Genomic DNA, 72,089 nt, shown 5'->3' on the forward strand with positions numbered 1-72,089 from the left:
CAAACTGAACTGAGTAAAGATAGTAACTGTACTGCAGGAATACATATACAAACTGAACTGAGTCAGTATAATAATGGTACAGCAGGAAAACAAAAAGAAACTGAATTGAATCAGGATGGTCACTGGAGTACAGGGATACATGTAGAAACTGGATTGTATCTGGATACTAATTGTACAGCAGGAACACAGATATACACAGGACTTCATTAGGACAGTAACTGTGCAGCAGGGACATATAGATAAATGGAACAGAGTCATGACAGTAACAATACAACAAGAGTACATAGATAAAATGAACAAATTTGGGATAGTAACTGTACAGCATTTACAGTCATACAAACTGATCATGGTCAGAATGATAACTGTATGCAAACTGAACTGAGTCAGAATAGTAAATGTACAGCGGGAATACATGTACAAATGGAACTGAGTCAGTCTATATCTGAAACACAGGAATACATAAAGAAACTGAAATGAGTCTGGATAGTAACTATACAGAAAAAAACAAATAAAAACTGAACAGAGTCAGGATAGTAACAGTACAGCAGGAATAAATATATAATCTTAACAGAGTCAGGATAGTAACTATACAGCAGGATTACATAGAAAAACTGAACAGATTCAGAATAGTAACTGTATGGCAAGAATACATAGACGAACTGAACGGAGTCAGGATAGTAACTGTACAGCAGGAATACATAGACAAACTGAACTGAATCAAGATTGTAACTGTACAGCAGGAATACAAAGACAAACTGAACAGAGTCTGGAAAACAAATGTACTGCTCCATTACATATACAACCTGAAATTAGTCAGGATAGTAAATTTATACCAGGAATACATAAACAAACTGAACTGAGTCAGGATGATATCTGTACAGCATTTATAATTATACAAACTGAACTTAGTCAGGACATTAAATGTACAGCAGGATTACATAGCTGAAATTAACAGAGACAGGGTCATAACTGTACAGAATTTATATTACGCCAGATTGATCTTAGTCAAGATAGTAACTGTGCAGCAATAATGCATATAAAAACTGGAATGATTCAGGATAATAATTGCACAGCATTCATATTGATACAATTTGTAATAATCAGGATGGTAACTACAGGGCAGGAATTCATAGAGAAACTGAACAGAGACAGCATAATAATTGTACAGCATTTATAATTATGCAAACTTAACTTAGGATAGTAACTGTACTGCAGGAATACATAGACAAACAGAAGAGTCAGGATAGTAACTGTACAGTAGGAATACATATACAAACTGAACTGTGTCAGGAGAGTAACTGACCAGCATTTCTACTTATACAAACTGATATTAGTCAGGAGAGCAACTGTACAGATGGAATATATATAGAAACAGAAATGAATCAGGATTGTAACTGTACAGCAGAAATACATATACAAACTGATCTGAGTCAGTGAAGTAACTGAACTGTTATACTATTACAACAGTAATACATATACAAACTTATGTGTGTCAAGTTAGTAATTGTATAGCAGGAATACGTACACAAACAGAACTTAGTTAGGACAGTAACTATACGGCAGGAACACATAGACAAACGGAAGAGAGCCAGGATAGTAACTGTACATCAGGAATACACACAGAAACTTAACACAATCAACATAGTAACTGTATTGCAGGAATACATGCCCAAACTGAACTGAGTCAGGATAGTAACTGCAAAGCAGGAATACACGCAGAAACTTAACACAGTCAACATAGTAACTGTATTGCAGGAATACATGTCCAAACTGAACTGAGCCAGGATAGTAACTGTACATCAGGAATACACACAGAAACTTAACACAGTCAATATAGTAACTGTATCACAGGAATACATGCCCAAACTGAACTGAGTCAGGGTAGTAATTGTATCAGAGGAATACATGCCCAAACTGAACTGAGTCAGGATAGTAACTGCAAAGCAGGAATACACACAAAAACTTAACACAGTCAACATAGTAACTGTATTGCAGGAATACATGCCCAAACTGAACTGAGTCAAGATAGTAATTGTATCAGAGGAATACATGCCCAAACTGAACTGAGTCAGGATAGTAACTGCAAAGCAGGAATACACACAGAAACTTAACACAGTCAACATAGTAACTGTATCGCAGGAATACATGTCCAAACTGAACTGAGTCAGGATAGTAATTGTATCAGAGGAATACATAGAAAACCTGAACAGAGTCAGGATGGTAATTGCAAAGCAGGAATACACACAGAAACTTAACACAGTCAACATAGTAACTGTATCGCAGGAATACATGTCCAAACTGAACTAAGTCAGGATAGTAACTGTATCAGAGGAATACATGCCCAAACTGAACTGAGTCAGGATAGTAACTGCACAGCAGGAATACACACAGAAACTTAACACAGTCAACATAGTAACTGTATTGCAGGAATACATGCCCAAACTGAACTGAGTCAAGATAGTAATTGTATCAGAGGAATACATGCCCAAACTGAACTGAGTCAGGATAGTAACTGCAAAGCAGGAATACACACAGAAACTTAACACAGTCAACAGAGTAACTGTATCGCAGGAATACATGTCCAAACTGAACTGAGTCAGGATAGTAATTGTATCAGAGGAATACACAGAAAACCTGAACAGAGTCAGGATGGTAATTGCAAAGCAGGAATACACACAGAAACTAAACACAGTCAACATAGTAACTGTATCACAGGAATACATGTCCAAACTGAACTAAGTCAGGATAGTAATTGTATCAGAGGAATACATGCCCAAACTGAACTGACTCAGGATAGTAACTGCACAGCAGGAATACACACAGAAACTTAACACAGTCAACATAGTAACTGTATTGCAGGAATACATGTCCAAACTGAACTGAGTCAGGATAGTAATTGTATCAGAGGAATACATCCCCAAACTGAGCTGAGTCAGGATAGTAACTGCACAGCAGGAAAACACATAGAAACTTAACACAGGCAACATAGTAACTGTATTGCAGGAATACATGCCCAAACTGAACTGAGTCAGGATAGTAATTGTTTCAGAGGAATACATAGAAAAACTGAACAGAGTCAGGATAGTAACTGTACAGCAAGAACGCATAGAAAAACTGAACAGAATCAGGATGGTAACTATACAGCAAGAATGCAAAGAAAAACTGAACAGAGTCAGGAGAGTAACTGTACAGCAAGAATGCATAGAAAAACTGAACAGAGTCAGGTTAGTAACTGTACAGCAAGAATGCATAGAAAAACTGAACAGTCAGGATAGTAACTGGACAGCAAGAATGCATAGAAAATCTGAACAGAATCAGGAGAGTAACTGTACAGCAAGAATGCATTGAAAAACTGATCAGAGTCAGGATCGTAACCTTACAGCAAGAATGCATAGAAAAACTGACCAGTCAGGATAATAACTGTACAGCAAGAATGCATAGAAAAACTGAACAGAGTCAGGATAGTAACTGTACAGCAAGAATGCATAGAAAAACTGAACAGTCAGGATAGTAACTGGACAGCAAGAATGCATAGAAAATCTGAACAGAATCAGGAGAGTAACTGTACAGCAAGAATGCATAGAAAAACTGAACAGAATCAGGATAGTAAATATACAGCAGGAATGCATAGAAAAACTGAACAGAGTCAGGATAGTAACTGTACAGCAAGAATGTATAGAAAAACTGAACCGATTCAGGATAGTAACTGTAGAGCAAGAATGCATAGAAAAACTGAACAGAGTCAGGATAGTAACTACACAGCAAGAATGCATAGAAAAACTGAACAGAGTTAGGATATTAACTGTACAGCAAGAATGCATTGAAAAACTGAACAGAGTCAGGATAGTAACTACACAGCAAGAATGCATCGAAAAACTGAACAGAGTCAGGATAGTAACTGTACAGAAAGAATGCAGAGAAAAACTGAACAGAGTCAGGATAGTAACTGTAGAGCAAGAATGCATAGAAAAACTGAACAGAGTCAGGATAGTAACTGTACAGCAAGAATGCAGAGAAAAACTGAACAGAGTCAGGATAGTAACTGTACAGAAAGAATGCATAGAAAGAGTGAATAGAGTCAGGTTAGTAACTATACAGCAAGAATGCATAGAAAAACGGAACAGAGTCAGGATAGTAACTATACAGCAAGAACGCATAGAAAAACTGAACAGAGTCAGGAAAGTAACTATACAGCAAGAATGCATAGAAAAACTGACTAGAGTCAGGATAGTAACTAAACAGCAAGAATACATAGAAAAACTGAACAGAGTCAGGAAAGTAACTATACAGCAAGAATGCATAGAAAAACGGAACAGTCAGGAAAGTAACTATACAGCAAGAATGCATAGAAAAACTGACTAGAGTCAGGATAGTAACTATACAGCAAGAATGCATAGAAAAACGGAACAGAGTCAGGATAGTAACTATACAGCAAGAATGCATTGGAAAAACTGAACAGAGTCAGGACAGTAACTATACAGCAAGAATACATAGAAAAACGGAACAGAGTTAGGATAGTAACTATACAGCAAGAATGCATTGGAAAAACTGAACAGAGTCAGGACAGTAACTATACAGCAAGAATGCATGGAAAAACTGACTCGAGTCAGGATAGTAACTATACAGCAAGAATGCATAGAAAAACGGAACAGAGTCAGGATAGTAACTATACAGCAAGAATGCATGGAAAAACTGAACAGAGTCAGGATATTAACTGTACAGTAAGAATACATAGAAAAACTGAACAGAGTCAGGTTAGTAACTATACAGCAAGAATGCATGGAAAAACTGAACAGAGTCAGGAAAGTAATTATACAGCAAGAATGCATAGAAAAACGGAACAGAGTCATGAAAGTAACTATACAGCAAGAATGCATAGAAAAACTGAACAGAGTCAGGAAAGTAACTATACAGCAAGAATGCATAGAAAAACTGAACAGAGTCAGGAAAGTAACTATACAGCAAGAATGCATAGAAATACTGAACAGAGTCAGGATAGTAACTGTACAGCAAGAATGCATAGAAAAACTGAACAGTCAGGATAGTAACTGGACAGCAAGTATGCGTAGAAAAACTGAACAGTCAGGATAGTAAATGGACAGCAAGTATGCGTAGAAAATCTGAACAGAATCAGGAGAGTAACTCGACAGCAGGAATGCATAGAAAGAGTGAACAGAGTCAGGATAGTAACTATACAGCAAGAATGCATAGAAAAACTGAACAGTCAGGATAGTAACTGGACAGCAAGTATGCGTAGAAAATCTGAACAGAATCAGGAGAGTAACTCTACAGCAGGAATGCATAGAAAGAGTGAACAGAGTCAGGATAGTAACTATACAGCAAGAATGCATAGAAAAACTGAACAGATTCCGGATAGTAACTGTACAGCAAGAATGCATAGAAAAACTGAACACATTCAGGATAGTAACTATACAGCAAGAATGCATAGAAAAAAGTAACAGAGTCAGGAAAGTAACTATACAGCAAGAATGCATAGAACAACGTAACAGAGTCAGGAAAGTAACTATACAGCTAGAATGCATAGAAAAATGGAACAGAGTCAGGAAAGTAACCATAGAGCAAGAATGCATAGAAAAACTGAACAGAGTCAGGAAAGTAACTATACAACAAGAATGCAGAGAAAAACTGACCAGTCAGGATAGTAACTATACAGCAAGAACGCATAGAAAAACTGAACAGAGTCAGGAAAGTAACCATACAGCAAGAATGCATAGAAAAACTGAACAGAGTCAGGAAAGTAACTATACAACAAGAATGCATAGAAAAACGGAACAGTCAGGAAAGTAACCATACAACAAGAATGCAGAGAAAAACTGACCAGTCAGGATAGTAACTATACAGCAAGAACGCATAGAAAAACTGAACAGACTCAGGAAAGTAACTATACAGCAAGAATGCAGAGAAAAACGGAACAGTCAGGAAAGTAACTATACAGCAAGAATGCATAGAAAAACTGACTAGAGTCAGGATAGTAACTGTACAGCAAGAATGCATAGAAAAACTGAACAGAGTCAGGAAAGTAACTATACAGCAAGAATACATAGAAAAACTGAACAGAGTCAGGATAGTAACTATACAGCAAGAATGCATAGAAAAACTGAACAGAGTCAGGATAGTAACTATACAGCAAGAATGCATAGAAAAACTGAACAGAGTCAGGAAAGTAACTATACAGCAAGAACGCACAGAAAAACTGAACAGAGTCAGGAAAGTAACTATACAGCAAGAATGCACAGAAAAACGTAACAGAGTCTGGATAGTAACTATACAGCAAGAATGCATAGAAAAACTGAACAGAGTCAGGATAGTAACTATACAGCAAGAATGCATAGAAAAACTGAACAGAGTCAGGAAAGTAACTATACAGCAAGAATACATAGAAAAACTGAACAGAGTCAGGATAGTAACTATACAGCAAGGATGCACAGAAAAACTGAACAGAGTCAGGAAAGTAACTGTACAGCAAGAATGCATATAAAAACTGAACAGATTCAGGAAAGTAACTATACAGCAAGAATGCATAAGAAAAACTGAACAGAGTCAGGAAAGTAACTATACAGCAAGAATGCATAGAAAAACTGACCAGTCAGGAAAGTAACTATACAGCAAGAATGCATAAGAAAAACTGAACAGAGTCAGGATAGTAACTATACAGCAAGAATGCATAGAAAAACTGAACAGAGTCAGGATAGTAACTATACAGCAAGAATGCATAGAAAAACTGAACAGAGTCAGGATAGTAACTATACAGCAAGAATGCATAGAAAAACTGACCAGTCAGGAAAGTAACTATACAGCAAGAATGCACAGAAAAACTGACCAGTCAGGAAAGTAACTATACAGCAAGAATGCACAGAAAAACTGAACAGAGTCAGGATAGTAACTATACAGCAAGAATGCATAGAAAAACTGAACAGAGTCAGGATAGTAACTATACAGCAAGAATGCATAGAAAAACTGAACAGAGTCAGGATAGTAACTATACAGCAAGAATGCATAGAAAAACTGAACAGAGTCAGGAAAGTAACTATACAGCAAGAATGCATAGAAAAACTGACCAGTCAGGAAAGTAATTATACAGCAAGAATGCACAGAAAAACTGAACAGAGTCAGGATAGTAACTATACAGCAAGAATGCATAGAAAAACTGAACAGAGTCAGGATAGTAACTATACAGCAAGAATGCATAGAAAATCTGAACAGAGTCAGGATAGTAACTATACAGCAAGAATGCATAGAAAAACTGAACAGAGTCAGGATAGTAACTATACAGCAAGAATGCATAGAAAAACTGAACAGAGTCAGGATAGTAACTATACAGCAAGAATGCATAGAAAAACTGAACAGAGTCAGGATAGTAACTATACAGCAAGAATGCATAGAAAAACTGAACAGAGTCAGGATAGTAACTATACAGCAAGAATGCATAGAAAAACTGACCAGTCAGGAAAGTAACTATACAGCAAGAATGCACAGAAAAACTGAACAGAGTCAGGATAGTAACTATACAGCAAGAATGCATAGAAAAACTGAACAGAGTCAGGATAGTAACTATACAGCAAGAATGCATAGAAAAACTGAACAGAGTCAGGATAGTAACTATACAGCAAGAATGCATAGAAAAACTGACCAATCAGGAAAGTAACTATACAGCAAGAATGCACAGAAAAACTGAACAGAGTCAGGATAGTAACTGTACAGCAAGAATGCATAGAAAAACTGACCAGTCAGGAAAGTAACTATACAGCAAGAATGCATAGAAGAACTGAACAGAGTCAGGAAAGTAACTATACAGCAAGAATGCATAGAAAAACTGAACAGAGTCAGGAAAGTAACTATACAGCAAGAATGCACAGAAAAACTGAACAGAGTCAGGATAGTAACTATACAGCAAGAATGCATAGAAAAACTGACCAATCAGGAAAGTAAATATACAGCAAGAATGCACAGAAAAACTGAACAGAGTCAGGAAAGTAACTATACAGCAAGAATGCATAAGAAAAACTGAACAGAGTCAGGAAAGTAACTATACAGCAAGAATGCATAAGAAAAACTGAACAGAGTCAGGAAAGTAACTATACAGCAAGAATGCACAGAAAAACTGACCAATCAGGAAAGTAACTATACAGCAAGAATGCACAGAAAAACTGACCAGTCAGGAAAGTAACTATACAGCAAGAATGCATAAGAAAAACTGAACAGAGTCAGGAAAGTAACTATACAGCAAGAATGCACAGAAAAACTGAACAGAGTCAGGATAGTAACTATACAGCAAGAATGCATAGAAAAACTGACCAGTCAGGAAAGTAACTATGCAGCAAGAATGCATAGAAAAACTGAACAGAGTCAGAAAAGTAACTATACAGCAAGAATGCACAGAAAAACTGAACAGAGTCAGGTTAGTAACTATACAGCAAGAATGCATAGAAAAACTGAACAGAGTCAGGAAAGTAACTATACAGCAAGAATGCACAGAAAAACTGAACAGAGTCAGGATAGTAACTATACAGCAAGAATGCAAAGAAAAACTGAACAGAGTCAGGAAAGTAACTATACAGCAAGAATGCACAGAAAAACTGAACAGAGTCAGGATAGTAACTATACAGCAAGAATGCATAGAAAAACTGAACAGAGTCAGGATAGTAACTATACAGCAAGAATGCACAGAAAAACTGAACAGAGTCAGGATAGTAACTATACAGCAAGAATGCATAGAAAAACTGAACAGAGTCAGGAAAGTAACTATACAGCAAGAATACATCGCAAAACTGAACAGAGTCAGGAAAGTAACTGTCCAGAAAGAATGCATAGAAAAACGGAACAGAGTCAAGAAAGTCACTGTCCAGAAAGAATGCATAGAAAAACGGAACAGAGTCAAGAAAGTAACTATACAGCAAGAATGCATAGAAAAACTGAACAGAGTCAGGAAAGTAACTATACAGCAAGAATACATCGAAAAACTGAACAGAGTCAGGAAAGTAACTATACAGCAAGAATGCATAGAAAAACTGAACAGAGACAGGAAAGTAACTATACAGCAAGAATACATCGAAAAACTGAACAGAGTCAGGAAAGTAACTATACAGCAAGAATGCATAGAAAAACTGAACAGAGTCAGGAAAGTAACTATACAGCAAGAATACATCGAAAAAGTGAACAGAGTCAGGAAAGTAACTATACAGCAAGAATGCATAGAAAAACTGAACAGAGTCAGGAAAGTAACTATACAGCAGGAATGCATAGAAAAACTGAACAGAGTCAAGAAAGTAACTATACAGCAAGAATACATCGAAAAACTGAACAGAGTCAGGAAAGTAACTATACAGCAAGAATGCATAGAAAAACTGAACAGAGTCAGGAAAGTAACTATACAGCAGGAATGCATAGAAAAACTGAACAGAGTCAGGATAGTAACTATACAGCAAGAATACATCGAAAAACTGAACAGAGTCAGGATAGTAACTGTACAGCAAGAATGCATAGAAAAACGGAACAGAGTCAAGAAAGTAACTATACAGCAAGAATGCATAGAAAAACTGAACAGAGTCAGGATAGTAACTATGCAGCAAGAATGCACAGAAAAACTGAACAGAGTCAGGATAGTAACTATACAGCAAGAATGCAGAGAAAAACTGAACAGAGTAAGGAAAGTAACTATACAGCAAGAATGCACAGAAAAACTGAACAGAGTCAGGATAGTAACTATACAGCAAGAATACATAGAGAAACTGAACAGAGTCAGGATAGTAACTATACAGCAAGAATACATAGAAAAACTGACCAGTCAGGAAAGTAACTATACAGCAAGAATGCATAAGAAAAACTGAACAGAGTAAGGAAAGTAACTATACAGCAAGAATGCGCAGAAAAACTGAACAGAGTCTGGATAGTAACTATACAGCAAGAATACATAGAAAAACTGAACAGAGTCAGGAAAGTAACTATACAGCAAGAATGCATAGAAAAACTGACCAGTCAGGAAAGTAACTATACAGCAAGAATGCATAAGAAAAACTGAACAGAGTCAGGAAAGTAACAAAACAACAAGAATGCACAGAAAAACTGAACAGAGTCAGGATAGTATCTATACAGCAAGAATGCACAGAAAAACTGAACAGAGTCAGGATAGTAACTATACAGCAAGAATGCATAGAAAAACGGAACAGAGTCAGGAAAGTATATATACAGCAAGAATGCATAGAAAAACGGAACAGAGTCAAGAAAGTATCTCTCCAGCAAGAATGCACAGAAAAACTGAACAGAGTCAGGATAGTAACTGTACAGCAAGAATGCATAGAAAAACTGAACAGAGTCAGGAAAGTATCTATACAGCAAAAATGCACAGAAAAACTGAACAGAGTCAGGAAAGTATCTATACAGCAAGAATGCACAGAAAAACTGACCAGTCAGGAAAGTAACTATACAGCAAGAATGCACAGAAAAACTGAACAGAGTCAGGATAGTAACTATACAGCAAGAATGCATAGAAAAACTGAACAGAGTCAGGATAGTAACTATACAGCAAGAATGCATAGAAAAACTGAACAGAGTCAGGATAGTAACTATACAGCAAGAATGCATAGAAAAACTGAACAGAGTCAGGAAAGTAACTATACAGCAAGAATGCATAGAAAAACTGACCAGTCAGGAAAGTAACTATACAGCAAGAATGCACAGAAAAACTGAACAGAGTCAGGATAGTAACTATACAGCAAGAATGCATAGAAAAACTGAACAGAGTCAGGATAGTAACTATACAGCAAGAACGCATAGAAAATCTGAACAGAGTCAGGATAGTAACTATACAGCAAGAATGCATAGAAAAACTGAACAGAGTCAGGATAGTAACTATACAGCAAGAATGCATAGAAAAACTGAACAGAGTCAGGATAGTAACTATACAGCAAGAATGCATAGAAAAACTGAACAGAGTCAGGATAGTAACTATACAGCAAGAATGCATAGAAAAACTGAACAGAGTCAGGATAGTAACTATACAGCAAGAATGCATAGAAAAACTGACCAGTCAGGAAAGTAACTATACAGCAAGAATGCACAGAAAAACTGAACAGAGTCAGGATAGTAACTATACAGCAAGAATGCATAGAAAAACTGAACAGAGTCAGGATAGTAACTATACAGCAAGAATGCATAGAAAAACTGAACAGAGTCAGGATAGTAACTATACAGCAAGAATGCATAGAAAAACTGACCAATCAGGAAAGTAACTATACAGCAAGAATGCACAGAAAAACTGAACAGAGTCAGGATAGTAACTGTACAGCAAGAATGCATAGAAAAACTGACCAGTCAGGAAAGTAACTATACAGCAAGAATGCATAGAAGAACTGAACAGAGTCAGGAAAGTAACTATACAGCAAGAATGCATAGAAAAACTGAACAGAGTCAGGAAAGTAACTATACAGCAAGAATGCACAGAAAAACTGAACAGAGTCAGGATAGTAACTATACAGCAAGAATGCATAGAAAAACTGACCAATCAGGAAAGTAACTATACAGCAAGAATGCACAGAAAAACTGAACAGAGTCAGGAAAGTAACTATACAGCAAGAATGCATAAGAAAAACTGAACAGAGTCAGGAAAGTAACTATACAGCAAGAATGCATAAGAAAAACTGAACAGAGTCAGGAAAGTAACTATACAGCAAGAATGCACAGAAAAACTGACCAATCAGGAAAGTAACTATACAGCAAGAATGCACAGAAAAACTGACCAGTCAGGAAAGTAACTATACAGCAAGAATGCATAAGAAAAACTGAACAGAGTCAGGAAAGTAACTATACAGCAAGAATGCACAGAAAAACTGAACAGAGTCAGGATAGTAACTATACAGCAAGAATGCATAGAAAAACTGACCAGTCAGGAAAGTAACTATGCAGCAAGAATGCATAGAAAAACTGAACAGAGTCAGAAAAGTAACTATACAGCAAGAATGCACAGAAAAACTGAACAGAGTCAGGTTAGTAACTATACAGCAAGAATGCATAGAAAAACTGAACAGAGTCAGGAAAGTAACTATACAGCAAGAATGCACAGAAAAACTGAACAGAGTCAGGATAGTAACTATACAGCAAGAATGCAAAGAAAAACTGAACAGAGTCAGGAAAGTAACTATACAGCAAGAATGCACAGAAAAACTGAACAGAGTCAGGATAGTAACTATACAGCAAGAATGCATAGAAAAACTGAACAGAGTCAGGATAGTAACTATACAGCAAGAATGCACAGAAAAACTGAACAGAGTCAGGATAGTAACTATACAGCAAGAATGCATAGAAAAACTGAACAGAGTCAGGAAAGTAACTATACAGCAAGAATACATCGCAAAACTGAACAGAGTCAGGATAGTAACTGTCCAGAAAGAATGCATAGAAAAACGGAACAGAGTCAAGAAAGTCACTGTCCAGAAAGAATGCATAGAAAAACGGAACAGAGTCAAGAAAGTAACTATACAGCAAGAATGCATAGAAAAACTGAACAGAGTCAGGAAAGTAACTATACAGCAAGAATACATCGAAAAACTGAACAGAGTCAGGAAAGTAACTATACAGCAAGAATGCATAGAAAAACTGAACAGAGACAGGAAAGTAACTATACAGCAAGAATACATCGAAAAACTGAACAGAGTCAGGAAAGTAACTATACAGCAAGAATGCATAGAAAAACTGAACAGAGTCAGGAAAGTAACTATACAGCAAGAATACATCGAAAAACTGAACAGAGTCAGGAAAGTAACTATACAGCAAGAATGCATAGAAAAACTGAACAGAGTCAGGAAAGTAACTATACAGCAGGAATGCATAGAAAAACTGAACAGAGTCAAGAAAGTAACTATACAGCAAGAATACATCGAAAAACTGAACAGAGTCAGGAAAGTAACTATACAGCAAGAATGCATAGAAAAACTGAACAGAGTCAGGAAAGTAACTATACAGCAGGAATGCATAGAAAAACTGAACAGAGTCAGGATAGTAACTATACAGCAAGAATACATCGAAAAACTGAACAGAGTCAGGATAGTAACTGTACAGCAAGAATGCATAGAAAAACGGAACAGAGTCAAGAAAGTAACTATACAGCAAGAATGCATAGAAAAACTGAACAGAGTCAGGATAGTAACTATGCAGCAAGAATGCACAGAAAAACTGAACAGAGTCAGGATAGTAACTATACAGCAAGAATGCAGAGAAAAACTGAACAGAGTAAGGAAAGTAACTATACAGCAAGAATGCACAGAAAAACTGAACAGAGTCAGGATAGTAACAAAACAGCAAGAATACATAGAGAAACTGAACAGAGTCAGGATAGTAACTATACAGCAAGAATACATAGAAAAACTGACCAGTCAGGAAAGTAACTATACAGCAAGAATGCATAAGAAAAACTGAACAGAGTAAGGAAAGTAACTATACAGCAAGAATGCGCAGAAAAACTGAACAGAGTCAGGATAGTAACTATACAGCAAGAATACATAGAAAAACTGAACAGAGTCAGGAAAGTAACTATACAGCAAGAATGCATAGAAAAACTGACCAGTCAGGAAAGTAACTATACAGCAAGAATGCATAAGAAAAACTGAACAGAGTCAGGAAAGTAACAAAACAGCAAGAATGCACAGAAAAACTGAACAGAGTCAGGATAGTATCTATACAGCAAGAATGCACAGAAAAACTGAACAGAGTCAGGATAGTAACTATACAGCAAGAATGCATAGAAAAACGGAACAGAGTCAAGAAAGTATCTATACAGCAAGAATGCACAGAAAAACTGAACAGAGTCAGGAAAGTATATATACAGCAAGAATGCATAGAAAAACGGAACAGAGTCAAGAAAGTATCTATACAGCAAGAATGCACAGAAAAACTGAACAGAGTCAGGATAGTAACTGTACAGCAAGAATGCATAGAAAAACTGAACAGAGTCAGGAAAGTATCTATACAGCAAAAATGCACAGAAAAACTGAACAGAGTCAGGATAGTAACTATACAGCAAGAATACATAGAAAAACTGAACAGAGTCAGGGTAGTAACTATACATCAAGAATGCATAGAAAAACGGAACAGAGTCAAGAAAGTAACTGTACAGCAGGAATGCATAGAAAAACTGACCAGAGTCAGGAAAGTAACTATACAGCAAGAATGCATAGAAAAACTGAACAGTCAGGATAGTAAGTATACAGCATAGAAAAACGGAACAGAGTCAGGAAAGTAACTATACAGCAAGAATGCATAGAAAAACTGAACAGAGTCAGGAAAGTAACTATACAGCAAGAATGCAGAGAAAAACTGAACAGTCAGGAAAGTAACTATACAGCAAGAATGCATAGAAAAACTGAACAGTCAGGTTAGTAAGTATACAGCATAGAAAAACGGAACAGAGTCAGGAAAGTAACTATACAGCAAGAATGCATAGAAAAACTGAACAGAGTCAGGAAAGTAACTATACAGCAAGAATGCAGAGAAAAACTGAACAGAGTCAGGAAAGTAACTATACAGCAAGAATGCAGTGAAAAACTGACCAGTCAGGATAGTAAGTATACAGCAAGAATGCATAGAAAAACGGAACAGAGTCAGGATAGTAACAAGACAGCAAGAATGCATAGAAAAACTGAACAGAGTCAGGATAGTAACAAGACAGCAAGAATGCATAGAAAAACTGAACAGAGTCAGGATAGTAACTATACAGCAAGAATGCATAGAAAAACTGAACAGATGCAGGATAGTAATTGTACAGCAAGAATGCATAGAAAAACTGAACACATTCAGGATAGTAACTATACAGCAAGAATGCATAGAAAAACTGAACAGAGTCAGGTTAGTAACTATACAGCAAGAATGCATAGAAATACTGAACAGAGTCAGGAAAGAAACTATACAGTAAGAATGCATAGAAAAACTGAACAGAGTCAGGATAGTAACTATACAGCAAGAATGCATAGAAAAACTGAACAGAGTCAGGTTAGTAACTATACAGCAAGAATGCATAGAAATACTGAACAGAGTCAGGAAAGAAACTATACAGTAAGAATGCATAGAAAAACTGAACAGAGTCAGGAAAGTAACTATACAGCAAGAATGCATAGAAAAACTGACTAGAGTCAGGAAAGTAACTATACAACAAGAATGCAGAGAAAAACTGACCAGTCAGGATAGTAACTATACAGCAAGAATGCATAGAAAAACGGAACAGAGTCAGGAAAGAAACTATACAGTAAGAATGCATAGAAAAACTGAACAGAGTCAAGAAAGTAATTGTACAGCAAGAATGCATAGGAAAACTGAACAGAGTCAGGAAAGTAACTATGCAGCAAGAATGCATAGAAAAACTGAACAGATTCAGGATAGTAACTGTACAGCAAGAATGCAGAGAAACACTGACCAGTCAGGAAAGTAACTATACAGCAAGAATGCATAGAAAAACGGAACAGAGTCAGGAAAGAAACTATACAGTAAGAATGCATAGAAAAACTGAACAGAGTCAAGAAAGTAACTGTACAGCAAGAATGCATAGAAAAACTGAACAGAGTCAGGAAAGTAACTATGCAGCAAGAATGCATAGAAAAACTGAACAGATTCAGGATAGTAACTGTACAGCAAGAATGCAGAGAAACACTGACCAGACAGGATAGTAACTGTACAGCAAGAACGTATAGAAAAACTGAACAGAGTCAGGTTAGTAACTATACAGCAAGAATGCATAGAAAAACTGAACAGATTCAGGATAGTAACTGTACAGCAAGAATGCATAGAAAAACTGAACGCATTCAGGATAGTAACTATACAGCAGGAATGCATAGAAAAACTGAACAGAGTTAGGATAGTAACTATACAGCAAGAATGCATAAGAAAAACTGAACAGAGTAAGGAAAGTAACTATACAGCAAGAATGCACAGAAAAACTGAACAGAGTCAGGATAGTAACTATACAGCAAGAATACATAGAAAAACTGAACAGAGTCAGGATAGTAACGAGACAGCAAGAATGCATAGAAAAAGTGACCAGTCAGGAAAGTAACGATACAGCAAGAATGCATAAGAAAAACTGAACAGAGTCAGGAAAGTAACTATACAGCAAGAATGCACAGAAAAACTGAACACAGTCAGGATAGTAACTATACAGCAAGAATACATAGAAAAACTGAACAGAGTCAGGATAGTAACGAAACAGCAAGAATGCATAGAAAAACGGAACAGAGTCAAGAAAGTAACTGTACAGCAAGAATGCATAGAAAAACTGAACAGAGTTAGGATAGTAACTATACAGCAAGAATGCATAGAAAAACTGACCAGTCAGGAAAGTAACTATACAGCAAGAATGCATAAGAAAAACTGAACAGAGTAAGGAAAGTAACTATACAGCAAGAATGAACAGAAAAACTGAACAGAGTCAGGTTGGTAACTATACAGCAAGAATACATAGAAAAACTGAACAGAGTCAGGATAGTAACTATACAGCAAGAATGCATAGAAAAACTGACCAGTCAGGAAAGTAACTATACAGCAAGAATGCATAAGAAAAACTGAACAGAGTCAGGAAAGTAACTATACAGCAAGAATGCACAGAAAAACTGAACAGAGTCAGGATAGTATCTATACAGCAAGAATACATAGAAAAACTGAACAGAGTCAGGAAAGTATCTATACAGCAAGAATGCACAGAAAAACTGAACAGAGTCAGGATAGTAACTATACAGCAAGAATGCATAGAAAAACTGAACAGAGTCAGGATAGTAACTATACAGCAAGAATGCATAGAAAAACGGAACAGAGTCAAGAAAGTAACTGTACAGCAAGAACGCATAGAAAAACGGAAAAGAGTCAAGAAAGTAACTATACAGCAAGAATGCATAGAAAAACGGAACATAGTCAGGATAGTAACTATACAGCAAGAATGCATAGAAATACTGAACAGATTCAGGATAGTAACTATACAGCAAGAATGCATAGAAATACTGAACAGATTCAGGATAGTAAATATACAGCAGGAATGCATAGAAAAACTGAACAGAGTCAGGAAAGTAACTATACAGTAAGAATGCATAGAAAAACTGAACAGAGTAAGGAAAGTAACTATACAGCAAGAATGCACAGAAAAACTGAACAGAGTCAGGATAGTAACAATACAGCAAGAATGCATAGAAAAACTGACCAGTCAGGAAAGTAACTATACAGCAAGAATGCATAGAAAAACTGAAAAGAGTCAGGAAAGTAACTATACAGCAAGAATGCACAGAAAAACTGAACAGAGTCAGGATAGTATCTATACAGCAAGAATACATAGAAAAACTGAACAGAGTCAGGATAGTAACTATACAGCAAGAATACATAGAAAAACTGAACAGAGTCAGGATAGTAACTATACAGCAAGAATGCATAGAAAAACCGAACAGTCAGGATAGTAAGTATACAGCATTGAAAAACGGAACAGATTCAGGAAAGTAACTATACAGCAAGAATGCATAGAAAAACTGAACAGAGTCAGGAAAGTAACTATACAGCAAGAATGCAGAGAAAAACTGAACAGAGTCAGGAAAGTAACTATACAGCAAGAATGCAGTGAAAAACTGAACAGAGTCAGGATAGTAACTATACAGCAAGAATACATAGAAAAACTGAACAGAGTCAGGATAGTAACTATACAGCTAGAATGCATAGAAAAACTGACCAGTCAGGAAAGTAACTATACAGCAAGAATGCATAAGAAAAACTGAACAGAGTCAGGAAAGTAACTATACAGCAAGAATGCACAGAAAAACTGAACAGAGTCAGGATAGTATCTATACAGCAAGAATACATAGAAAAACTGAACAGAGTCAGGACAGTATCTATACAGCAAGAATGCACAGAAAAACTGAACAGAGTCAGGATAGTAACTATACAGCAAGAATACATAGAAAAACTGAACAGAGTCAGGATAGTAACTATACAGCAAGAATACATAGAAAAACTGAACAGAGTCAGGATAGTAACTATACAGCAAGAATACATAGAAAAACTGAACAGAGTCAGGATAGTAACTATACAGCAAGAATGCATAGAAAAACGGAACAGAGTCAAGAAAGTAACTGTACAGCAAGAATGCAGAGAAAAACTGAACAGTCAGGATAGTAAGTATACAGCATAGAAAAACGGAACAGAGTCAGGAAAGTAACTATACAGCAAGAATGCATAGAAAAACTGAACAGAGTCAGGAAAGTAACTATACAGCAAGAATGCATAGAAAAACTGAACAGAGTCAGGAAAGTAACTATACAGCAAGAATGCAGAGAAAAACTGAACAGAGTCAGGAAAGTAACTATACAGCAAGAATGCAGTGAAAAACTGACCAGTCAGGATAGTAAGTATACAGCATAGAAAAACGGAACAGAGTCAGGAAAGTAACTATACAGCAAGAATGCATAGAAAAACTGAACAGAGTCAGGAAAGTAGCTATACAGCAAGAATGCATAGAAAAACTGAACAGAGTCAGGAAAGTAACTATACAGCAAGAATGCATAGAAAAACGGAACAGAGTCAGGATAGTAACAAGACAGCAAGAATGCATAGAAAAACGGAACAGAGTCAGGATAGTAACTATACAGCAAGAATGCATAGAAAAACTGAACAGATGCAGGATAGTAACTATACAGCAGGAATGCATAGAAAAACTGAACAGAGTCAGGATAGTAACTATACAGCAAGAATGCATAGAAAAACTGAACAGAGTCAGGTTAGTAACTATATAGCAAGAATGCATAGAAATACTGAACAGATTCAGGATAGTAACTATACAGCAGGAATGCATAGAAAAACTGAACAGAGTCAGGAAAGTAACTATACAGTAAGAATGCATAGAAAAACTGAACAGAGTCAGGATAGTAACTATACAGCAAGAATACATCGAAAAACTGAACAGAGTCAGGATAGTAAATATACAGCAGGAATGCATAGAAATACTGAACAGATTCAGGATAGTAACTATACAGCAAGAATGCATAGAACAACTGAACACATTCAGGATAGTAATTGTACAGCAAGAACGCATAGAAAAACTGAACACATTCAGGATAGTAACTATACAGCAGGAATGCATAGAAAAACTGAACAGAGTCAGGATAGTAACTATACAGCAAGAATGCATAGAAAAACTGAACAGAGTCAGGTTAGTAACTATACAGCAAGAATGCATAGAAATACTGAACAGATTCAGGATAGTAACTATACAGCAGGAATGCATAGAAAAACTGAACAGAGTCAGGAAAGTAACTATACAGTAAGAATGCATAGAAAAACTGAACAGAGTCAGGATAGTAACTATACAGCAGGAATGCATAGAAAAACTGAACAGAGTCAGGAAAGGAACTATACAGTAAGAATGCATAGAAAAACTGACCAGTCAGGATAGTAACTGTACAGCAGGAATGCATAGAAAAACTGAACAGAGTCAGGAAAGTAACTATACAGCAAGAATGCATAGAAAAACTGAACAGAGTCAGGATAGTAACTATACAGCAGGAATGCATAGAAAAACTGAACAGAGTCAGTCAAGTAACTATACAGCAAGAATGCATAGAAAAACTGACCAGTCAGGATAGTAACTATACAGTAGGAATGCATAGAAAAACTGAACAGAGTCAGGAAAGTAACTATACAGCAAGAATGCATAGAAAAACTGAACAGAGTTAGGATAGTATCAATACAGCAAGAATGCACAGAAAAACTGAACAGAGTCAGGATAGTAACTATACAGCAAGAATACATAGAAAAACTGAACAGAGTCAGGATAGTAACTATACAGCAAGAATGCATAGAAAAACTGACCAGTCAGGAAAGTAACTATACAGCAAGAATGCATAGAAAAACTGAACAGAGTCAGGATAGTAACTATACAGCAAGAATGCATAGAAAAACGGAACAGAGTCAAGAAAGTAACTGTACAGCAAGAACGCATAGAAAAACGGAACAGAGTCAAGAAAGTAACTGTCCAGAAAGAATGCATAGAAAAACGGAACAGAGTCAAGAAAGTAACTATGCAGCAAGAATGCATAGAAAAACTGACCAGTCAGGAAAGTAACTATACAGCAAGAATGCATAAGAAAAACTGAACAGAGTAAGGAAAGTAACTGTACAGCAAGAATGCACAGAAAAACTGAACAGAGTCAGGATAGTAACTATACAGCAAGAATACATAGAAAAACTGAACAGAGTCAGGATAGTAACTATACAGCAAGAATGCATAGAAAAACTGACCAGTCAGGAAAGTAACTATACAGTAGGAATGCATAAGAAAAACTGAACAGAGTCAGGAAAGTAACTATACAGCAAGAATGCATAGAAAAACTGAACAGAGTCAGGATAGTATCTATACAGCAAGAATACATAGAAAAACTGAACAGAGTCAGGACAGTATCTATACAGCAAGAATGCACAGAAAAACTGAACAGAGTCAGGATAGTAACTATACAGCAAGAATACATAGAAAAACTGAACAGAGTCAGGATAGTAACTATACAGCAAGAATACATAGAAAAACTGAACAGAGTCAGGATAGTAACTATACAGCAAGAATACATAGAAAAACTGAACAGAGTCAGGATAGTAACTATACAGCAAGAATGCATAGAAAAACGGAACAGAGTCAAGAAAGTAACTGTACAGCAAGAATGCAGAGAAAAACTGAACAGTCAGGATAGTAAGTATACAGCATAGAAAAACGGAACAGAGTCAGGAAAGTAACTATACAGCAAGAATGCATAGAAAAACTGAACAGAGTCAGGAAAGTAACTATACAGCAAGAATGCAGAGAAAAACTGAACAGAGTCAGGAAAGTAACTATACAGCAAGAATGCAGTGAAAAACTGACCAGTCAGGATAGTAAGTATACAGCAAGAATGCATAGAAAAACGGAACAGAGTCAGGATAGTAACAAGACAGCAAGAATGCATAGAAAAACGGAACAGAGTCAGGATAGTAACTATACAGCAAGAATGCATAGAAAAACTGAACAGAGTCAGGATAGTAAATATACAGCAGGAATGCATAGAAATACTGAACAGATTCAGGATAGTAACTATACAGCAAGAATGCATAGAAAAACTGAACAGAGTCAGGTTAGTAACTATACAGCAAGAATGCATAGAAATACTGAACAGATTCAGGATAGTAACTATACAGCAGGAATGCATAGAAAAACTGAACAGAGTCAGGAAAGTAACTATACAGTAAGAATGCATAGAAAAACTGAACAGAGTCAGGATAGTAACTATAGAGCAGGAATGCATAGAAAAACTGAACAGAGTCAGGAAAGGAACTATACAGTAAGAATGCATAGAAAAACTGACCAGTCAGGATAGTAACTATACAGCAGGAATGCATAGAAAAACTGAACAGAGTCAGGAAAGTAACTATACAGCAAGAATGCATAGAAAAACTGAACAGAGTCAGGATAGTAACTATACAGCAGGAATGCATAGAAAAACTGAACAGAGTCAGTCAAGTAACTATACAGCAAGAATGCATAGAAAAACTGACCAGTCAGGATAGTAACTATACAGTAGGAATGCATAGAAAAACTGAACAGAGTCAGGAAAGTAACTATACAGCAAGAATGCATAGAAAAACTGAACAGAGTTAGGATAGTATCAATACAGCAAGAATGCACAGAAAAACTGAACAGAGTCAGGATAGTAACTATACAGCAAGAATACATAGAAAAACTGAACAGAGTCAGGATAGTAACTATACAGCAAGAATGCATAGAAAAACTGACCAGTCAGGAAAGTAACTATACAGCAAGAATGCATAAGAAAAACTGAACAGAGTCAGGAAAGTAACTATACAGCAAGAATGCACAGAAAAACTGAACAGAGTCAGGATAGTATCTATACAGCAAGAATACATAGAAAAACTGAACAGAGTCAGGAAAGTAACTATACAGCAAGAATGCACAGAAAAACTGAACAGAGTCAGGATAGTAACTATACAGCAAGAATGCATAGAAAACCGGAACAGAGTCAAGAAAGTAACTGTACAGCAAGAATGCATAGAAAAACTGAACAGAGTCAGGAAAGTAACTATACAGCAAGAATGCATAGAAAAACTGAACAGAGTTAGGATAGTAACTATACAGCAAGAATGCATAGAAAAACTGAACAGAGTCAGGAAAGTAACTATGCCGCAAGAATGCATAGAAAAACTGAACAGAGTTAGGATAGTAACTATACAGCAAGAATGCATAGAAAAACTGAACAGAGTCAGGAAAGTAACTATGCCGCAAGAATGCTTAGAAAAACTGAACAGAGTCAGGAAAGTAACTATACAGCAAGAATGCATAGAAAAACTGAACAGAGTCAGGAAAGTAACTATACAGCAAGAATGCATAGAAAAACTGAACAGTCAGGATAGTAAGTATACAGCACAGAAAAACGGAACAGAGTCAGGAAAGTAACTATACAGCAAGAATGCATAGAAAAACTGAACAGAGTCAGGAAAGTAACTATACAGCAAGAATGCATAGAAAAACTGAACAGAGTCAGGAAAGTAACTATACAGCAAGAATGCATAGAAAAACTGAACAGTCAGGTTAGTAAGTATACAGCATAGAAAAACGGAACAGAGTCAGGAAAGTAACTATACAGCAAGAATGCACAGAAAAACTGAACAGAGTCAGGAAAGTAACTATACAGCAAGAATGCAGAGAAAAACTGAACAGAGTCAGGAAAGTAACTATACAGCAAGAATGCAGTGAAAAACTGACCAGTCAGGATAGTAAGTATACAGCAAGAATGCATAGAAAAACGGAACAGAGTCAGGATAGTAACAAGACAGCAAGAATGCATAGAAAAACGGAACAGAATCAGGATAGTAACAAGACAGCAAGAATGCATAGAAAAACTGAACAGAGTCAGGATAGTAATTGTACAGCAAGAACGCATAGAAAAACTGAACAGATGCAGGATAGTAATTGTACAGCAAGAACGCATAGAAAAACTGAACAGATGCAGGATAGTAATTGTACAGCAAGAACGCATAGAAAAACTGAACACATTCAGGATAGTAACTATACAGCAAGAATGCATAGAAAAACTGAACAGAGTCAGGTTAGTAACTATACAGCAAGAATGCATAGAAATACTGAACAGAGTCAGGAAAGAAACTATACAGTAAGAATGCATAGAAAAACTGAACAGAGTCAGGATAGTAACTATACAGCAAGAATGCATAGAAAAACTGAACAGATGCAGGATAGTAATTGTACAGCAAGAACGCATAGAAATACTGAACAGAGTCAGGAAAGAAACTATACAGTAAGAATGCATAGAAAAACTGAACAGAGTCAGGAAAGTAACTATACAACAAGAATGCAGAGAAAAACTGACCAGTCAGGATAGTAACTATACAGCAAGAATGCATAGAAAAACGGAACAGAGTCAGGAAAGAAACTATACAGTAAGAATGCATAGAAAAACTGAACAGAGTCAAGAAAGTAACTGTACAGCAAGAATGCATAGAAAAACTGAACAGAGTCAGGAAAGTAACTATGCAGCAAGAATGCATAGAAAAACTGAACAGATTCAGGATAGTAACTGTACAGCAAGAATGCAGAGAAACACTGACCAGTCAGGAAAGTAACTATACAGCAAGAATGCATAGAAAAACGGAACAGCGTCAGGAAAGAAACTATACAGTAAGAATGCATAGAAAAACTGAACAGAGTCAAGAAAGTAAATGTACAGCAAGAATGCATAGAAAAACTGAACAGAGTCAGGAAAGTAACTATGCAGCAAGAATGCATAGAAAAACTGAACAGATTCAGGATAGTAACTGTACAGCAAGAATGCAGAGAAACACTGACCAGACAGGATAGTAACTGTACAGCAAGAACGTATAGAAAAACTGAACGCATTCAGGATAGTAACTATACAGCAGGTATGCATAGAAAAACTGAACAGAGTTAGGATAGTAACTGTACAGCAAGAATGCATAGAAAAACTGAACGCATTCAGGATAGTAACTATACAGCAGGAATGCATAGAAAAACTGAACAGAGTTAGGATAGTAACTATACAGCAAGAATGCATAAGAAAAACTGACCAGAGTAAGGAAAGTAACTATACAGCAAGAATGCACAGAAAAACTGAACAGAGTCAGGATAGTAACTATACAGCAAGAATACATAGAAAAACTGAACAGAGTCAGGATAGTAAAGAGACAGCAAGAATGCATAGAAAAAGTGACCAGTCAGGAAAGTAACGATACAGCAAGAATGCATAAGAAAAACTGAACAGAGTCAGGAAAGTAACTATACAGCAAGAATGCACAGAAAAACTGAACAGAGTCAGGATAGTAACTATACAGCAAGAATACATAGAAAAACTGAACAGAGTCAGGATAGTAACGAAACAGCAAGAATGCATAGAAAAACGGAACAGAGTCAAGAAAGTAACTGTCCAGAAAGAATGCATAGAAAAACGGAACAGAGTCAAGAAAGTAACTGTACAGCAAGAATGCATAGAAAAACTGAACAGAGTTAGGATAGTAACTATACAGCAAGAATGCATAGAAAAACTGACCAGTCAGGAAAGTAACTATACAGCAAGAATGCATAAGAAAAACTGAACAGAGTCAGGAAAGTAACTATACAGCAAGAATGCACAGAAAAACTGAACAGAGTCAGGATAGTATCTATACAGCAAGAATACATAGAAAAACTGAACAGAGTCAGGAATGTATCTATACAGCAAGAATGCACAGAAAAACTGAACAGAGTCAGGATAGTAACTATACAGCAAGAATGCATAGAAAAACTGAACAGAGTCAGGATAGTAACTATACAGCAAGAATGCATAGAAAAACGGAACAGAGTCAAGAAAGTAACTGTACAGCAAGAACGCATAGAAAAACGGAACAGAGTCAAGAAAGTAACTGTCCAGAAAGAATGCATAGAAAAACGGAACAGAGTCAAGAAAGTAACTATGCAGCAAGAATGCATAGAAAAACTGACCAGTCAGGAAAGTAACTATACAGCAAGAATGCATAAGAAAAACTGAACAGAGTAAGGAAAGTAACTGTACAGCAAGAATGCACAGAAAAACTGAACAGAGTCAGGATAGTAACTATACAGCAAGAATACATAGAAAAACTGAACAGAGTCAGGATAGTAACTATACAGCAAGAATGCATAGAAAAACTGACCAGTCAGGAAAGTAACTATACAGCAAGAATGCATAAGAAAAACTGAACAGTGTCAGGAAAGTAACTATACAGCAAGAATGCACAGAAAAACTGAACAGAGTCAGGATAGTATCTATACAGCAAGAATACATAGAAAAACTGAACAGAGTCAGGACAGTATCTATACAGCAAGAATGCACAGAAAAACTGAACAGAGTCCGGATAGTAACTATACAGCAAGAATACATAGAAAAACTGAACAGAGTCAGGATAGTAACTATACAGCAAGAATACATAGAAAAACTGAACAGAGTCAGGATAGTAACTATACAGCAAGAATACATAGAAAAACTGAACAGAGTCAGGATAGTAACTATACAGCAAGAATGCATAGAAAAACGGAACAGAGTCAAGAAAGTAACTGTACAGCAAGAATGCAGAGAAAAACTGAACAGTCAGGATAGTAAGTATACAGCATAGAAAAACGGAACAGAGTCAGGAAAGTAACTATACAGCAAGAATGCATAGAAAAACTGAACAGAGTCAGGAAAGTAACTATACAGCAAGAATGCAGAGAAAAACTGAACAGAGTCAGGAAAGTAACTATACAGCAAGAATGCAGTGAAAAACTGACCAGTCAGGATAGTAAGTATACAGCAAGAATGCATAGAAAAACGGAACAGAGTCAGGATAGTAACAAGACAGCAAGAATGCATAGAAAAACGGAACAGAGTCAGGATAGTAACTATACAGCAAGAATGCATAGAAAAACTGAACAGATGCAGGATAGTAATTGTACAGCAAGAACGCATAGAAAAACTGAACACATTCAGGGTCGTAACTATACAGCAGGAATGCATAGAAAAACTGAACAGAGTCAGGATAGTAACTATACAGCAAGAATGCATAGAAAAACTGAACAGAGGCAGTTTAGTAACTATACAGCAAGAATGCATAGAAATACTGAACAGATTCAGGATAGTAACTATACAGCAGGAATGCATAGAAAAACTGAACAGAGTCAGGAAAGTAACTATACAGTAAGAATGCATAGAAAAACTGAACAGAGTCAGGATAGTAACTATACAGCAGGAATGCATAGAAAAACTGAACAGAGTCAGGAAAGGAACTATACAGTAAGAATGCATAGAAAAACTGACCAGTCAGGATAGTAACTATACAGCAGGAATGCATAGAAAAACTGAACAGAGTCAGGAAAGTAACTATACAGCAAGAATGCATAGAAAAACTGAACAGAGTCAGGATAGTAACTATACAGCAGGAATGCATAGAAAAACTGAACAGAGTCAGTAAAGTAACTATACAGCAAGAATGCATAGAAAAACTGAACAGAGTTAGGATAGTATCAATACTGCAAGAATGCACAGAAAAACTGAACAGTGTCAGGATAGTAACTATACAGCAAGAATACATAGAAAAACTGAACAGAGTCAGGATAGTAACTATACAGCAAGAATGCATAGAAAAACTGACCAGTCAGGAAAGTATCTATACAGCAAGAATGCATAAGAAAAACTGAACAGAGTCAGGAAAGTAACTATACAGCAAGAATGCACAGAAAAACTGAACAGAGTCAGGATAGTATCTATACAGCAAGAATACATAGAAAAACTGAACAGAGTCAGGAAAGTAACTATACAGCAAGAATGCACAGAAAAACTGAACAGAGTCAGGATAGTAACTATACAGCAAGAATGCATAGAAAACCGGAACAGAGTCAAGAAAGTAACTGTACAGCAAGAATGCATTGAAAAACTGAACAGAGTCAGGAAAGTAACTATACAGCAAGAATGCATAGAAAAACTGAACAGAGTTAGGATAGTAACTATACAGCAAGAATGCATAGAAAAACTGAACAGAGTCAGGAAAGTAAATATGCCGCAAGAATGCATAGAAAAACTGAACAGAGTTAGGATAGTAACTATACAGCAAGAATGCATAGAAAAACTGAACAGAGTCAGGAAAGTAACTATGCCGCAAGAATGCATAGAAAAACTGAACAGAGTCAGGAAAGTAACTATACAGCAAGAATGCATAGAAAAACTGAACAGAGTCAGGAAAGTAACTATACAGCAAGAATGCATAGAAAAACTGAACAGAGTCAGGATAGTAACTATACAGCAAGAATGAATAGAAAAACTGAACAGAGTCAGGATAGTAACTATACAGCAAGAATACGTAGAAAAACTGAACAGAGTCAGGAAAGTAAATATACAGCAAGAATGCACAGAAAAACTGAACAGAGTCAGGATAGTAACTATACAGCAAGAATGCAGAGAAACACTGACCAGTCAGGATAGTAAGTATACAGCAAGAATGCATAGAAAAACTGAACAGAGTCAGGATAGTAACTATACAGCAAGAATGCATAGAAATACTGAACAGATTCAGGATAGTAACTATACAGCAGGAATGCATAGAAAAACTGAACAGAGTCAGGAAAGTAACTATACAGTAAGAATGCATAGAAAAACTGAACAGAGTCAGGATAGTAACTATACAGCAGGAATGCATAGAAAAACTGAACAGAGTCAGGAAAGTAACTATACAGTAAGAATGCATAGAAAAACTGACCAGTCAGGATAGTAACTATACAGCAGGAATGCATAGAAAAACTGAACAGAGTCAGGAAAGTAACTATACAGCAAGAATGCATAGAAAAACTGAACAGAGTCAGGATAGTAACTATACAGCAAGAATACATAGAAAAACTGAACAGAGTCAGGATAGTAACTATACAGCAAGAATGCATCGAAAAACTGACCAGTCAGGATAGTAACTATACAGTAGGAATGCATAGAAAAACTGAACAGATTCAGGATAGTAACTATACAGCAAGAATGCATAGAAAAACTGAACAGAGTCAGGATAGTAACTATACAGCAAGAATGCATAGAAAAACTGAACAGAGTCAGGATAGTAACTATACAGCAAGAATGCATAGAAATACTGAACAGATTCAGGATAGTAACTATACAGCAGGAATGCATAGAAAAACTGAACAGAGTCAGGAAAGTAACAATACAGTAAGAATGCATAGAAAAACTGAACAGAGTCAGGATAGTAACTATACAGCAGGAATGCATAGGAAACTGAACAGAGTCAGGAAAGTAACTATACAGTAAGAATGCATAGAAAAACTGACCAGTCAGGATAGTAACTATACAGCAGGAATGCATAGAAAAACTGAACAGAGTCAGGAAAGTAACTATGCAGCAAGAATGCAAAGAAAAACTGAACAGAGTCAGGATAGTAACTATACAGCAGGAATGCATAGAAAAACTGAACAGAGTCAGGAAAGTAACTATACAGCAAGAATGCATAGAAAAACTGACCAGTCAGGATAGTAACTATACAGTAGGAATGCATAGAAAAACTGAACAGAGTCAGGAAAGTAACTATACAGCAAGAATGCAGAGAAAAACTGAACAGAGTCAGGATAGTATCTATACAGCAAGAATACATAGAAAAACTGAACAGAGTCAGGAAAGTATCTATACAGCAAGAATGCACAGAAAAACTGAACAGAGTCAGGATAGTAACTATACAGCAAGAATGCATAGAAAAACTGAACAGATTCAGGATAGTATCTATACAGCAAGAATGCACAGAAAAACTGAACAGAGTCAGGATAGTATCTATACAGCAAGAATACATAGAAAAACTGAACAGAGTCAGGATAGTAACTATACAGCAAGAATGCATAGAAAAACGGAACAGAGTCAAGAAAGTAACTGTACAGCAAGAATGCATAGAAAAACTGAACAGTCAGGATAGTAAGTATACAGCATAGAAAAACGGAACAGAGTCAGGAAAGTAACCATACAGCAAGAATGCATAGAAAAACTGAACAGAGTCAGGAAAGTAACTATACAGCAAGAATGCATAGAAAAACTGACCAGTCAGGAAAGTAACTATACAGCAAGAATGCAGTGAAAAACTGACCAGTCAGGATAGTAAGTATACAGCAAGAATGCATAGAAAAACGGCAGAGTCAGGATAGTAACAAGACAGCAATAATGCATAGAAAAACGGAACAGAGTCAGGATAGTAACTATACAGCAAGAATGCATAGAAAAACTGAACAGATGCAGGATAGTAATTGTACAGCAAGAACGCATAGAAAAACTGAACAGAGTCAGGAAAGTAACTATACAGCAAGAATGCACAGAAAAACTGAACAGAGTCAGGATAGTAACTATACAGCAAGAATACATAGAAAAACTGAACAGAGTCAGGATAGTAACTATACAGCAAGAATGCACAGAAAAACTGAACAGAGTCAGGATAGTAACTATACAGCAAGAATGCATAGAAAAACTGAACAGAGTCAGGATAGTAACTATACAGCAAGAATGCATAGAAAAACTGAACAGAGTCAGGATAGTAACTATACAGCAAGAATGCATAGAAAAACTGAACAGAGTCAGGATAGTAACTATACAGCAAGAATGCATAGAAAAACGGAACAGAGTCAGGAAAGTAACTATACAGCAAGAATGCACAGAAAAACTGAACAGAGTCAGGATAGTAACTATACAGCAAGAATGCATAGAAAAACTGAACAGAGTCAGGGTAGTAACTATACAGCAAGAATGCATAGAAAAACTGAACAGAGTCAGGATAGTAACTATACAGCAAGAATACATAGAAAAACTGAACAGAGTCAGGAAAGTAACTATACAGCAAGAATGCACAGAAAAACTGAACAGAGTCAGGATAGTAACGAAACAGCAAGAATGCATAGAAAAACTGAACAGAGTCAGGATAGTAACTATACAGCAAGAATGCAGAGAAAAACTGAACAGAGTCAGGATAGTAACTATACAGCAAGAATGCATAGAAAAACTGAACAGAGTCAGGATAGTAACTATACAGCAAGAATGCATAGAAAAACTGAACAGAGTCAGGATAGTAACTATACAGCAAGAATGCATAGAAAAACTGAAAAGAGTCAGGATAGTAACTATCCAGTAAGAATGCATAGAAAAACTGAACAGAGTCAGGATAGTAACTATACAGCAAGAATGCATAGAAAAACTGAACAGAGTCAGGATAGTAACTATACAGCAAGAATGCATAGAAAAACGGAACAGAGTCAGGAAAGTAACTGTACAGCAAGAATGCATAGAAAAACTGAACAGAGTCACAAAGTAAGTATACAGCAAGAATGCATAGAAAAACTGAACAGTCAGGATAGTAAGTATACAGCAAGAATGCATAGAAAAACTGAACAGAGTCAGGATAGTAACTATACAGCAAGAATGCATAGAAAAACTGAACAGTCAGGATAGTAACTATACAGCAAGAATGCATAGAAATACTGAACAGATTCAGGATAGTAACTATACAGCAGGAATGCATAGAAAAACTGAACAGAGTCAGGAAAGTAACTATACAGTAAGAATGCATAGAAAAAGTGACCAGTCAGGATAGTAACTATACTGCAAGAATGCATAGAAAAACTGAACAGAGTCAGGATAGTAACTATACAGCAAGAATGCATAGAAAAACTGAACAGTCAGGATAGTAACTATACAGCAAGAATGCATAGAAAAACTGAACAGAGTCAGGATAGTAACTATACAGCAGGAATGCATAGAAAAACTGAACACATTCAGGATAGTAACTATACAGCAAGAATGCATAGACAAACTGAACAGAGTCAGGTTAGTAACTATACAGCAAGAATGCATAGAAATACTGAACAGATTCAGGATAGTAAATATACAGCAGGAATGCATAGAAAAACTGAACAGAGTCAGGAAAGTAACTAAACAGCAAGAATGCATAGAAAAACGGAACAGAGTCAAGAAAGTAACTGTACAGCAAGAATGCATAGAAAAACTGAACAGAGTCAGGAAAGTAACTATACAGCAAGAATTCAGAGAAAAACTGACCAGTCAGGATAGTAACTATACAGCAAGAATGCATAGAAAAACGGAACAGAGTCAGGAAAGTAACTATACAGCAAGAATGCATAGAAAAACTGACCAGTCAGGAAAGTAACTATACAGCAAGAATGCATAGAAAAACGGAACATAGTCAGGATAGTAACTATACAGCAAGAATGCATAGAAATACTGAACAGATTCAGGATAGTAACTATACAGCAAGAATGCATAGAAATACTGAACAGATTCAGGATAGTAAATATACAGCAGGAATGCATAGAAAAACTGAACAGAGTCAGGAAAGTAACTATACAGTAAGAATGCATAGAAAAACTGAACAGAGTAAGGAAAGTAACTATACAGCAAGAATGCACAGAAAAACTGAACAGAGTCAGGATAGTAACTATACAGCAAGAATGCATAGAAAAACGGAACAGAGTCAAGAAAGTAACTGTACAGCAAGAATGCATAGAAAAACTGTACAGTCAGGATAGTTAGTATACAGCATAGAAAAACGGAACAGAGTCAGGAAAGTAACCATACAGCAAGAATGCATAGAAAAACTGAACAGAGTCAGGAAAGTAACTATACAGCAAGAATGCAGAGAAAAACTGAACAGAGTCAGGAAAGTAACTATACAGCAAGAATGCAGTGAAAAACTGACCAGTCAGGATAGTAAGTATACAGCAAGAATGCATAGAAAAACGGCAGAGTCAGGATAGTAACAAGACAGTAAGAATGCATAGAAAAACGGAACAGAGTCAGGATAGTAACTATACAGCAAGAATGCATAGAAAAACTGAACAGATGCAGGACAGTAATTGTACAGCAAGAACGCATAGAAAAACTGAACAGAGTCAGGAAAGTAACTATACAGCAAGAATGCACAGAAAAACTGAACAGAGTCAGGATAGTAACTATAAAGCAAGAATACATAGAAAAACTGAACAGAGTCAGGATAGCAACTATACAGCAAGAATGCACAGAAAAACTGAACAGAGTCAGGATAGTAACTATACAGCAAGAATGCATAGAAAAACTGAACAGAGTCAGGATAGTAACTATACAGCAAGAATGCATAGAAAAACTGAACAGAGTCAGGATAGTAACTATACAGCAAGAATGCATAGAAAAACTGAACAGAGTCAGGATAGTAACTATACAGCAAGAATGCATAGAAAAACTGAAAAGAGTCAGGATAGTAACTATACAGTAAGAATGCATAGAAAAACTGAACAGAGTCAGGATAGTAACTATACAGCAAGAATGCATAGAAAAACTGAACAGAGTCAGGATAGTAACTATACAGCAAGAATGCATAGAAAAACGGAACAGAGTCAGGAAAGTAACTGTACAGCAAGAATGCATAGAAAAACTGAACAGAGTCACAAAGTAAGTATACAGCAAGAATGCATAGAAAAACTGAACAGTCAGGATAGTAAGTATACAGCAAGAATGCATAGAAAAACTGAACAGAGTCAGGATAGTAACTATACAGCAAGAATGCATAGAAAAACTGAACAGATTCAGGATAGTAACTATACAGCAGGAATGCATAGAAAAACTGAACAGAGTCAGGAAAGTAACTGTACAGCAAGAATGCATAGAAAAACTGAACAGAGTCACAAAGTAAGTATACAGCAAGAATGCATAGAAAAACTGAACAGTCAGGATAGTAAGTATACAGCAAGAATGCATAGAAAAACTGAACAGAGTCAGGATAGTAACTATACAGCAAGAATGCATAGAAATACTGAACAGATTCAGGATAGTAACTATACAGCAGGAATGCATAGAAAAACTGAACAGAGTCAGGAAAGTAACTATACAGTAAGAATGCATAGAAAAACTGAACAGAGTCAGGATAGTAACTATACAGCAGGAATGCATAGAAAAACTGAACAGAGTCAGGAAAGTAACTATACAGTAAGAATGCATAGAAAAACTGACCAGTCAGGATAGTAACTATACAGCAGGAATGCATAGAAAAACTGAACAGAGTCAGGAAAGTAACTATACAGCAAGAATGCATAGAAAAACTGAACAGAGTCAGGATAGTAACTATACAGCAAGAATACATAGAAAAACTGAACAGAGTCAGGATAGTAACTATACAGCAAGAATGCATAGAAAAACTGAACAGAGTCAGGAAAGTAACTATACAGCAAGAATGAACAGAAAAACTGAACAGAGTCAGGAAAGTATCTATACAGCAAGAATGCATAGAAAAACTGAACAGAGTCAGGAAAGTAACTATATAGCAAGAATGCATAGAAAAACTGAACAGTCAGGATAGTAAGTATACAGCATAGAAAAACGGAACAGAGTCTGGATAGAAACTAGACAGCAAGAATGCATAGAAAAACTGACCAGTCAGGATAGTAAGAAAACAGCAAGAATGCATAGAAAAACGTAACAGAGTCAGGATAGTAACTATACAGCAAGAATGCATAGAACAACTGAACAGAGTCAGGATAGTAACTATACAGCAAGAATGCATAGAAATACTGAACAGATTCAGGATAGTAACTATACAGCAGGAATGCATAGAAAAACTGAACAGAGTCAGGAAAGTAACTATACAGCAAGAATGCATAGAAATACTGAACAGATTCAGGATAGTAACTATACAGCAGGAATGCAGAGAAAAACTGAACAGAGTCAGGAAAGTAACTATACAGTAAGAATGCATAGAAAAACTGACCAGTCAGGATAGTAACTATACAGCAGGAATGCATAGAAAAACTGAACAGAGTCAGGAAAGTAACTATACAGCAAGAATGCATAGAAAAACTGAACAGAGTCAGGATAGTAACTATACAGCAGGAATGCATAGAAAAACTGAACACATTCAGGATAGTAACTATACAGCAAGAATGCATAGACAAACTGAACAGAGTCAGGTTAGTAACTATACAGCAAGAATGCATAGAAATACTGAACAGATTCAGGATAGTAAATATACAGCAGGAATGCATAGAAAAACTGAACAGAGTCAGGAAAGTAACTAAACAGCAAGAATGCATAGAAAAACTGAACAGAGTCAGGAAAGTAACTATACAGCAAGAATGCAGTGAAAAACTGAACAGAGTCAGGATAGTAACTATACAGCAAGAATACATAGAAAAACTGAACAGAGTCAAGAAAGTAACTGTACAGCAAGAATGCATAGAAAAACTGAACAGTCAGGAGAGTAAGTATACAGCATAGAAAAACGGAACAGAGTCAGGAAAGTAACTATACAGCAAGAATGCATAGAAAAACTGAACAGAGTCAGGAAAGCAACTATACAGCAAGAATGCAGAGAAAAACTGAACAGAGTCAGGAAAGTAACTATACAGCAAGAATGCATAGAAAAACTGAACAGAGTCAGGATAGTAACTATACAGCAAGAATGCAGTGAAAAACTGAACAGAGTCAGGATAGTAACTGTACAGCAAGAATGCATAGAAAAACGGAACAGAGTCAAGAAAGTAACTGTACAGCAAGAATGCATAGAAAAACTGAACAGTCAGGAGAGTAAGTATACAGCATAGAAAAACGGAACAGAGTCAGGAAAGTAACTATACAGCAGGAATGCATAGAAAAACTGAACACATTCAGGATAGTAACTATACAGCAAGAATGCATAGACAAACTGAACAGAGTCAGGTTAGTAACTATACAGCAAGAATGCATAGAAATACTGAACAGATTCAGGATAGTAAATATACAGCAGGAATGCATAGAAAAACTGAACAGAGTCAGGAAAGTAACTAAACAGCAAGAATGCATAGAAAAACGGAACAGAGTCAAGAAAGTAACTGTACAGCAAGAATGCATAGAAAAACTGAACAGAGTCAGGAAAGTAACTATACAGCAAGAATTCAGAGAAAAACTGACCAGTCAGGATAGTAACTATACAGCAAGAATGCATAGAAAAACGGAACAGAGTCAGGAAAGTAACTATACAGCAAGAATGCATAGAAAAACTGACCAGTCAGGAAAGTAACTATACAGCAAGAATGCATAGAAAAACGGAACATAGTCAGGATAGTAACTATACAGCAAGAATGCATAGAAATACTGAACAGATTCAGGATAGTAACTATACAGCAAGAATGCATAGAAATACTGAACAGATTCAGGATAGTAAATATACAGCAGGAATGCATAGAAAAACTGAACAGAGTCAGGAAAGTAACTATACAGTAAGAATGCATAGAAAAACTGAACAGAGTAAGGAAAGTAACTATACAGCAAGAATGCACAGAAAAACTGAACAGAGTCAGGATAGTAACTATACAGCAAGAATGCATAGAAAAACGGAACAGAGTCAAGAAAGTAACTGTACAGCAAGAATGCATAGAAAAACTGAACAGTCAGGATAGTAAGTATACAGCATAGAAAAACGGAACAGAGTCTGGATAGAAACTAGACAGCAAGAATGCATAGAAAAACTGAACAGAGTCAGGATAGTAACTATACAGCAAGAATACATAGAAAAACTGAACAGAGTCAGGATAGTAACTATACAGCAAGAATGCATAGAAAAACTGAACAGAGTCAGGAAAGTAACTATACAGCAAGAATGAACAGAAAAACTGAACAGAGTCAGGAAAGTATCTATACAGCAAGAATGCATAGAAAAACTGAACAGAGTCAGGAAAGTAACTATATAGCAAGAATGCATAGAAAAACTGAACAGTCAGGATAGTAAGTATACAGCATAGAAAAACGGAACAGAGTCTGGATAGAAACTAGACAGCAAGAATGCATAGAAAAACTGACCAGTCAGGATAGTAAGAAAACAGCAAGAATGCATAGAAAAACGTAACAGAGTCAGGATAGTAACTATACAGCAAGAATGCATAGAACAACTGAACAGAGTCAGGATAGTAACTATACAGCAAGAATGCATAGAAATACTGAACAGATTCAGGATAGTAACTATACAGCAGGAATGCATAGAAAAACTGAACAGAGTCAGGAAAGTAACTATACAGCAAGAATGCATAGAAATACTGAACAGATTCAGGATAGTAACTATACAGCAGGAATGCAGAGAAAAACTGAACAGAGTCAGGAAAGTAACTATACAGTAAGAATGCATAGAAAAACTGACCAGTCAGGATAGTAACTATACAGCAGGAATGCATAGAAAAACTGAACAGAGTCAGGAAAGTAACTATACAGCAAGAATGCATAGAAAAACTGAACAGAGTCAGGATAGTAACTATACAGCAGGAATGCATAGAAAAACTGAACACATTCAGGATAGTAACTATACAGCAAGAATGCATAGACAAACTGAACAGAGTCAGGTTAGTAACTATACAGCAAGAATGCATAGAAATACTGAACAGATTCAGGATAGTAAATATACAGCAGGAATGCATAGAAAAACTGAACAGAGTCAGGAAAGTAACTAAACAGCAAGAATGCATAGAAAAACTGAACAGAGTCAGGAAAGTAACTATACAGCAAGAATGCAGTGAAAAACTGAACAGAGTCAGGATAGTAACTATACAGCAAGAATACATAGAAAAACTGAACAGAGTCAAGAAAGTAACTGTACAGCAAGAATGCATAGAAAAACTGAACAGTCAGGAGAGTAAGTATACAGCATAGAAAAACGGAACAGAGTCAGGAAAGTAACTATACAGCAAGAATGCATAGAAAAACTGAACAGAGTCAGGAAAGCAACTATACAGCAAGAATGCAGAGAAAAACTGAACAGAGTCAGGAAAGTAACTATACAGCAAGAATGCATAGAAAAACTGAACAGAGTCAGGATAGTAACTATACAGCAAGAATGCAGTGAAAAACTGAACAGAGTCAGGATAGTAACTGTACAGCAAGAATGCATAGAAAAACGGAACAGAGTCAAGAAAGTAACTGTACAGCAAGAATGCATAGAAAAACTGAACAGTCAGGAGAGTAAGTATACAGCATAGAAAAACGGAACAGAGTCAGGAAAGTAACTATACAGCAGGAATGCATAGAAAAACTGAACACATTCAGGATAGTAACTATACAGCAAGAATGCATAGACAAACTGAACAGAGTCAGGTTAGTAACTATACAGCAAGAATGCATAGAAATACTGAACAGATTCAGGATAGTAAATATACAGCAGGAATGCATAGAAAAACTGAACAGAGTCAGGAAAGTAACTAAACAGCAAGAATGCATAGAAAAACGGAACAGAGTCAAGAAAGTAACTGTACAGCAAGAATGCATAGAAAAACTGAACAGAGTCAGGAAAGTAACTATACAGCAAGAATTCAGAGAAAAACTGACCAGTCAGGATAGTAACTATACAGCAAGAATGCATAGAAAAACGGAACAGAGTCAGGAAAGTAACTATACAGCAAGAATGCATAGAAAAACTGACCAGTCAGGAAAGTAACTATACAGCAAGAATGCATAGAAAAACGGAACATAGTCAGGATAGTAACTATACAGCAAGAATGCATAGAAATACTGAACAGATTCAGGATAGTAACTATACAGCAAGAATGCATAGAAATACTGAACAGATTCAGGATAGTAAATATACAGCAGGAATGCATAGAAAAACTGAACAGAGTCAGGAAAGTAACTATACAGTAAGAATGCATAGAAAAACTGAACAGAGTAAGGAAAGTAACTATACAGCAAGAATGCACAGAAAAACTGAACAGAGTCAGGATAGTAACTATACAGCAAGAATGCATAGAAAAACGGAACAGAGTCAAGAAAGTAACTGTACAGCAAGAATGCATAGAAAAACTGAACAGTCAGGATAGTAAGTATACAGCATAGAAAAACGGAACAGAGTCAGGAAAGTAACCATACAGCAAGAATGCATAGAAAAACTGAACAGAGTCAGGAAAGTAACTATACAGCAAGAATGCAGAGAAAAACTGAACAGAGTCAGGAAAGTAACTATACAGCAAGAATGCAGTGAAAAACTGACCAGTCAGGATAGTAAGTATACAGCAAGAATGCATAGAAAAACGGCAGAGTCAGGATAGTAACAAGACAGCAAGAATGCATAGAAAAACGGAACAGAGTCAGGATAGTAACTATACAGCAAGAATGCATAGAAAAACTGAACAGATGCAGGATAGTAATTGTACAGCAAGAACGCATAGAAAAACTGAACAGAGTCAGGAAAGTAACTATACCGCAAGAATGCACAGAAAAACTGAACAGAGTCAGGATAGTAACTATAAAGCAAGAATACATAGAAAAACTGAACAGAGTCAGGATAGCAACTATACAGCAAGAATGCACAGAAAAACTGAACAGAGTCAGGATAGTAACTATACAGCAAGAATGCATAGAAAAACTGAACAGAGTCACAAAGTAAGTATACAGCAAGAATGCATAGAAAAACTGAACAGTCAGGATAGTAAGTATACAGCAAGAATGCATAGAAAAACTGAACAGAGTCAGGATAGTAACTATACAGCAAGAATGCATAGAAAAACTGAACAGAGTCAGGATAGTAACTATACAGCAAGAATGCATAGAAATACTGAACAGATTCAGGATAGTAACTATACAGCAGGAATGCATAGAAAAACTGAACAGAGTCAGGAAAGTAACTATACAGTAAGAATGCATAGAAAAACTGAACAGAGTCAGGATAGTAACTATACAGCAGGAATGCATAGAAAAACTGAACAGAGTCAGGAAAGTAACTATACAGTAAGAATGCATAGAAAAACTGACCTGTCAGGATAGTAACTATACAGCAGGAATGCATAGAAAAACTGAACAGAGTCAGGAAAGTAACTATACAGCAAGAATGCATAGAAAAACTGAACAGAGTCAGGATAGTAACTATACAGCAGGAATGCATAGAAAAACTGAACAGAGTCAGGAAAGTAACTGTACAGCAAGAATGCATAGAAAAACTGACCAGTCAGGATAGTAACTATACAGTAGGAATGCATAGAAAAACTGAACAGAGTCAGGAAAGTAACTATACAGCAAGAATGCATAGAAAAACTGAACAGAGTTAGGATAGTAACAATACAGCAAGAATGCACAGAAAAACTGAACAGAGTCAGGATAGTAACTATACAGCAAGAATACATAGAAAAACTGAACAGAGTCAGGATAGTAACTATACAGCAAGAATGCATAGAAAAACTGAACAGAGTCAGGAAAGTAACTATACAGCAAGAATGCACAGAAAAACTGAACAGAGTCAGGATAGTATCTATACAGCAAGAATGCATAGAAAAACTGAACAGAGTCAGGAAAGTAACTATATAGCAAGAATGCATAGAAAAACTGAACAGTCAGGATAGTAAGTATACAGCATAGAAAAACGGAACAGAGTCTGGAAAGAAACTAGACAGCAAGAATGCATAGAAAAACTGACCTGTCAGGATAGTAAGAAAACAGCAAGAATGCATAGAAAAACGTAACAGAGTCAGGATAGTAACTATACAGCAAGAATGCATAGAACAACTGAACAGAGTCAGGATAGTAACTATACAGCAAGAATGCATAGAAATACTGAACAGATTCAGGATAGTAACTATACAGCAGGAATGCATAGAAAAACTGAACAGAGTCAGGAAAGTAACTATACAGCAAGAATGCATAGAAATACTGAACAGATTCAGGATAGTAACTATACAGCAGGAATGCAGAGAAAAACTGAACAGAGTCAGGAAAGTAACTATACAGTAAGAATGCATAGAAAAACTGACCAGTCAGGATAGTAACTATACAGCAGGAATGCATAGAAAAACTGAACAGAGTCAGGAAAGTAACTATACAGCAAGAATGCATGGAAAAACTGAACAGAGTCAGGATAGTAACTATACAGCAGGAATGCATAGAAAAACTGAACACATTCAGGATAGTAACTATACAGCAAGAATGCATAGACAAACTGAACAGAGTCAGGTTAGTAACTATACAGCAAGAATGCATAGAAATACTGAACAGATTCAGGATAGTAAATATACAGCAGGAATGCATAGAAAAACTGAACAGAGTCAGGAAAGTAACTAAACAGCAAGAATGCATAGAAAAACGGAACAGAGTCAAGAAAGTAACTGTACAGCAAGAATGCATAGAAAAACTGAACAGAGTCAGGAAAGTAACTATACAGCAAGAATTCAGAGAAAAACTGACCAGTCAGGATAGTAACTATACAGCAAGAATGCATAGAAAAACGGAACAGAGTCAGGAAAGTAACTATACAGCAAGAATGCATAGAAAAACTGACCAGTCAGGAAAGTAACTATACAGCAAGAATGCATAGAAAAACGGAACATAGTCAGGATAGTAACTATACAGCAAGAATGCATAGAAATACTGAACAGATTCAGGATAGTAACTATACAGCAAGAATGCATAGAAATACTGAACAGATTCAGGATAGTAAATATACAGCAGGAATGCATAGAAAAACTGAACAGAGTCAGGAAAGTAACTATACAGTAAGAATGCATAGAAAAACTGAACAGAGTAAGGAAAGTAACTATACAGCAAGAATGCACAGAAAAACTGAACAGAGTCAGGATAGTAACTATACAGCAAGAATGCATAGAAAAACTGACCAGTCAGGAAAGTAACTATACAGCAAGAATGCATAGAAAAACTGAACAGAGTCAGGAAAGTAACTATACAGCAAGAATGCACAGAAAAACTGAACAGAGTCAGGATAGTATCTATACAGCAAGAATACATAGAAAAACTGAACAGAGTCAGGATAGTAACTATACAGCAAGAATACATAGAAAAACTGAACAGAGTCGGGATAGTAACTATACAGCAAGAATACATAGAAAAACGGAACAGAGTCAAGAAAGTAACTGTACAGCAAGAATGCATAGAAAAACCGAACAGTCAGGATAGTAAGTATACAGCATTGAAAAACGGAACAGATTCAGGAAAGTAACTATACAGCAAGAATGCATAGAAAAACTGAACAGAGTCAGGAAAGTAACTATACAGCAAGAATGCAGAGAAAAACTGAACAGAGTCAGGAAAGTAACTATACAGCAAGAATGCAGTGAAAAACTGAACAGAGTCAGGATAGTAACTATACAGCAAGAATACATAGAAAAACTGAACAGAGTCAAGAAAGTAACTGTACAGCAAGAATGCATAGAAAAACTGAACAGTCAGGAGAGTAAGTATACAGCATAGAAAAACGGAACAGAGTCAGGAAAGTAACTATACAGCAAGAATGCATAGAAAAACTGAACAGAGTCAGGAAAGCAACTATACAGCAAGAATGCAGAGAAAAACTGAACAGAGTCAGGAAAGTAACTATACAGTAAGAATGCATAGAAAAACTGACCAGTCAGGATAGTAACTATACAGCAGGAATGCATAGAAAAACTGAACAGAGTCAGGAAAGTAACTATACAGCAAGAATGCATAGAAAAACTGAACAGAGTCAGGATAGTAACTATACAGCAAGAATACATAGAAAAACTGAACAGAGTCAGGATAGTAACTATACAGCAAGAATGCATAGAAAAACTGAACAGAGTCAGGAAAGTAACTATACAGCAAGAATGAACAGAAAAACTGAACAGAGTCAGGAAAGTATCTATACAGCAAGAATGCATAGAAAAACTGAACAGAGTCAGGAAAGTAACTATATAGCAAGAATGCATAGAAAAACTGAACAGTCAGGATAGTAAGTATACAGCATAGAAAAACGGAACAGAGTCTGGATAGAAACTAGACAGCAAGAATGCATAGAAAAACTGACCAGTCAGGATAGTAAGAAAACAGCAAGAATGCATAGAAAAACGTAACAGAGTCAGGATAGTAACTATACAGCAAGAATGCATAGAACAACTGAACAGAGTCAGGATAGTAACTATACAGCAAGAATGCATAGAAATACTGAACAGATTCAGGATAGTAACTATACAGCAGGAATGCATAGAAAAACTGAACAGAGTCAGGAAAGTAACTATACAGCAAGAATGCATAGAAATACTGAACAGATTCAGGATAGTAACTATACAGCAGGAATGCAGAGAAAAACTGAACAGAGTCAGGAAAGTAACTATACAGTAAGAATGCATAGAAAAACTGACCAGTCAGGATAGTAACTATACAGCAGGAATGCATAGAAAAACTGAACAGAGTCAGGAAAGTAACTATACAGCAAGAATGCATAGAAAAACTGAACAGAGTCAGGATAGTAACTATACAGCAGGAATGCATAGAAAAACTGAACACATTCAGGATAGTAACTATACAGCAAGAATGCATAGACAAACTGAACAGAGTCAGGTTAGTAACTATACAGCAAGAATGCATAGAAATACTGAACAGATTCAGGATAGTAAATATACAGCAGGAATGCATAGAAAAACTGAACAGAGTCAGGAAAGTAACTAAACAGCAAGAATGCATAGAAAAACTGAACAGAGTCAGGAAAGTAACTATACAGCAAGAATGCAGTGAAAAACTGAACAGAGTCAGGATAGTAACTATACAGCAAGAATACATAGAAAAACTGAACAGAGTCAAGAAAGTAACTGTACAGCAAGAATGCATAGAAAAACTGAACAGTCAGGAGAGTAAGTATACAGCATAGAAAAACGGAACAGAGTCAGGAAAGTAACTATACAGCAAGAATGCATAGAAAAACTGAACAGAGTCAGGAAAGCAACTATACAGCAAGAATGCAGAGAAAAACTGAACAGAGTCAGGAAAGTAACTATACAGCAAGAATGCATAGAAAAACTGAACAGAGTCAGGATAGTAACTATACAGCAAGAATGCAGTGAAAAACTGAACAGAGTCAGGATAGTAACTGTACAGCAAGAATGCATAGAAAAACGGAACAGAGTCAAGAAAGTAACTGTACAGCAAGAATGCATAGAAAAACTGAACAGTCAGGAGAGTAAGTATACAGCATAGAAAAACGGAACAGAGTCAGGAAAGTAACTATACAGCAGGAATGCATAGAAAAACTGAACACATTCAGGATAGTAACTATACAGCAAGAATGCATAGACAAACTGAACAGAGTCAGGTTAGTAACTATACAGCAAGAATGCATAGAAATACTGAACAGATTCAGGATAGTAAATATACAGCAGGAATGCATAGAAAAACTGAACAGAGTCAGGAAAGTAACTAAACAGCAAGAATGCATAGAAAAACGGAACAGAGTCAAGAAAGTAACTGTACAGCAAGAATGCATAGAAAAACTGAACAGAGTCAGGAAAGTAACTATACAGCAAGAATTCAGAGAAAAACTGACCAGTCAGGATAGTAACTATACAGCAAGAATGCATAGAAAAACGGAACAGAGTCAGGAAAGTAACTATACAGCAAGAATGCATAGAAAAACTGACCAGTCAGGAAAGTAACTATACAGCAAGAATGCATAGAAAAACGGAACATAGTCAGGATAGTAACTATACAGCAAGAATGCATAGAAATACTGAACAGATTCAGGATAGTAACTATACAGCAAGAATGCATAGAAATACTGAACAGATTCAGGATAGTAAATATACAGCAGGAATGCATAGAAAAACTGAACAGAGTCAGGAAAGTAACTATACAGTAAGAATGCATAGAAAAACTGAACAGAGTAAGGAAAGTAACTATACAGCAAGAATGCACAGAAAAACTGAACAGAGTCAGGATAGTAACTATACAGCAAGAATGCATAGAAAAACGGAACAGAGTCAAGAAAGTAACTGTACAGCAAGAATGCATAGAAAAACTGAACAGTCAGGATAGTAAGTATACAGCATAGAAAAACGGAACAGAGTCTGGATAGAAACTAGACAGCAAGAATGCATAGAAAAACTGAACAGAGTCAGGATAGTAACTATACAGCAAGAATACATAGAAAAACTGAACAGAGTCAGGATAGTAACTATACAGCAAGAATGCATAGAAAAACTGAACAGAGTCAGGAAAGTAACTATACAGCAAGAATGAACAGAAAAACTGAACAGAGTCAGGAAAGTATCTATACAGCAAGAATGCATAGAAAAACTGAACAGAGTCAGGAAAGTAACTATATAGCAAGAATGCATAGAAAAACTGAACAGTCAGGATAGTAAGTATACAGCATAGAAAAACGGAACAGAGTCTGGATAGAAACTAGACAGCAAGAATGCATAGAAAAACTGACCAGTCAGGATAGTAAGAAAACAGCAAGAATGCATAGAAAAACGTAACAGAGTCAGGATAGTAACTATACAGCAAGAATGCATAGAACAACTGAACAGAGTCAGGATAGTAACTATACAGCAAGAATGCATAGAAATACTGAACAGATTCAGGATAGTAACTATACAGCAGGAATGCATAGAAAAACTGAACAGAGTCAGGAAAGTAACTATACAGCAAGAATGCATAGAAATACTGAACAGATTCAGGATAGTAACTATACAGCAGGAATGCAGAGAAAAACTGAACAGAGTCAGGAAAGTAACTATACAGTAAGAATGCATAGAAAAACTGACCAGTCAGGATAGTAACTATACAGCAGGAATGCATAGAAAAACTGAACAGAGTCAGGAAAGTAACTATACAGCAAGAATGCATAGAAAAACTGAACAGAGTCAGGATAGTAACTATACAGCAGGAATGCATAGAAAAACTGAACACATTCAGGATAGTAACTATACAGCAAGAATGCATAGACAAACTGAACAGAGTCAGGTTAGTAACTATACAGCAAGAATGCATAGAAATACTGAACAGATTCAGGATAGTAAATATACAGCAGGAATGCATAGAAAAACTGAACAGAGTCAGGAAAGTAACTAAACAGCAAGAATGCATAGAAAAACTGAACAGAGTCAGGAAAGTAACTATACAGCAAGAATGCAGTGAAAAACTGAACAGAGTCAGGATAGTAACTATACAGCAAGAATACATAGAAAAACTGAACAGAGTCAAGAAAGTAACTGTACAGCAAGAATGCATAGAAAAACTGAACAGTCAGGAGAGTAAGTATACAGCATAGAAAAACGGAACAGAGTCAGGAAAGTAACTATACAGCAAGAATGCATAGAAAAACTGAACAGAGTCAGGAAAGCAACTATACAGCAAGAATGCAGAGAAAAACTGAACAGAGTCAGGAAAGTAACTATACAGCAAGAATGCATAGAAAAACTGAACAGAGTCAGGCTGGTAACTATACAGCAAGAATGCAGTGAAAAACTGAACAGAGTCAGGATAGTAACTGTACAGCAAGAATGCATAGAAAAACGGAACAGAGTCAAGAAAGTAACTGTACAGCAAGAATGCATAGAAAAACTGAACAGTCAGGAGAGTAAGTATACAGCATAGAAAAACGGAACAGAGTCAGGAAAGTAACTATACAGCAGGAATGCATAGAAAAACTGAACACATTCAGGATAGTAACTATACAGCAAGAATGCATAGACAAACTGAACAGAGTCAGGTTAGTAACTATACAGCAAGAATGCATAGAAATACTGAACAGATTCAGGATAGTAAATATACAGCAGGAATGCATAGAAAAACTGAACAGAGTCAGGAAAGTAACTAAACAGCAAGAATGCATAGAAAAACGGAACAGAGTCAAGAAAGTAACTGTACAGCAAGAATGCATAGAAAAACTGAACAGAGTCAGGAAAGTAACTATACAGCAAGAATTCAGAGAAAAACTGACCAGTCAGGATAGTAACTATACAGCAAGAATGCATAGAAAAACGGAACAGAGTCAGGAAAGTAACTATACAGCAAGAATGCATAGAAAAACTGACCAGTCAGGAAAGTAACTATACAGCAAGAATGCATAGAAAAACGGAACATAGTCAGGATAGTAACTATACAGCAAGAATGCATAGAAATACTGAACAGATTCAGGATAGTAACTATACAGCAAGAATGCATAGAAATACTGAACAGATTCAGGATAGTAAATATACAGCAGGAATGCATAGAAAAACTGAACAGAGTCAGGAAAGTAACTATACAGTAAGAATGCATAGAAAAACTGAACAGAGTAAGGAAAGTAACTATACAGCAAGAATGCACAGAAAAACTGAACAGAGTCAGGATAGTAACTATACAGCAAGAATGCATAGAAAAACGGAACAGAGTCAAGAAAGTAACTGTACAGCAAGAATGCATAGAAAAACTGAACAGTCAGGATAGTAAGTATACAGCATAGAAAAACGGAACAGAGTCAGGAAAGTAACCATACAGCAAGAATGCATAGAAAAACTGAACAGAGTCAGGAAAGTAACTATACAGCAAGAATGCAGAGAAAAACTGAACAGAGTCAGGAAAGTAACTATACAGCAAGAATGCAGTGAAAAACTGACCAGTCAGGATAGTAAGTATACAGCAAGAATGCATAGAAAAACGGAACAGAGTCAGGATAGTAACAAGACAGCAAGAATGCATAGAAAAACGGAACAGAGTCAGGATAGTAACTATACAGCAAGAATGCATAGAAAAACTGAACAGATGCAGGATAGTAATTGTACAGCAAGAACGCATAGAAAAACTGAACAGAGTCAGGAAAGTAACTATACCGCAAGAATGCACAGAAAAACTGAACAGAGTCAGGATAGTAACTATAAAGCAAGAATACATAGAAAAACTGAACAGAGTCAGGATAGCAACTATACAGCAAGAATGCACAGAAAAACTGAACAGAGTCAGGATAGTAACTATACAGCAAGAATGCATAGAAAAACTGAACAGAGTCACAAAGTAAGTATACAGCAAGAATGCATAGAAAAACTGAACAGTCAGGATAGTAAGTATACAGCAAGAATGCATAGAAAAACTGAACAGAGTCAGGATAGTAACTATACAGCAAGAATGCATAGAAAAACTGAACAGAGTCAGGATAGTAACTATACAGCAAGAATGCATAGAAATACTGAACAGATTCAGGATAGTAACTATACAGCAGGAATGCATAGAAAAACTGAACAGAGTCAGGAAAGTAACTATACAGTAAGAATGCATAGAAAAACTGAACAGAGTCAGGATAGTAACTATACAGCAGGAATGCATAGAAAAACTGAACAGAGTCAGGAAAGTAACTATACAGTAAGAATGCATAGAAAAACTGACCTGTCAGGATAGTAACTATACAGCAGGAATGCATAGAAAAACTGAACAGAGTCAGGAAAGTAACTATACAGCAAGAATGCATAGAAAAACTGAACAGAGTCAGGATAGTAACTATACAGCAGGAATGCATAGAAAAACTGAACAGAGTCAGGAAAGTAACTGTACAGCAAGAATGCATAGAAAAACTGACCAGTCAGGATAGTAACTATACAGTAGGAATGCATAGAAAAACTGAACAGAGTCAGGAAAGTAACTATACAGCAAGAATGCATAGAAAAACTGAACAGAGTTAGGATAGTAACAATACAGCAAGAATGCACAGAAAATCTGAACAGAGTCAGGATAGTAACTATACAGCAAGAATACATAGAAAAACTGAACAGAGTCAGGATAGTAACTATACAGCAAGAATGCATAGAAAAACTGAACAGAGTCAGGAAAGTAACTATACAGCAAGAATGCACAGAAAAACTGAACAGAGTCAGGATAGTATCTATACAGCAAGAATGCATAGAAAAACTGAACAGAGTCAGGAAAGTAACTATATAGCAAGAATGCATAGAAAAACTGAACAGTCAGGATAGTAAGTATACAGCATAGAAAAACGGAACAGAGTCTGGAAAGAAACTAGACAGCAAGAATGCATAGAAAAACTGACCAGTCAGGATAGTAAGAAAACAGCAAGAATGCATAGAAAAACGTAACAGAGTCAGGATAGTAACTATACAGCAAGAATGCATAGAACAACTGAACAGAGTCAGGATAGTAACTATACAGCAAGAATGCATAGAAATACTGAACAGATTCAGGATAGTAACTATACAGCAGGAATGCATAGAAAAACTGAACAGAGTCAGGAAAGTAACTATACAGCAAGAATGCATAGAAATACTGAACAGATTCAGGATAGTAACTATACAGCAGGAATGCAGAGAAAAACTGAACAGAGTCAGGAAAGTAACTATACAGTAAGAATGCATAGAAAAACTGACCAGTCAGGATAGTAACTATACAGCAGGAATGCATAGAAAAACTGAACAGAGTCAGGAAAGTAACTATACAGCAAGAATGCATAGAAAAACTGAACAGAGTCAGGATAGTAACTATACAGCAGGAATGCATAGAAAAACTGAACACATTCAGGATAGTAACTATACAGCAAGAATGCATAGACAAACTGAACAGAGTCAGGTTAGTAACTATACAGCAAGAATGCATAGAAATACTGAACAGATTCAGGATAGTAAATATACAGCAGGAATGCATAGAAAAACTGAACAGAGTCAGGAAAGTAACTAAACAGCAAGAATGCATAGAAAAACGGAACAGAGTCAAGAAAGTAACTGTACAGCAAGAATGCATAGAAAAACTGAACAGAGTCAGGAAAGTAACTATACAGCAAGAATTCAGAGAAAAACTGACCAGTCAGGATAGTAACTATACAGCAAGAATGCATAGAAAAACGGAACAGAGTCAGGAAAGTAACTATACAGCAAGAATGCATAGAAAAACTGACCAGTCAGGAAAGTAACTATACAGCAAGAATGCATAGAAAAACGGAACATAGTCAGGATAGTAACTATACAGCAAGAATGCATAGAAATACTGAACAGATTCAGGATAGTAACTATACAGCAAGAATGCATAGAAATACTGAACAGATTCAGGATAGTAAATATACAGCAGGAATGCATAGAAAAACTGAACAGAGTCAGGAAAGTAACTATACAGTAAGAATGCATAGAAAAACTGAACAGAGTAAGGAAAGTAACTATACAGCAAGAATGCACAGAAAAACTGAACAGAGTCAGGATAGTAACTATACAGCAAGAATGCATAGAAAAACTGACCAGTCAGGAAAGTAACTATACAGCAAGAATGCATAGAAAAACTGAACAGAGTCAGGAAAGTAACTATACAGCAAGAATGCACAGAAAAACTGAACAGAGTCAGGATAGTATCTATACAGCAAGAATACATAGAAAAACTGAACAGAGTCAGGATAGTAACTATACAGCAAGAATACATAGAAAAACTGAACAGAGTCGGGATAGTAACTATACAGCAAGAATACATAGAAAAACGGAACAGAGTCAAGAAAGTAACTGTACAGCAAGAATGCATAGAAAAACCGAACAGTCAGGATAGTAAGTATACAGCATTGAAAAACGGAACAGATTCAGGAAAGTAACTATACAGCAAGAATGCATAGAAAAACTGAACAGAGTCAGGAAAGTAACTATACAGCAAGAATGCAGAGAAAAACTGAACAGAGTCAGGAAAGTAACTATACAGCAAGAATGCAGTGAAAAACTGAACAGAGTCAGGATAGTAACTATACAGCAAGAATACATAGAAAAACTGAACAGAGTCAAGAAAGTAACTGTACAGCAAGAATGCATAGAAAAACTGAACAGTCAGGAGAGTAAGTATACAGCATAGAAAAACGGAACAGAGTCAGGAAAGTAACTATACAGCAAGAATGCATAGAAAAACTGAACAGAGTCAGGAAAGCAACTATACAGCAAGAATGCAGAGAAAAACTGAACAGAGTCAGGAAAGTAACTATACAGCAAGAATGCATAGAAAAACTGAACAGAGTCAGGATAGTAACTATACAGCAAGAATGCAGTGAAAAACTGAACAGAGTCAGGATAGTAACTGTACAGCAAGAATGCATAGAAAAACGGAACAGAGTCAAGAAAGTAACTGTACAGCAAGAATGCATAGAAAAACTGAACAGTCAGGAGAGTAAGTATACAGCATAGAAAAACGGAACAGAGTCAGGAAAGTAACTTTACAGCAAGAATGCATAGAAAAACTGAACAGAGTCAGGAAAGTAACTATACAGCAAGAATGCAGAGAAAAACTGAACAGAGTCAGGAAAGTAACTATACAGCAAGAATGCATAGAAAAACTGAACAGAGTCAGGAAAGTAACGATACAGCAAGAATGCATAGAAAAACTGAACAGAGTCAGGATAGTAACTATACAGCAAGAATGCAGTGAAAAACTGACCAGTCAGGATAGTAAGTATACAGCAAGAATGCATAAGAAAAACGGAACAGAGTTAGGATAGTAACAAGACAGCAAGAATGCATAGAAAAACGGAACAGAGTCAGGATAGTAACTATACAGCAAGAATACATAGAAAAACTGAACAGAGTCAAGAAAGTAACTGTACAGCAAGAATGCATAGAAAAACTGAACAGTCAGGAGAGTAAGTATACAGCATAGAAAAACGGAACAGAGTCAGGAAAGTAACTATACAGCAAGAATGCATAGAAAAACTGAACAGAGTCAGGAAAGTAACTATACAGCAAGAATGCAGAGTAAAACTGAACAGAGTCAGGAAAGTAACTATACAGCAAGAATGCATAGAAAAACTGAACAGAGTCAGGATAGTAACTATACAGCAAGAATGCAGTGAAAAACTGAACAGAGTCAGGATAGTAACTGTACAGCAAGAATGCATAGAAAAACGGAACAGAGTCAAGAAAGTAACTGTACAGCAAGAATGCATAGAAAAACTGAACAGTCAGGAGAGTAAGTATACAGCATAGAAAAACGGAACAGAGTCAGGAAAGTAACTATACAGCAAGAATGCATAGAAAAACTGAACAGAGTCAGGAAAGTAACTATACAGCAAGAATGCAGAGAAAAACTGAACAGAGTCAGGAAAGTAACTATACAGCAAGAATGCATAGAAAAACTGAACAGAGTCAGGAAAGTAACGATACAGCAAGAATGCAGAGAAAAACTGAACAGAGTCAGGAAAGTAACTATACAGCAAGAATGCATAGAAAAACTGAACAGAGTCAGGATAGTAACTATACAGCAAGAATGCAGTGAAAAACTGACCAGTCAGGATAGTAAGTATACAGCAAGAATGCATAGAAAAACGGAACAGAGTCAGGATAGTAACAAGACAGCAAGAATGCATAGAAAAACGGAACAGAGTCAGGATAGTAACTATACAGCAAGAATGCATAGAAAAACTGAATAGATGCAGGATAGTAATTGTACAGCAAGAACGCATAGAAAAACTGAACAGAGTCAGGAAAGTAACGTTACAGCAAGAATGCACAGAAAAACTGAACAGAGTCAGGATAGTTACTATACAGCAAGAATACATAGAAAAACTGAACAGAGTCAGGATAGTAACTATACAGCAAGAATGCATAGAAAAACTGAACAGAGTCAGGAAAGTAACTATACAGCAAGAATGCATAGAAAAACTGAACAGAGTCAGGAAAGTAACTATACAGCAAGAATGCATAGAAAAACTGAACAGAGTCAGGAAAGTAACTATACAGCACGAATACATAGAAAAACTGAACAGAGTCAGGATAGTAACTATACAGCAAGAATGCATAGAAAAACTGAACAGAGTCAGGATAGTAACTATACAGCAAGAATGCATAAGAAAAACTGAACAGAGTAAGGAAAGTAACTATACAGCAAGAATGCACAGAAAAACTGAACAGAGTCAGGAAAGTAACTATACAGCAAGAATGCACAGAAAAACTGAACAGAGTCAGGAAAGTAACTATACAGCAAGAATGCATAGAAAAACTGACCAGTCAGGATAGTAACTATACAGCAAGAATGCACAGAAAAACTGAACAGAGACAGGATAGTAACTATACAGCAAGAATACATAGAAAAACTGAACAGAGTCAAGAACGTAACTGTCCAGAAAGAATGCATAGAAAAACGGAACAGAGTCAAGAAAGTAACTATGCAGCAAGAATACATAGAAAAACTGACCAGTCAGGAAAGTAACTATACATCAAGAATGCACAGAAAAACTGAACAGAGTCAGGATAGTAACGATACAGCAAGAATACATAGAAAAACTGAACAGAGTTAGGATAGTAACTATACAGCAAGAATGCATAGAAAAACTGACCAGTCAGGAAAGTAACTATACAGCAAGAATGCACAGAAAAACTGAACAGAGTCAGGAAAGTAACGATATAGCAAGAATGCACAGAAAAACTGAACAGAGTCAGGTTAGTATCTATACAGCAAGAATACATAGAAAAACTGAACAGAGTCAGGAAAGTATCTATACAGCAAGAATGCACAGAAAAACTGAACAGAGTCAGGTTAGTAACTATACAGCAAGAATACATAGAAAAACTGAACAGAGTCAGGATAGTAACTATACAGCAAGAATGCATAAGAAAAACTGAACAGAGTCAGGATAGTAACTATACAGCAAGAATGGATAAGAAAAACTGAACAGAGTCAGGATAGTAACTATACAGCAAGAATGCATAAGAAAAACTGAACAGAGTCAGGATAATAACTATACAGCAAGAATGCATAGAAAAACGGAACAGAGTCAGGAAAGTAACTATACAGCAAGAATGCATAGAAAAACGGAACAGAGTCAAGAAAGTAACTGTACAGCAAGAAATCATAGAAAAACTGAACAGAGTCAGGAAAGTAACTATACAGCAAGAATGCATAGAAAACTGAACAGTCAGGATAGGAAGTATACAGCATAGAAAAACGGAACAGAGTCAGGAAAGTAACTATACAGCAAGAATGCATAGAAAAACTGAACAGAGTCAGGAAAGTAACTATACAGCAAGAATGCAGAGAAAAACTGAACAGAGTCAGGAAAGTAACTATACAGCAAGAATGCAGTGAAAAACTGACCAGTCAGGATAGTAAGTATACAGCAAGAATGCATAGAAAAACGGAACAGAGTCAGGATAGTAACAAGACAGCAAGAATGCATAGAAAAACGGAACAGAGTCAGGATAGTAACTATACAGCAAGAATGCATAGAAAAACTGAACAGATGCAGGATAGTAACTATACAGCAGGAATGCATAGAAAAACTGAACAGAGTCAGGATAGTAACTATACAGCAAGAATGCATAGAAAAACTGAACAGAGTCAGGTTAGTAACTATACAGCAAGAATGCATAGAAATACTGAACAGATTCAGGATAGTAATTGTACAGCAAGAACGCATAGAAAAACTGAACACATTCAGGATAGTAACTATACAGCAAGAATGCATAGAAAAACTGAACAGAGTCAGGATAGTAACTATACAGCAGGAATGAATAGAAAAACTGAACAGAGTCAGGAAAGTAACTGTACAGCAAGAATGCATAGAAAAACTGACCTGTCAGGATAGTAACTATACAGCAGGAATGCATAGAAAAACTGAACAGAGTCAGGAAAGTAACTATACAGCAAGAATGCATAGAAAAACTGAACAGAGTCAGGATAGTAACTATACAGCAGGAATGCATAGAAAAACTGAACAGAGTCAGGAAAGTAACTGTACAGCAAGAATGCATAGAAAAACTGACCAGTCAGGATAGTAACTATACAGCAGGAATGCATAGAAAAACTGAACAGAGTCAGGAAAGTAACTATACAGCAAGAATGCATAGAAAAACTGAACAGAGTCAGGATAGTAACAATACAGCAGGAATGCATAGAAAAACTGAACAGAGTCAGGAAAGTAACTATACAGTAAGAATGCATAGAAAAACTGACCAGTCAGGATAGTAACTATACAGCAGGAATGCATAGAAAAACTGAACAGATGCAGGATAGTAACTATACAGCAGGAATGCATAGAAAAACTGAACAGAGTCAGGATAGTAACTATACAGCAAGAATGCATAGAAAAACTGAACAGAGTCAGGTTAGTAACTATACAGCAAGAATGCATAGAAATACTGAACAGATTCAGGATAGTAACTATACAGCAGGAATGCATAGAAAAACTGAACAGAGTCAGGAAAGTAACTAAACAGCAAGAATGCATAGAAAAACGGAACAGAGTCAAGAAAGTAACTATACAGTAAGAATGCATAGAAAAACTGACCAGTCAGGATAGTAACTATACAGTAAGAATGCATAGAAAAACTGACCAGTCAGGATAGTAACTATACAGCAGGAATGCATAGAAAAACTGAACAGAGTCAGGAAAGTAACTATACAGCAAGAATGCATAGAAAAACTGAACAGAGTCAGGATAGTAACTATACATCAAGAATGCATAGAAAAACTGAACATAGTCAGGATAGTAACTATACAGCAAGAATGCATAGAAAAACTGAACAGAGTCAGGATAGTAACTATACAGGAAGAATGCATAAGAAAAACTGAACAGAGTCAGGAAAGTAACTATACAGCAAGAATGGACAGAAAAACTGAACAGAGTCAGGATAGTATCTATACAGCAAGAATACATAGAAAAACTGAACAGAGTCTGGAAAGTAACTATACAGCAAGAATGCACAGAAAAACTGAACAGAGTCAGGATAGTAACTATACAGCAAGAATGCATAGAAAAACTGAACAGAGTCAAGAAAGTAACTGTACAGCAAGAATGCATAGAAAAACTGAACAGAGTCAGGAAAGTAACTATACAGCAAGAATGCATAGAAAAACTGAACAGAGTTAGGATAGTAACTATACAGCAAGAATGCATAGAAAAACTGAACAGAGTCAGGAAAGTAACTATGCCGCAAGAATGCATAGAAAAACTGAACAGAGTCAGGAAAGTAACTATACAGCAAGAATGCATAGAAAAACTGAACAGAGTCAGGATAGTAACGATACAGCAAGAATACATAGAAAAACTGAACAGAGTCAGGAAAGTAACTATACAGCAAGAATGCACAGAAAAACTGAACAGAGTCAGGATAGTAACTATACAGCAAGAATGCATAGAAAAACTGAACAGATGCAGGATAGTAATTGTACAGCAAGAACGCATAGAAAAACTGAACAGATGCAGGATAGTAATTGTACAGCAAGAACGCATAGAAAAACTGAACACATTCAAGATAGTAACTATACAGCAGGAATGCACAGAAAAACTGAACAGAGTCAGGATAGTAACTATACAGCAAGAATGCATAGAAAAACTGAACAGATGCAGGATAGTAATTGTACAGCAAGAACGCATAGAAAAACTGAACACATTCAGGATAGTAACTATACAGCAAGAATGCATAGAAAAACTGAACAGAGTCAGGATAGTAACTATACAGCAGGAATGAATAGAAAAACTGAACAGAGTCAGGAAAGTAACTGTACAGCAAGAATGCATAGAAAAACTGACCAGTCAGGATAGTAACTATACAGCAGGAATGCATAGAAAAACTGAACAGAGTCAGGAAAGTAACTATACAGCAAGAATGCATAGAAAAACTGAACAGAGTCAGGATAGTAACTATACAGCAGGAATGCATAGAAAAACTGAACAGAGTCAAGAAAGTAACTGTACAGCAAGAATGCATAGAAAAACTGACCAGTCAGGATAGTAACTATACAGCAGGAATGCATAGAAAAACTGAACAGAGTCAGGAAAGTAACTATACAGCAAGAATGCATAGAAAAACTGAACAGAGTCAGGATAGTAACAATACAGCAGGAATGCATAGAAAAACTGAACAGAGTCAGGAAAGTAACTATACAGTAAGAATGCATAGGAAAACTGACCAGTCAGGATAGTAACTATACAGCAGGAATGCATAGAAAAACTGAACAGAGTCAGGAAAGTAACTATACAGCAAGAATGCAGAGAAAAACTGAACAGAGTTAGGATAGTAACTATAAAGCAGGAATGCATAGAAAAACTGAACAGAGTCAGGAAAGTAACTATACAGCAAGAATGCATAGAAAAACAGACCAGTCAGGATAGTAACTATACAGTAGGAATGCATAGAAAAGCTGAACAGAGTCAGGAAAGTAACTATACAGCAAGAATGCATAGAAAAACTGAACAGAGTTAGGATAGTAACAATACAGCAAGAATGCACAGAAAAACTGAACAGAGTCAGGATAGTAACTATACAGCAAGAATACATAGAAAAACTGAACAGAGTCAGGATAGTAACTATACAGCAAGAATGCATAGAAAAACTGAACAGAGTCAGGAAAGTAACTATACAGCAAGAATGCATAAGAAAAACTGAACAGAGTCAGGATAGTAACTATACAGCAAGAATGGACAGAAAAACTGAACAGAGTCAGGATAGTATCTAAACAGCAAGAATACATAGAAAAACTGAACAGAGTCAGGAAAGTAACTATACAGCAAGAATGCACAGAAAAACTGAACAGAGTCAGGATAGTAACTATACAGCAAGAATGCATAGAAAAACTGACCAGTCAGGATAGTAACTATACAGCAAGAATGCACAGAAAAACTGAACATAGTCAAGAAAGTAACTGTACAGCAAGAATGCATAGAAAAACTGAACAGAGTCAGGAAAGTAACTATACAGCAAGAATGCATAGAAAAACGGAACAGAGTCAGTATAGTAACTATACAGCAAGAATGCATAGAACAACTGAACAGAGTCAGGATAGTAACTATACAGCAAGAATGCATAGAAAAACTGAACAGATGCAGGATAGTAATTGTACAGCAAGAACGCATAGAAAAACTGAGCACATTCAGGATAGTAACTATACGGCAAGAATGCATAGAAAAACTGAACAGAGTCAGGTTAGTAACCATACAGCAAGAATGCATAGAAATACTGAACAGATTCAGGATAGTAAATATACAGCAGGAATGCATAGAAAAACTGAACAGAGTCAGGAAAGTAACTAAACAGCAAGAATGCATAGAAAAACTGAACAGATTCAGGATAGTAACTATACAGCAAGAATGCATAGAAAAACTGAACAGAGTCAGGTTAGTAACTATACAGCAAGAATGCATAGAAATACTGAACAGATTCAGGATAGTAAATATACAGCAGGAATGCATAGAAAAACTGAACAGAGTCAGGAAAGTAACTAAACAGCAAGAATGCATAGAAAAACGGAACAGAGTCAAGAAAGTAACTGTACAGCAAGAATGCATAGAAAAACTGAACAGAGTCAGGAAAGTAACTATACAGCAAGAATGCATAGAAAAACTGAACAGAGTCAGGAAAGTAACTATACAGCAAGAATGTAGTGAAAAACTGACCAATCAGGAAAGTAACTATACAGCAAGAATGCACAGAAAAACTGAACAGAGTCAGGAAAGTAACTATACAGCAAGAATGCAGAGAAAAACTGAACAGAGTTAGGATAGTAACTATAAAGCAGGAATGCATAGAAAAACTGAACAGAGTCAGGAAAGTAACTATACAGCAAGAATGCATAGAAAAACAGACCAGTCAGGATAGTAACTATACAGTAGGAATGCATAGAAAAGCTGAACAGAGTCAGGAAAGTAACTATACAGCAAGAATGCATAGAAAAACTGAACAGAGTTAGGATAGTAACAATACAGCAAGAATGCATAGAAAAACTGAACAGAGTCAGGAAAGTAACTATGCCGCAAGAATGCATAGAAAAACTGAACAGAGTCAGGAAAGTAACTATACAGCAAGAATGCATAGAAAAACTGAACAGAGTCAGGATAGTAACGATACAGCAAGAATACATAGAAAAACTGAACAGAGTCAGGAAAGTAACTATACAGCAAGAATGCACAGAAAAACTGAACAGAGTCAGGATAGTAACTATACAGCAAGAATGCATAGAAAAACTGAACAGATGCAGGATAGTAATTGTACAGCAAGAACGCATAGAAAAACTGAACAGATGCAGGATAGTAATTGTACAGCAAGAACGCATAGAAAAACTGAACACATTCAAGATAGTAACTATACAGCAGGAATGCACAGAAAAACTGAACAGAGTCAGGATAGTAACTATACAGCAAGAATGCATAGAAAAACTGAACAGATGCAGGATAGTAATTGTACAGCAAGAACGCATAGAAAAACTGAACACATTCAGGATAGTAACTATACAGCAAGAATGCATAGAAAAACTGAACAGAGTCAGGATAGTAACTATACAGCAGGAATGAATAGAAAAACTGAACAGAGTCAGGAAAGTAACTGTACAGCAAGAATGCATAGAAAAACTGACCAGTCAGGATAGTAACTATACAGCAGGAATGCATAGAAAAACTGAACAGAGTCAGGAAAGTAACTATACAGCAAGAATGCATAGAAAAACTGAACAGAGTCAGGATAGTAACTATACAGCAGGAATGCATAGAAAAACTGAACAGAGTCAAGAAAGTAACTGTACAGCAAGAATGCATAGAAAAACTGACCAGTCAGGATAGTAACTATACAGCAGGAATGCATAGAAAAACTGAACAGAGTCAGGAAAGTAACTATACAGCAAGAATGCATAGAAAAACTGAACAGAGTCAGGATAGTAACAATACAGCAGGAATGCATAGAAAAACTGAACAGAGTCAGGAAAGTAACTATACAGTAAGAATGCATAGGAAAACTGACCAGTCAGGATAGTAACTATACAGCAGGAATGCATAGAAAAACTGAACAGAGTCAGGAAAGTAACTATACAGCAAGAATGCAGAGAAAAACTGAACAGAGTTAGGATAGTAACTATAAAGCAGGAATGCATAGAAAAACTGAACAGAGTCAGGAAAGTAACTATACAGCAAGAATGCATAGAAAAACAGACCAGTCAGGATAGTAACTATACAGTAGGAATGCATAGAAAAGCTGAACAGAGTCAGGAAAGTAACTATACAGCAAGAATGCATAGAAAAACTGAACAGAGTTAGGATAGTAACAATACAGCAAGAATGCACAGAAAAACTGAACAGAGTCAGGATAGTAACTATACAGCAAGAATACATAGAAAAACTGAACAGAGTCAGGATAGTAACTATACAGCAAGAATGCATAGAAAAACTGAACAGAGTCAGGAAAGTAACTATACAGCAAGAATGCATAAGAAAAACTGAACAGAGTCAGGATAGTAACTATACAGCAAGAATGGACAGAAAAACTGAACAGAGTCAGGATAGTATCTAAACAGCAAGAATACATAGAAAAACTGAACAGAGTCAGGAAAGTAACTATACAGCAAGAATGCACAGAAAAACTGAACAGAGTCAGGATAGTAACTATACAGCAAGAATGCATAGAAAAACTGACCAGTCAGGATAGTAACTATACAGCAAGAATGCACAGAAAAACTGAACATAGTCAAGAAAGTAACTGTACAGCAAGAATGCATAGAAAAACTGAACAGAGTCAGGAAAGTAACTATACAGCAAGAATGCATAGAAAAACGGAACAGAGTCAGTATAGTAACTATACAGCAAGAATGCATAGAACAACTGAACAGAGTCAGGATAGTAACTATACAGCAAGAATGCATAGAAAAACTGAACAGATGCAGGATAGTAATTGTACAGCAAGAACGCATAGAAAAACTGAGCACATTCAGGATAGTAACTATACGGCAAGAATGCATAGAAAAACTGAACAGAGTCAGGTTAGTAACCATACAGCAAGAATGCATAGAAATACTGAACAGATTCAGGATAGTAAATATACAGCAGGAATGCATAGAAAAACTGAACAGAGTCAGGAAAGTAACTAAACAGCAAGAATGCATAGAAAAACTGAACAGATTCAGGATAGTAACTATACAGCAAGAATGCATAGAAAAACTGAACAGAGTCAGGTTAGTAACTATACAGCAAGAATGCATAGAAATACTGAACAGATTCAGGATAGTAAATATACAGCAGGAATGCATAGAAAAACTGAACAGAGTCAGGAAAGTAACTAAACAGCAAGAATGCATAGAAAAACGGAACAGAGTCAAGAAAGTAACTGTACAGCAAGAATGCATAGAAAAACTGAACAGAGTCAGGAAAGTAACTATACAGCAAGAATGCATAGAAAAACTGAACAGAGTCAGGAAAGTAACTATACAGCAAGAATGTAGTGAAAAACTGGCCAGTCAGGATAGTAATTGTACAGCAAGAACGCATAGAAAAACTGAACAGATGCAGGATAGTAACTATACAGCAGGAATGCACAGAAAAACTGAACAGAGTCAGGATAGTAACTATACAGCAAGAATGCATAGAAAAACTGAACAGATGCAGGATAGTAATTGTACAGCAAGAACGCATAGAAAAACTGAACACATTCAGGATAGTAACTATACAGCAAGAATGCATAGAAAAACTTGAACAGAGTCAGGAAAGTAACTATACAGCAAGAATGCATAGAAAAACTGAACAGAGTCAGGAAAGTAACTATACAGTAAGAATGCAGTGAAAAACTGGCCAGTCAGGATAGTAATTGTACAGCAAGAACGCATAGAAAAACTGAACAGATGCAGGATAGTAATTGTACAGCAAGAACGCATAGAAAAACTGAACACATTCAAGATAGTAACTATACAGCAGGAATGCACAGAAAAACTGAACAGAGTCAGGATAGTAACTATACAGCAAGAATGCATAGAAAAACTGAACAGATGCAGGATAGTAATTGTACAGCAAGAACGCATAGAAAAACTGAACACATTCAGGATAGTAACTATACAGCAAGAATGCATAGAAAAACTGAACAGAGTCAGGATAGTAACTATACAGCAGGAATGCATAGAAAAACTGAACAGAGTCAGGAAAGTAACTGTACAGCAAGAATGCATAGAAAAACTGACCAGTCAGGATAGTAACTATACAGCAGGAATGCATAGAAAAACTGAACAGAGTCAGGAAAGTAACTATACAGCAAGAATGCATAGAAAAACTGAACAGAGTCAGGATAGTAACTATACAGCAGGAATGCATAGAAAAACTGAACAGAGTCAGGAAAGTAACTGTACAGCAAGAATGCATAGAAAAACTGACCAGTCAGGATAGTAACTATACAGCAGGAATGCATAGAAAAACTGAAGAGTCAGGAAAGTAACTACACAGCAAGAATGCATAGAAAAACTGAACAGAGTCAGGATAGTAACAATACAGCAGGAATGCATAGAAAAACTGAACAGAGTCAGGAAAGTAACTATACAGTAAGAATGCATAGAAAAACTGACCAGTCAGGATAGTAACTATACAGCAGGAATGCATAGAAAAACTGAACAGAGTCAGGAAAGTAACTATACAGCAAGAATGCAGAGAAAAATTGAACAGAGTTAGGATAGTAACTATACAGCAGGAATGCATAGAAAAACTGAACAGAGTCAGGAAAGTAACTATACAGCAAGAATGCATAGAAAAACAGACCAGTCAGGATAGTAACGATACAGTAGGAATGCATAGAAAAGCTGAACAGAGTCAGGAAAGTAACTATACAGCAAGAATGCATAGAAAAACTGAACAGAGTTAGGATAGTAACAATACAGCAAGAATGCACAGAAAAACTGAACAGAGTCAGGAAAGTAACTATAGAGCAAGAATACATAGAAAAACTGAACAGAGTCAGGATAGTAACTATACAGCAAGAATGCATAGAAAAACTGAACAGAGTCAGGAAAGTAACTATACAGCAAGAATGCATAAGAAAAACTGAACAGAGTCAGGAAAGTAACTATACAGCAAGAATGCATAGAAAAACTGACCAGTCAGGATAGTAACTATACAGCAGGAATGCATAGAAAAACTGAACAGAGTCAGGAAAGTAACTATACAGCAAGAATGCATAGAAAAACTGAACAGAGTCAGGATAGTAACAATACAGCAGGAATGCATAGAAAAACTGAACAGAGTCAGGAAAGTAACTATACAGTAAGAATGCATAGGAAAACTGACCAGTCAGGATAGTAACTATACAGCAGGAATGCATAGAAAAACTGAACAGAGTCAGGAAAGTAACTATACAGCAAGAATGCAGAGAAAAACTGAACAGAGTTAGGATAGTAACTATAAAGCAGGAATGCATAGAAAAACTGAACAGAGTCAGGAAAGTAACTATACAGCAAGAATGCATAGAAAAACAGACCAGTCAGGATAGTAACTATACAGTAGGAATGCATAGAAAAGCTGAACAGAGTCAGGAAAGTAACTATACAGCAAGAATGCATAGAAAAACTGAACAGAGTTAGGATAGTAACAATACAGCAAGAATGCACAGAAAAACTGAACAGAGTCAGGATAGTAACTATACAGCAAGAATACATAGAAAAACTGAACAGAGTCAGGATAGTAACTATCCAGCAAGAATGCACAGAAAAACTGAACAGAGTCAGGATAGTATCTAAACAGCAAGAATACATAGAAAAACTGAACAGAGTCAGGAAAGTAACTATACAGCAAGAATGCACAGAAAAACTGAACAGAGTCAGGATAGTAACTATACAGCAAGAATGCATAGAAAAACTGACCAGTCAGGATAGTAACTATACAGCAAGAATGCACAGAAAAACTGAACATAGTCAAGAAAGTAACTGTACAGCAAGAATGCATAGAAAAACTGAACAGAGTCAGGAAAGTAACTATACAGCAAGAATGCATAGAAAAACGGAACAGAGTCAGGATAGTAACTATACAGCAAGAATGCATAGAACAACTGAACAGAGTCAGGATAGTAACTATACAGCAAGAATGCATAGAAAAACTGAACAGATGCAGGATAGTAATTGTACAGCAAGAACGCATAGAAAAACTGAGCACATTCAGGATAGTAACTATACAGCAAGAATGCATAGAAAAACTGAACAGAGTCAGGTTAGTAACCATACAGCAAGAATGCATAGAAATACTGAACAGATTCAGGATAGTAAATATACAGCAGGAATGCATAGAAAAACTGAACAGAGTCAGGAAAGTAACTAAACAGCAAGAATGCATAGAAAAACTGAACAGATTCAGGATAGTAACTATACAGCAAGAATGCATAGAAAAACTGAACAGAGTCAGGTTAGTAACTATACAGCAAGAATGCATAGAAATACTGAACAGATTCAGGATAGTAAATATACAGCAGGAATGCATAGAAAAACTGAACAGAGTCAGGAAAGTAACTAAACAGCAAGAATGCATAGAAAAACGGAACAGAGTCAAGAAAGTAACTGTACAGCAAGAATGCATAGAAAAACTGAACAGAGTCAGGAAAGTAACTATACAGCAAGAATGCATAGAAAAACTGAACAGAGTCAGGAAAGTAACTATACAGCAAGAATGTAGTGAAAAACTGGCCAGTCAGGATAGTAATTGTACAGCAAGAACGCATAGAAAAACTGAACAGATGCAGGATAGTAACTATACAGCAGGAATGCACAGAAAAACTGAACAGAGTCAGGATAGTAACTATACAGCAAGAATGCATAGAAAAACTGAACAGATGCAGGATAGTAATTGTACAGCAAGAACGCATAGAAAAACTGAACACATTCAGGATAGTAACTATACAGCAAGAATGCATAGAAAAACTTGAACAGAGTCAGGAAAGTAACTATACAGCAAGAATGCATAGAAAAACTGAACAGAGTCAGGAAAGTAACTATACAGTAAGAATGCAGTGAAAAACCTGCCAGTCAGGATAGTAATTGTACAGCAAGAACGCATAGAAAAACTGAACAGATGCAGGATAGTAATTGTACAGCAAGAACGCATAGAAAAACTGAACACATTCAAGATAGTAACTATACAGCAGGAATGCACAGAAAAACTGAACAGAGTCAGGATAGTAACTATACAGCAAGAATGCATAGAAAAACTGAACAGATGCAGGATAGTAATTGTACAGCAAGAACGCATAGAAAAACTGAACACATTCAGGATAGTAACTATACAGCAAGAATGCATAGAAAAACTGAACAGAGTCAGGATAGTAACTATACAGCAGGAATGCATAGAAAAACTGAACAGAGTCAGGAAAGTAACTGTACAGCAAGAATGCATAGAAAAACTGACCAGTCAGGATAGTAACTATACAGCAGGAATGCATAGAAAAACTGAACAGAGTCAGGAAAGTAACTATACAGCAAGAATGCATAGAAAAACTGAACAGAGTCAGGATAGTAACTATACAGCAGGAATGCATAGAAAAACTGAACAGAGTCAGGAAAGTAACTGTACAGCAAGAATGCATAGAAAAACTGACCAGTCAGGATAGTAACTATACAGCAGGAATGCATAGAAAAACTGAAGAGTCAGGAAAGTAACTACACAGCAAGAATGCATAGAAAAACTGAACAGAGTCAGGATAGTAACAATACAGCAGGAATGCATAGAAAAACTGAACAGAGTCAGGAAAGTAACTATACAGTAAGAATGCATAGAAAAACTGACCAGTCAGGATAGTAACTATACAGCAGGAATGCATAGAAAAACTGAACAGAGTCAGGAAAGTAACTATACAGCAAGAATGCAGAGAAAAATTGAACAGAGTTAGGATAGTAACTATACAGCAGGAATGCATAGAAAAACTGAACAGAGTCAGGAAAGTAACTATACAGCAAGAATGCATAGAAAAACAGACCAGTCAGGATAGTAACTATACAGTAGGAATGCATAGAAAAGCTGAACAGAGTCAGGAAAGTAACTATACAGCAAGAATGCATAGAAAAACTGAACAGAGTTAGGATAGTAACAATACAGCAAGAATGCACAGAAAAACTGAACAGAGTCAGGATAGTAACTATAGAGCAAGAATACATAGAAAAACTGAACAGAGTCAGGATAGTAACTATACAGCAAGAATGCATAGAAAAACTGAACAGAGTCAGGAAAGTAACTATACAGCAAGAATGCATAAGAAAAACTGAACAGAGTCAGGAAAGTAACTATACAGCAAGAATGCACAGAAAAACTGAACAGAGTCAGGATAGTAACTATACAGCAAGAATGCATAGAAAAACGGAACAGAGTCAGGATAGTAACTATACAGCAAGAATGCATAGAACAATTGAACAGAGTCAGGATAGTAACTATACAGCAAGAATGCATAGAAAAACTGAACAGATGCAGGATAGTAATTGTACAGCAAGAACGCATAGAAAAACTGAGCACATTCAGGATAGTAACTATACAGCAAGAATGCATAGAAAAACTGAACAGAGTCAGGTTAGTAACTATACAGCAAGAATGCATAGAAATACTGAACAGATTCAGGATAGTAAATATACAGCAGGAATGCATAGAAAAACTGAACAGAGTCAGGAAAGTAACTAAACAGCAAGAATGCATAGAAAAACGGAACAGAGTCAAGAAAGTAACTGTACAGCAAGAATGCATAGAAAAACTGAACAGAGTCAGGAAAGTAACTATACAGCAAGAATTCAGAGAAAAACTGACCAGTCAGGATAGTAACTATACAGCAAGAATGCATAGAAAAACGGAACAGAGTCAGGATAGTAACTATACAGCAAGAATGCATGGAAAAACTGAACAGAGTCAGGATAGTAACTATACAGCAAGAATTCATAGAAAAACTGACCAGTCAGGAAAGTAACTATACAGCAAGAATGCATAGAAAAACGGAACAGAGTCAGGATAGTAACTATACAGCAAGAAAGCATAGAAAAACTGAACAGAGTCAGGATAGTAACTATACAGCAAGAATGCATAGAAATACTGAACAGATTCAGGAAAGTAAATATACAGCAGGAATGCATTGAAAAACTGAACAGAGTCAGGATAGTAACTATACAGCAGGAATGCATAGAAAAACTGAACAGAGTCAGAATAGTAACTATACAGCAAGAATGCATAGAAATACTGAACAGAGTCAGGATAGTAACTATACAGCAAGAATGCATAGAAATACTGAACAGATTCAGGATAGTAAATATACAGCAGGAATGCATAGAAAAACTGAACAGAGTCAGGATAGTAACTATACAGCAAGAATGCATAGAAATACTGAACAGAGTCAGGATAGTAACTATACAGCAGGAATGCATAGAAAACTGAACAGAGTCAGGAAAGTAACTATACAGTAAGAATGCATAGAAAAACTGACCAGTCAGGATAGTAACTCTCCAGCAGGTTTGCATAGAAAAACTGAACAGAGTCAGGAAAGTAACTATACAGCAAGAATGCATAGAAAAACTGACCAGTCAGGAAAGTATCTATTCAGCAAGAATGCATAGAAAAACTGAACAGAGTCAGGAAAGTAACTATACAGCAAGAATGCACAGAAAAACTGAACAGAATCAGGATAGTAACTATACAGCAAGAATACATAGAAAAACTGAACAGAGTCAGGATAGTAACTATACAGCAAGAATGCATAGAAAAACGGAACAGAGTCAAGAAAGTAACTGTACAGCAAGAATGCATAGAAAAACTGAACAGAGTCAGGAAAGTAACGATACAGCAAGAATGCAGAGAAAAACTGACCAGTCAGGAAAGTAACTATACAGCAAGAATGCATAGAAATACTGAACAGATTCAGGATAGTAAATATACAGCAGGAATGCATAGAAAAACTGAACAGAGTCAGGAAAGTAACTAAACAGCAAGAATGCATAGAAAAACGGAACAGAGTCAAGAAAGTAACTGTACAGCAAGAATGCATAGAAAAACTGAACAGAGTCAGGAAAGTAACTATACAGCAAGAATTCAGAGAAAAACTGACCAGTCAGGATAGTAACTATACAGCAAGAATGCATAGAAAAACGGAACAGAGTCAGGATAGTAACTATACAGCAAGAATGCATGGAAAAACTGAACAGAGTCAGGATAGTAACTATACAGCAAGAATTCATAGAAAAACTGACCAGTCAGGAAAGTAACTATACAGCAAGAATGCATAGAAAAACGGAACAGAGTCAGGATAGTAACTATACAGCAAGAAAGCATAGAAAAACTGAACAGAGTCAGGATAGTAACTATACAGCAAGAATGCATAGAAATACTGAACAGATTCAGGAAAGTAAATATACAGCAGGAATGCATTGAAAAACTGAACAGAGTCAGGATAGTAACTATACAGCAGGAATGCATAGAAAAACTGAACAGAGTCAGAATAGTAACTATACAGCAAGAATGCATAGAAAAACTGAACAGAGTCAGGAAAGTAACTATACAGCAAGAATGCATAGAAAAACTGAACAGAGTCAGGATAGTAACAATACAGCAGGAATGCATAGAAAAACTGAACAGAGTCAGGAAAGTAACTATACAGTAAGAATGCATAGGAAAACTGACCAGTCAGGATAGTAACTATACAGCAGGAATGCATAGAAAAACTGAACAGAGTCAGGAAAGTAACTATACAGCAAGAATGCAGAGAAAAACTGAACAGAGTTAGGATAGTAACTATAAAGCAGGAATGCATAGAAAAACTGAACAGAGTCAGGAAAGTAACTATACAGCAAGAATGCATAGAAAAACAGACCAGTCAGGATAGTAACTATACAGTAGGAATGCATAGAAAAGCTGAACAGAGTCAGGAAAGTAACTATACAGCAAGAATGCATAGAAAAACTGAACAGAGTTAGGATAGTAACAATACAGCAAGAATGCACAGAAAAACTGAACAGAGTCAGGATAGTAACTATACAGCAAGAATACATAGAAAAACTGAACAGAGTCAGGATAGTAACTATACAGCAAGAATGCATAGAAAAACTGAACAGAGTCAGGAAAGTAACTATACAGCAAGAATGCATAAGAAAAACTGAACAGAGTCAGGAAAGTAACTATACAGCAAGAATGGACAGAAAAACTGAACAGAGTCAGGATAGTATCTAAACAGCAAGAATACATAGAAAAACTGAACAGAGTCAGGAAAGTAACTATACAGCAAGAATGCACAGAAAAACTGAACAGAGTCAGGATAGTAACTATACAGCAAGAATGCATAGAAAAACTGACCAGTCAGGATAGTAACTATACAGCAAGAATGCACAGAAAAACTGAACATAGTCAAGAAAGTAACTGTACAGCAAGAATGCATAGAAAAACTGAACAGAGTCAGGAAAGTAACTATACAGCAAGAATGCATAGAAAAACGGAACAGAGTCAGTATAGTAACTATACAGCAAGAATGCATAGAACAACTGAACAGAGTCAGGATAGTAACTATACAGCAAGAATGCATAGAAAAACTGAACAGATGCAGGATAGTAATTGTACAGCAAGAACGCATAGAAAAACTGAGCACATTCAGGATAGTAACTATACAGCAAGAATGCATAGAAAAACTGAACAGAGTCAGGTTAGTAACCATACAGCAAGAATGCATAGAAATACTGAACAGATTCAGGATAGTAAATATACAGCAGGAATGCATAGAAAAACTGAACAGAGTCAGGAAAGTAACTAAACAGCAAGAATGCATAGAAAAACTGAACAGATTCAGGATAGTAACTATACAGCAAGAATGCATAGAAAAACTGAACAGAGTCAGGTTAGTAACTATACAGCAAGAATGCATAGAAATACTGAACAGATTCAGGATAGTAAATATACAGCAGGAATGCATAGAAAAACTGAACAGAGTCAGGAAAGTAACTAAACAGCAAGAATGCATAGAAAAACGGAACAGAGTCAAGAAAGTAACTGTACAGCAAGAATGCATAGAAAAACTGAACAGAGTCAGGAAAGTAACTATACAGCAAGAATGCATAGAAAAACTGAACAGAGTCAGGAAAGTAACTATACAGCAAGAATGTAGTGAAAAACTGGCCAGTCAGGATAGTAATTGTACAGCAAGAACGCATAGAAAAACTGAACAGATGCAGGATAGTAACTATACAGCAGGAATGCACAGAAAAACTGAACAGAGTCAGGATAGTAACTATACAGCAAGAATGCATAGAAAAACTGAACAGATGCAGGATAGTAATTGTACAGCAAGAACGCATAGAAAAACTGAACACATTCAGGATAGTAACTATACAGCAAGAATGCATAGAAAAACTTGAACAGAGTCAGGAAAGTAACTATACAGCAAGAATGCATAGAAAAACTGAACAGAGTCAGGAAAGTAACTATACAGTAAGAATGCAGTGAAAAACTGGCCAGTCAGGATAGTAATTGTACAGCAAGAACGCATAGAAAAACTGAACAGATGCAGGATAGTAATTGTACAGCAAGAACGCATAGAAAAACTGAACACATTCAAGATAGTAACTATACAGCAGGAATGCACAGAAAAACTGAACAGAGTCAGGATAGTAACTATACAGCAAGAATGCATAGAAAAACTGAACAGATGCAGGATAGTAATTGTACAGCAAGAACGCATAGAAAAACTGAACACATTCAGGATAGTAACTATACAGCAAGAATGCATAGAAAAACTGAACAGAGTCAGGATAGTAACTATACAGCAGGAATGCATAGAAAAACTGAACAGAGTCAGGAAAGTAACTGTACAGCAAGAATGCATAGAAAAACTGACCAGTCAGGATAGTAACTATACAGCAGGAATGCATAGAAAAACTGAACAGAGTCAGGAAAGTAACTATACAGCAAGAATGCATAGAAAAACTGAACAGAGTCAGGATAGTAACTATACAGCAGGAATGCATAGAAAAACTGAACAGAGTCAGGAAAGTAACTGTACAGCAAGAATGCATAGAAAAACTGACCAGTCAGGATAGTAACTATACAGCAGGAATGCATAGAAAAACTGAAGAGTCAGGAAAGTAACTACACAGCAAGAATGCATAGAAAAACTGAACAGAGTCAGGATAGTAACAATACAGCAGGAATGCATAGAAAAACTGAACAGAGTCAGGAAAGTAACTATACAGTAAGAATGCATAGAAAAACTGACCAGTCAGGATAGTAACTATACAGCAGGAATGCATAGAAAAACTGAACAGAGTCAGGAAAGTAACTATACAGCAAGAATGCAGAGAAAAATTGAACAGAGTTAGGATAGTAACTATACAGCAGGAATGCATAGAAAAACTGAACAGAGTCAGGAAAGTAACTATACAGCAAGAATGCATAGAAAAACAGACCAGTCAGGATAGTAACGATACAGTAGGAATGCATAGAAAAGCTGAACAGAGTCAGGAAAGTAACTATACAGCAAGAATGCATAGAAAAACTGAACAGAGTTAGGATAGTAACAATACAGCAAGAATGCACAGAAAAACTGAACAGAGTCAGGATAGTAACTATAGAGCAAGAATACATAGAAAAACTGAACAGAGTCAGGATAGTAACTATACAGCAAGAATGCATAGAAAAACTGAACAGAGTCAGGAAAGTAACTATACAGCAAGAATGCATAAGAAAAACTGAACAGAGTCAGGAAAGTAACTATACAGCAAGAATGCATAGAAAAACTGACCAGTCAGGATAGTAACTATACAGCAGGAATGCATAGAAAAACTGAACAGAGTCAGGAAAGTAACTATACAGCAAGAATGCATAGAAAAACTGAACAGAGTCAGGATAGTAACAATACAGCAGGAATGCATAGAAAAACTGAACAGAGTCAGGAAAGTAACTATACAGTAAGAATGCATAGGAAAACTGACCAGTCAGGATAGTAACTATACAGCAGGAATGCATAGAAAAACTGAACAGAGTCAGGAAAGTAACTATACAGCAAGAATGCAGAGAAAAACTGAACAGAGTTAGGATAGTAACTATAAAGCAGGAATGCATAGAAAAACTGAACAGAGTCAGGAAAGTAACTATACAGCAAGAATGCATAGAAAAACAGACCAGTCAGGATAGTAACTATACAGTAGGAATGCATAGAAAAGCTGAACAGAGTCAGGAAAGTAACTATACAGCAAGAATGCATAGAAAAACTGAACAGAGTTAGGATAGTAACAATACAGCAAGAATGCACAGAAAAACTGAACAGAGTCAGGATAGTAACTATACAGCAAGAATACATAGAAAAACTGAACAGAGTCAGGATAGTAACTATCCAGCAAGAATGCACAGAAAAACTGAACAGAGTCAGGATAGTATCTAAACAGCAAGAATACATAGAAAAACTGAACAGAGTCAGGAAAGTAACTATACAGCAAGAATGCACAGAAAAACTGAACAGAGTCAGGATAGTAACTATACAGCAAGAATGCATAGAAAAACTGACCAGTCAGGATAGTAACTATACAGCAAGAATGCACAGAAAAACTGAACATAGTCAAGAAAGTAACTGTACAGCAAGAATGCATAGAAAAACTGAACAGAGTCAGGAAAGTAACTATACAGCAAGAATGCATAGAAAAACGGAACAGAGTCAGGATAGTAACTATACAGCAAGAATGCATAGAACAACTGAACAGAGTCAGGATAGTAACTATACAGCAAGAATGCATAGAAAAACTGAACAGATGCAGGATAGTAATTGTACAGCAAGAACGCATAGAAAAACTGAGCACATTCAGGATAGTAACTATACAGCAAGAATGCATAGAAAAACTGAACAGAGTCAGGTTAGTAACCATACAGCAAGAATGCATAGAAATACTGAACAGATTCAGGATAGTAAATATACAGCAGGAATGCATAGAAAAACTGAACAGAGTCAGGAAAGTAACTAAACAGCAAGAATGCATAGAAAAACTGAACAGATTCAGGATAGTAACTATACAGCAAGAATGCATAGAAAAACTGAACAGAGTCAGGTTAGTAACTATACAGCAAGAATGCATAGAAATACTGAACAGATTCAGGATAGTAAATATACAGCAGGAATGCATAGAAAAACTGAACAGAGTCAGGAAAGTAACTAAACAGCAAGAATGCATAGAAAAACGGAACAGAGTCAAGAAAGTAACTGTACAGCAAGAATGCATAGAAAAACTGAACAGAGTCAGGAAAGTAACTATACAGCAAGAATGCATAGAAAAACTGAACAGAGTCAGGAAAGTAACTATACAGCAAGAATGTAGTGAAAAACTGGCCAGTCAGGATAGTAATTGTACAGCAAGAACGCATAGAAAAACTGAACAGATGCAGGATAGTAACTATACAGCAGGAATGCACAGAAAAACTGAACAGAGTCAGGATAGTAACTATACAGCAAGAATGCATAGAAAAACTGAACAGATGCAGGATAGTAATTGTACAGCAAGAACGCATAGAAAAACTGAACACATTCAGGATAGTAACTATACAGCAAGAATGCATAGAAAAACTTGAACAGAGTCAGGAAAGTAACTATACAGCAAGAATGCATAGAAAAACTGAACAGAGTCAGGAAAGTAACTATA

Source organism: Heterodontus francisci, chromosome 28, assembly GCF_036365525.1.
Source record: "Heterodontus francisci isolate sHetFra1 chromosome 28, sHetFra1.hap1, whole genome shotgun sequence".
NCBI classification, from domain to species: Eukaryota; Metazoa; Chordata; class Chondrichthyes; order Heterodontiformes; family Heterodontidae; genus Heterodontus; species Heterodontus francisci.